Raw genomic sequence first — 72,089 nt, 5'->3', positions numbered from 1 at the left:
TCTAGTAACATAGATTAAAAAGAAAAAATATCACATAAAATGAGATTTGGTTTCTCTCTGTTTTCATTGTCTCTATTTCCCTAAATTCTTACTTGAATGGTAGACAATATCCCATTTATAATCAATAATTTTAATTTAGTTACCTAAAATTTGGCCTAACTATGGTTAGGATATTTACTTGTACAAACTCCATCTCTGGCGTAAAAAGTTATCCTAAAAATTTGGCAACACCAAAAGTCCTGCACTTCAGAAAAACTTACAAAATCGTACCATGGAAATTAAGTTTCCGTAGATCGTTGTTAGAGCAAAGTTCAACAAAATAAAGAACACGAAGAAATTGAATATAAGAATAGGAAGAAAAAAAAGAATAAGAAAGCAAGACATTGGAGTTTCGTTTTTACCGAAAATAAAGTGACTATTAACGCCATTTTCAATTTCTTAAACCTGAAAAACTTGTTTTTTGTGTGTGGCAATTGTCAAGTACTAAATTGTGTACAGTGTGTTTGTGAAATTTTCGAAGCGAACTTTTGGGGTGTGAAGGTACTGAGAGTTAATCATTAAAGCAGTTGAAAGTAACTATTTTCCAGTCAATTAGCTCTTAATAATCCCAGGAGGTTCTAATCGACAGTTAACAAAACTTCAACATTTTGTGTTTGCTGCATAAATGCCTGATCAAGTATGGAGTTCTCAATGTTGACTCGACTAGTTTCACACCATCCATGTTGGGAAGCTACTGAGATGGTCACTCCTTTATTTTCCAAAGAATTTTTCTTTTATCGTGGTAATAGAGGTGTTGTATTTCCTATATAAACCTTCCGCTAGCTACAACAGCAGCAAGCCTTTACAGCGCCAGAAAAGAAAGAATATAATCAAAAGAAAAAAGAGCAGAGTACTAGTGGGGATGATTATGTGTGTTTTTTCTGTTGGTATTTGCGGCAAATGGTTGTTGAGAGGAAGAGAGAAATGATTTCTTGAAGCTGCAAGCAAGAATGACGAACAGATAACCATATCTTGGCTGCTTGGGCAGCCTAGAATGAGAGTGCTTTTATAAATTGTTGTTGTTGGCGTGGGGGTAAAATGCAACTAAGCAACAAGTCCAGGGATTAAACTCAACCTCTATCAAGCAAGGTTAGGGCTTAGGATTAGGGGAGGACTGGAGTTTTAATGCCTCTGTTTCTTCCATTCAAATGGTTGAAGATCTTATGTTGCGTGAAATTAATCTTATAGGGTGGACAAACAAGTGAGGAACGGCATAGACTTAGGTATAACAAACAAGAAGGAAAAACATGACATTTGCAAGCTAAGCAGACATAAGGCATAGATAATATAGTTACAATTGAGGTAGAGGACAAAGACACAACAACAACGACAAGTCACATAGAAAACGTAGGTGTAACAGTAATAACTCAAGATAAAAGGCTTGAATATATACACAAGGAAAAGATATCACAACATAATGTATGTCTCTCGTCCTCGCCTGCACGGAAACACCCTTCGTGCCATTAACGCATGATAATATAAAAATATTATAATGTAAATAAAATGGCACGGTATCATCATTCGCGCTTTTACTCTCATCCTCACATGATAATGTAAATGAAATGGTGATGCAATGGCATGGCATCACCCTTCGTGCTTTACACTACTCCTTACATGATAATGTAAATACAGTGGTACGGCATCACCATTCGTTCTTTACATTCTTCCTCATCAAGCACATGTATATCAATGACAAGCAAGGTAGGAAGCATGAATAACATCAAGGAGAGTGATTAAACAAATATTCCAAATGAACATCAATCACAGCTTTCAAGTCAATAACAATTCAATAAACCTCAAGAACTTTATTGTTCAAGTATTTCAACAAGTCTCAAAAATGATCTTCAACACAAGCATAGGATCCAAAATCTCAAGAATAATGGTCGTAGCGATGTATTAGTGATTAAGCATAGTAATGGCCGAATTTAACACATCAATAATTTCACAAAAATTCGTCAAATTTTAATCAAGTTATAATAAGCTAAATTTTGGTTTCTAGCATTTAATTTCATATTCTTAGTAATCTAGGAGTCAAGTAAGACATGAAACAAGAAGGTCACGTAATTCTACAAGGCACAATTAATCGTATAATTTACCCCCGAGCATGTTTAACCCTGGCACATGCATATACGCTCGTCATCTCATATATGCATCACCCCCGCATGTAGCAAACAATGACAATTAGTAGGAAAAATTCCCCCAACAAAGTTAGGCAATACACTTTCCTTAAACAAGCCAAATCGATACACTAGAAGTTCCATCCCACTCAAATCTTTTTCTGAACGGCTCGAAACTGGCCAAAAGCAACTCAAAATCGTCAAATAATGCTATAGGAAGCAAACTCAATCGATAAAGGTCGAATCTTTACACATTTACTCAAAGTCAACCAAAAAGTCAAACCCGAGTTTGTACCTCGAAACCCGACAAAACTCACAAAATTTGATAACCTATTCATTTACGAGTACAACCATACTAACTTCACTAAATTTCGACGCCGAATCGATGTTCAAAACTCCAAAATTTACTTTAGAAAAGTATAGACAAAAAACGCCAATTTCTCTTTTTAAATCATCAAACAAATTTCAAAAATGAAGATGGAATCACGGAATTTAATCAAAACTGAGTAGAAAATACTTATCCCAATCCATGTGGTAAAAATCGCCTCCAAAATCCCCCAAATCTGAGCTCCATAACTCAAAATATGATAAAATAACTAAAGGGTCTAAAATAGAGTACTTATATAACACGGACCTATTCGAGGCCTCAAATTACACATAACAACATCAAAACCACGAATCACATCTCAAATCGAACTAAATGAATTTTTTGAACTTTCAACTTCAAAAACTCGTGTCGAACCATATCAATTTAACTCGGAATGACTTCAAATTTTGCACACAAGTTCCAAATTATATAATTAACCTATTCAACTCCCATAAGCAAAATCCAAACCCGATATCATCAAAGTCAACTTCCGGTCAAACTTATGAACATTCCAAAACTCCAAAATTCTCAACTTTCGCCAATTAACGCCAAAACTTCAAGAAACATCCAAATGCAAATCTGGGCATACGCCCAACTCCAAAATCACCAACCGGACCTAACAGAACCATCAAAACTCTGATTCGGGATCAAATACGTAAAAGTCAAATTTGGTCAACTCTTTCAACTCAAAGCTTCTAACATGAGAATCCTTCTTCTAGATCGATCTTGGATCACCTGAAAACCAAAACCAACGATTGACACAAGTCATAATACGTCATATGAAGCTACTTAAGACTTCAAACGGCCGAACGGAATGCAAATACTCAAAGCAACCGGTCGGATCATTACAATCCCGAAAAAACCTTTTGAGACATTGGTTGTTACAATATGTTAAGATATAACTCAATCTTATAGGGTGGACAGAACATAAAGGTATATTTTTTTTCCTTTATTAACATGATGATTGTTGAACACTATACATGTGTATATGTCACGATCCAAAATCCAACTAGTCGTGATAGCACATAACTCAACCTGCTAAGTAAGCCAATAACAATAAACATAATCTAAAGATAATGATAAGAGTCAAAAAGTGAAATAACTGAATTTAATACATTTTCTCCCAAGAACTCGTAGTACAAGTCATGAGATTTTAAGACTTAAAATTTATAAAACTGATATGAAATAAATAGATCCTTTATTCGAAATAAATATAAACAGATTTACAAGTCTAAAACTACCATGAACAAGAGACAACAATTAAATTATGAGCAGAGTACTAGTGGAGAAGAAAGATATGGAGAATATTAAATTATGATTGTGGGTGTTTTTTCTGTTGGTAATTACGACAAATGGTTGTTGGGAGGAAGAGAGAAATGCTTTCTTGAAACTGCAAGCAAGCATGACGAGTTCAGATAACCATATCTTGGCTGCTTGGGCAGCCTATAATGAGAGTGGTTTTATAAATTGTTGTTCTTGGCGTGGGGTAAAATGCAACTTAGCAACAAGTTTCTTCCATTCAAATGGCTAGAAGTTCTTATATTGAGTGAAATTAATCCTATAGGGTGGACAGAAAATGAAGGTCCATTTTTGTCTGATCTTGATTTATTAACGTGATTATTGAACAGTACACATATGTGTGTATGTATAAATATTAACGTGTTTTTTCCTTCTGATTATGTTATTCAGGGTTTGACAAAACTGCCACAACTGACCAACCTGAAAGTTCTCGATTTGCGGGATAATTTCCAGTCTAATTCTAATGTTTTATCATCTTTGTGTTGGATTTCATCTTTTCAGGTTCTAAGACTTAGTGCATATTTAGATACCTCTTTTAGTATACAGACGAATCATAGCAGTATACTCCGACCTCTACATTATTTTCATATTTTTATATTTAAAGGAATTTTTGAACTGTGGCCATTTTGGATAACATTATGCAAGAATACTCACCTGAAATACTTTCTTTTTTCAGATGAAGGCATCAATGAGAAATGGAGAGGGTTGAGCAATCTAAAGGTACTCCGGTTGGCAGGTTATGGAATCAATGAACCAGTGTACCTTTCTGCATTGGGTAAGCTTCCTTTTCCATAGTAGATATGTGTACAAATTAACTTGGAGATAAACTATTTAACATGATTAAAAGTTTATAAAAGAGAGAAACAAGAAGAGCGTAAAGGCAAATGAACAAAATAAGACTAAGGCTTGTACAGTCTCTTACTCTTAAGTTCTCTCTCTCTCTCTCTCTCTCTCTCTCTCTCTCTCTCTCTCTCTCTCTCTCTCTCTCTCTCTCTCTCTATATATATATATATATATATATATATATATATATATATATATATATATATATATATATATATATATAATCTTTTGATAGAAGTGTCAAAAATGATAATAAGTAGTGATTTTGTTTGGAAAAAATATTAAACTAATTCATATCTCCTTAAATATATTTATACAAACAAAGTAAATTTAAAAGTGCTTTTACATTTTTTTTTTTTAAAAAACAAATGACAAACATGGAATAAAGAGAGAGCTAGAAATTTTGTTTTGAAAAGGATGTTTTAAAAAATACAAAAGATATATCACAGATAAAATAATAAAAGGTTTGATCAAACCAAAATTGCTTATAAGCTGATCATTTGATGGTTTTTAACTAATTTTAGCTTATAAATACTTTTTAATATTAATCAAACGCGTAAATAAATCAAAAGTAATAGTAAATTAGTAACTCTTACTATATAATCGGATTTTTTCATTATGGAGAGAAGAAGTAGAAGAAACTTTCATGTTCAATGAAGGGCATTTAATTTAAACTTTTAAACTTAAAACAAGTGGAAGTCATCACTGCCTTCCTCCAACTTCCATAGTATATATTAAATTGATTGATGATAATTTATCTCATTCAAATGTGGTAATAGGAGGTAAAGTTCAAGAATTCCTTATGAAATTATCTTAAAACTTCAAAAGGTTTTTTCTAACTCTCTTGAAGTGTGTGTATAAAGCCTACTTTAAAAAGACAAGAAGTTTCAAAGTCTCGGCTTAGTTTCTTATGGTAGGTTATAATCTCGTGTTTTAGTCGCTTATGGCACTTTAATGCACTACACTTATTAGTGTTTGAGCTTTAATTGTTATTGTTTTGCACTAGGTGTGTGTTTTATACCTTGTAGGAGCGATTATGAGTTATGCAAATGTTGTGGAGCTAATTCGAACTATTTGAAGTCTAAGTAAAAGCACAAGGGATTAAGTCGAGATCGTGTTCGGGGATCAATGGATGAATAGTGCACTTAATGGGAGGAAAAAGAGTTGAGCAGGAGCGAAACTCATATGCACGACCATGCATGAGAGACACCCAGCGCGCACACGACCGCGCAAGTGACATAGTATTCTGCCATACATGTGCGGCCATGTGCGCGGTGACACCTCCAGGTGCGCGGCCGCGCAAGTCCGTTTTCGGGAACTTTACCCAAGCCTATATTGGTAGATTCGGAGGCGACTATTTACCTATATGAAGCCTAGCTCGTCTCAAAACAAGGCATCTGAGATTTTGGAGCAACGTTTGGAGATAAGAAGGCAAGAAAACAACGGAGACTCAAAATACTTCATCCAATTCATTCAATACGGAAGTTTGTTTGATTTTGGAAATTGTAATGTCTTCTTGTTCTTCTAATACTCTTGTGATAAATAACTTCTCCACTATGGAGTAACCTTTCTTAGGGTTATTGACAGATATTGTGATTTGACTATTGTTTGGGGTTTACTCTATGCTAGTTGCCTAAATTTGTTGAATGAGTTATTAATTGAATTGCAAGGTCAATTGTGGTTTTACTTAAATAGAAAGAGAAGTGTTGATGCAATTCATATTGTGTTATCTTGTTTGGGCTGATTTTACGCCTCTCATAAGTAATCGAAAGAGTTTAGAGAGTTATCAATTGATTCAATTTGGAGGAATAGTTGAGAGATGTTCTTCGAAAGATCATTCATTCAATGTGTTTTTGCATATATTCATAGGACTTGTTATTAGGTTGGTTAACGGAATTCTTATTCATTCGGAAGAAGGATTTGAATCCTAAGATTAGCCTAATCATCTTTTGAAATCGAAGGAGTCAATAGAAGCTAAGAGTGAACTTAGTACGGAATTACCCAAAATAATAGTTGATCACATATCTTGTCACATCCCTTACTTCTCACCTCGAATTTCAATCGTTGCTACTTGGTCATTAAAGTTCCATTATTTTCTCACAATTGATTATCTTAGTTTCTACTATTTGTTGATAATAACATAAACCAAAGTTTTATTTTCCTAGATAGTGTTAAGTTGAAGATTTATTAGAACATTATTTAAACCAATCCATGTGGAGACAATTTAATAATATACCATCCTTGACTAGCGAGCCTAAGTTTTATACATCGGTTTTGTGCTCGTCAAATTTTGGCGTTGCTGTCAGAGATTGGCAATCAATATTGTTTGAAATAATTTTCGGTGCTAATTCAGGAACAATTCTACTTTATTTTCCTTTTTTACTCTCTTCTTATTTGTGTGCACGCAATAGGTTAAATTCAGTGGTGTATGAATCGATCCTCTTCTAAGGAATTGGTGCCATACAATCTAGAATTAGACAAGAACCTGTGGCGGTTGATAAGGGAGAAGGAATCGAGTGGATCTTTGTTGAGACAAACTTCGACGCAAAATACAATGGTGAACGACGGAAGGGACGTGGACCTGGCTTCATCTCAACAAAATGATGTATGTTTAGTAGATGAAGCAGCCCGTAGAGATGCGGATGAAATTGTCGAAGAGGATCGAAGGTTCAATCTCAATCGAACCATGATCGAAGATGAATTTGAAAATGCAACTCCGAGGCCTGGAAGATCTCTAGGAGATTATGCTAGACCAGTTTATAACCAACAACAATCTAGTGTGAGGACCTCGCCCATTGATGCCAACAATTTTGAACTCAAGCAGGGAGTCATCCAAACCATTAAGAATAATTACATTTCCAGAGGCAAACCTAATGAAGATCCCAACAACCATCTGATGGACTTTGACGAAATTATAAACACATTCTGCTACAATGGAAGCATCACATGATGCCATCTACCTCAGAGCATTCCCTTTCTCAGTTAAGGATGATGCAAAGCAGTGGTTGAGAAGTTTACCCAAAAGGTCAATCCGTACGTAGGAGGAGATGACTGCTAAGTTCTTAGAAAAATATTTCTCTGCGACAAAGACTAGACATATGAGGAAGGAGATTCACAATTTCAAGGGGAGACAGTGTTTGAGGCATGGGAAAAATTTAAGAAGCTATTGCAGAGGTGCCCTCATAATGGAATCGAGAAATGGATGCAACTCCAAGACTTCTGGGAAGGGTTAAACCTGCCATCAAGGAGATTGCTGAATAGTACGGTTGCAGGTCCTCTATTGAAGAAAACTTCAGAATAGATTGTCACACTTCTGAATGAACTATCTGAAGACGCAGAACAATGGTCCACTGACCAAGGGGATCAAAGAAGATCAGTAGGGGTGCACCAAGTAGAATCGTCTGTAGCAATGCAGGCCCAAATTGTAGCTATGGCGAAGGACATCAAGCAACTGAAGATAGATAGGGTGCAAAATCAACCACAGGTGGGTTGTGACATTTGTGGATTGGGACACCCAACTCATGAGTGCCAAACATTCACCGCAGAAGAAGAAGAAGTTAAGGAATTGGAGAATTTTAACAGAGGCAACTACCAAGGAGGTGGTAATTTCAATTATGTGCGACAGAGACATTCGGGTTTCTCATGGAGTTCTTCAAATGGTAGCTTGAATTCTTGGTAGTAGCAAAATCCCAGAGCACCAGTACAAGGACCTCCTGGCTTCCAGAACTAACAGAGGTAACCATACCAGCCTCCACAGCCCAACAACTCAAATTTACAAGATCTAATGAAGGAATTCATAAATAAATCAAATGAAAAACTTGAGACTCAAGGGACCGCTATCCGGGAGAAAGGCACAACCATCTAGAATCTAGAAAGACAAATGAAACAGCTCGCATCATTGTTATCAGAAAGGGCTACGGGGACTTTGCCGGCAGACACTAAGAAGAAACAAAAAGAGACGATCGTGGTCGTATCTCTCATGAGTGGGAATACTTTAGTAGAGCCCACTGCAAAACCAAGGGCTGAGAAGGAGATAAACTCAACTAAGATAGCAGAAGAACAAAAAATTGGTGAATCTCTGCCTAAGGAGGATATTAGCATCAGGGAGGTTGATAAGCATAAATTAAGCAGCGTAGTTGAGGAAAGCAAGCGCATGTCAGTGTTACCATTTCCTCAAAAGATGAAGCGGGAGAAACTAGACAAATGTTTTGAGAAATTCTTGGAGATGCTAAAACAGTTGTATGTGAACATCCTGTTCACCGAGGTGCTCACCCAGATGTCAGCCTATGAAAAATTCCTGAAGGAAATCCTTTCAAGTAAAAGGAAGCTCGAGGAAACGAAAGTGGTAAAAATCAATGCCCACTGCAGTTCCATTCTACAAAATAAAATCCCTCAAAAATGTGGGGATCCTAGCAGTTTCACTAAACCCTACTCATTGGGGAGCAAATATTTTGACAAGGCCTTGTGCGATTCGGGTGCATCCATTAACTTGATGCCATTATCAGTGTTCAAGAAATTAGAAAGAGAACTAGGAGTGATAAAATTTGTCCCGGTATCTTTGCAACTGACTGATCAGACCATGATCATACCGGAGGGCATAATTAAGGACATTCTGGTGAGGGCGGACAAATTTGTCTTCCCAATAGACTTCATCATAGTAGACATGGAAGTGAATAAGGAGGTACCTATAATCCTATGGATACCATTATTTTGCACTGGTTGGGTTATTCTTGATATATATGAGGAGCAACTCATGCTACGAGTGGGAAACAAAAAACTGGTGTTTCAAATAAAGAAAATGATGAAATACCCATGTGATGAGGCATCTGCCTATGCTTGTCTCAAACTGGATGTGGTGAGAGAGTTAGCTGAACAACATAAGCTGGATAAGCTGGTAGCTGATTCATTAGAGAGATGCATTAGTCAATCAAGCACAACGAAGGATGAAAATCCTGAGATCAAGAAGGAAGTCGAGGCACTATAAGATGAGAACCAGGTGATAGATGAAGAAGAATTCGAGAAAGAAAAGATTAACCGAAGCTGGAATTGAAAGTACTCCGGACACATTTGAAATATGCTTTTTTGGAGACTAACAATTTTCCCGTGATTGTTGCTGCTGATTTGACAAGTGAACAGGAACACATACTTGCGAAGTTATTACATAAGCATAAAAAGGCAATCGGTTGGAGTATAGCCAATATTCAGTTGATCAACCTTGCAATTTGCATGCACAAGATCATGTTCGAAGAAGGGAGCAAACTGATGGTGCAACCCTAGCGCAAATTGAACAAAACCTTGAGGAGGTGATACAGAAAGAGATACTCAAATTGTTGGATGCAGGTATAATATTTTCCATCTCTGACAGCCAATGGATCATCCCCGTACAGGTTGTGCCAAAAAAGGGGGCATGACGGTGGTGAAAAACGAAAACAACGAGCTAATTCCTACCATAACAGTTATTGGTTGGAGGATGTGCATAGACTACCGAAGGCTAAATGATGCAACAAGCAAGGATCATTTCCCTCTTCCTTTCATTGATCAGATGATGGAGAAGGTGGAAGGGCATGGATGTTACTTCTTCTTAGATGGATATTCACGGTACAATCAAATACTCATTGCTCTCAAAGATCTGGAGAAAACCACATTTACCTGCCCTTTTGGAATCTTTGCATACTGGAGAATGCCTTTCGGATTATGCAACACACCAGCTATATTTCATAGATGCATGATGTCAATCTTTTCAGATATGAATGGGAAGTGTCTGGAGGTGTTCATGGATGACTTTACTCTATTTGGAGATGACTTCAAGGATTGCTTGAGGAATATCGAACTTGTCCTGAAACGATGTGAGGATACTCATCTAGTACTCAACTGGGAAAAGTGTCACTTCATGGTTAATGAGGGGATAGTCTTGGGCCATAAAGTCATAGCTAAAGGTATTGAGGTAGACAAGGCTAAAGTAGATGTGATAGCTAAGCTCCCGCCTCTGACATCAGTGAAGAGCATCAAGAATTTCTCCAGCACTACCAAGCCCTTAACATCATTACTTGCCAAGGATTTGAAATTTGTGTTCGATGTAGAATGCCTCAGAGCATTCGAACTGATCAAGGAAAACCTAGTTAGTGCTACCATAATGGTGACTCATGACTGGAGTGAACCCTTTGAGATCATGTGTGATGCCAGTGATGTGGCAGTGGGAGCAGTGCTGAGGCAGAGGAGAGATAAACTTTTCAAATCCATTTACTATGCAAGCCGGACCTTGAATGATGCCCAGGTGAACTATACTACCACAAAAAATGAGTTATTTGCGGTGGTCTTTGATTTTGACAACTTCAGATCCTATTTAGTGAGAAGCAAGGTAATAGTACATACTGATCACTCAGCACTGAAGTATTTGCTGAGTAAGAAAGAATCCAAACCGCGTCTGATGCGGTAGTTATTGTTGCTGCAAGAATTTGATTTATAAATCAAAGACAAGAAGGGCACAGAAAATGAAGTGGCTGACCACCTTTCGTGATTGGAGAAACCACATGTTGAAGCGGTGGACATTCGAGAAGAGTTCTGAGATGAGCAGATATTTTCCATTGCAGCAGTCTCTGATAGACCGCCATCGTTCGCCAACATAGCCAACTTTTTGGCTAGTGGGTGGTTACCATATGACTTGACCTCCGACCAAAAGAGGAAGCTGTAAAGTGAGGTAAAAAGTTACTTCTGTAATGACCCTTTTTTGCTTAAATTGTGTGCATATGGTGTTATTCGGAGATGTGTACCCGAACGGGAAATGGGAAGCATATTGTCTTATTGTCATGATGGAGTAGTTGGAGGACACTATGGAGGAAATAGGATAGCAGCGAAGGTCATGGAGGTCGGCTTTTACTGGCCATCTCTGTACAAGGATGCAAGATCTTATGTAGATTCATGTGACAAGTGCCAACAGACATGTAACATTAGTAAAAAGGACGAGATGCCTCTAAATTCCATTTTGGTGTGCGTAATCTTCGATGTCTGAGGCATCGACTTCATGGGGACCTTCCCATCATCCCATTCATATGAATACATCCTAGTGGTCGTTGACTATGTCTCCAAGTGGGTCGAGGCAATCCCCACTATGACCAACAATGCTCGGGTAGTATGTGAATTTCTTCGAAAAATATTTTCAGCCGATTTGGAACTCCCTGAGTCATCATTTGTGACAATATGTCACATTTTGTAAATAAACAGTCTGCCACTTTGCAGTCTAAATATGGGGTAACTCATAAAACAGAAACTCCATATCATGCTCAAACTAGTGGGCAGGTAGAAGTAGCTAACCGTGAACTCAAAAGAATTCTAGAAATAATGGTTACTGCTTCCAGAAAGGATTGGTCAGTAAAGTTGGATGAAGCTCTATGGGCGTATAGAATAACATTCAAAACTACCATAGGAACTTCACCCTTCAAGTTGGTATATGGAAAGTCATGTCACTTACCTGTGGAGATAGAGCATAAGGCTTATTGGGAAATTAAATTTCTTTATCTTAGTCTTGCAGGTAAGCATAGAATATCACATGTGAATGAGCTGGAGAAATTCAGATTGGCTGCATATGAGAATGCACGAATTTTCAAGGAAAAGACGAAGAAATGGCTTGACCGTCTGATTAAACCGAATGAATTTCATGAAGGGTAAAAGGTCTTACTGTACAATAGTAGACTCAGATTGTTCCCCGAAAAATTTAAGTCTAGATGGACGGGACCGTATATGGTGAAACATGTATCACCATATGGGGCGATTGAGATCCAGAACATGGACGGAACAGAGAGTTTCAAAGTGAATGGGCACATGCTAAAATCATATCTTGCTGGAGGATTTGCTCAGCAATCCTCGAGCATCATAATTAGTTAAGGATGCCCGTTTGAGTCAAGATGAAGACTATAATTCAGAACTACCTCTAACTCTTCTACTAGCTTAATTTTTCCTTTTTGTTTGTAGCGTAAAATAGGTAGAAATTAGTGTATATTATGACTTGGTAGGTGCAGGAAGGTATATGTTGCGGACGTTCAGAACTGAGGTGTTTAGAAGGCTCCTTGTGAGTGTACCCGTGCACGACCGCGCACCTAGTAGGGTACCTCGCGCATGTGGTCGCGCAAATGATGACGTTAGACTATACTGGTATGTGCGCGGCCGTGCACATGAACTAGTATACTGCTATATATGCGCGGCCGCGCACGGTATGACCCGACCGCACATAGGTAAGTACCTCTTTCTTTAAACCTAATGACCTCCCCCCCCCCCTCCCCCCAAAAAAAACCCTTCTAATTTTTCCCTTTTCCCTGGCCTCTTACAAAAAAAACCTAACCCACCTTCCCTCTCTCTCATACCATCTGCGCAAAAAAAACACCCACCCACTCCCTTACTCTTCTCAATTCCCTCTTCCTCACGAGCACTCTTTCCCAGAGACCCCTCAGGTATGTGAGATGTTTTCTTCCTTTGTTTATATTTTTCCTTGTTTGTTTGTAGCAATTGTTTTCTTTATTTCTTTTCTGTTATCCTTTTCTTGTGGGGTGGAGGTTGAGTTTCACCATGGAGACTGAAAATATAATTGCTAGGTTGTGAAATTGGTGTGTACGTAGTCCATCTATGGCTAAAATTTGCTTTGTGGGGGATTAGGAACAATTGTGCATGTTAAGTGTTTGTGTAAATGCCACAGTGAGGTTGAGAGTGTAATTTTGTGACCAAGTGTGAGGGTGAAGTCTGAGTAGCCTTTCTTAGTTCACCGGGTTATTTATTTGCTGATATTTGGCAGATTGTTTCAGGTTCCATGGCTCCATCCAAGAAAAGAAAAACTGCAAGTGCACGTTACGGTAGTGAGCCTCTACATTCTTTCGTTCTTATGATCAGAATAAGTTTGTCTCATGGAAAACCCAACAACGTTTTAATAACAAAGAAGGAAAAAAGCCCATACCGGAAAGGGGAATCGATATTGGGTCTCTCCAAAATGATTGTCCCAGAGTGTATGCAGAATTGGTCAGGCGAGGAATGGAGGTGTTCTTCGAAGAACCTAACGAAGAAAATTTAATGGTTGTTCGGGAGTTCTACGCGAACTGCCCAGAACATGAGGACCATGTATGTACAGTCTGGAAGAAGAGAGTGGATTTCTCCAAAGAGGCCATCCAAAGGGCCTATCACTTGACGGAATACGTGGAAGACCCTGATGCAAATAACTACTATTTGGCGTACAACAGAGAACCATATTTATGGCTCACATTCTTTGTGACAATTTGTATGCCCGGGAAGGAGGTGGTGTGGTTGATCCACGACCACAAATATCACTCTACTTCACTCACTTTTGAGGGGAAATGCTGACTTTACAGAATTAATAACCGCCTCATGCTGCCAGGAAACACTACTGAGGTGAATGGTCCCCGTGCTGCTCTGATTTGGTGCTTTGTTACTGGCCCGACTTTGATGTTCCCCAGGATGAGATGATAATTCGTTATCCTGTGCAGAGGTATGGGTTCTTTCTCTCGTCACTAGTCACTCGGTTATTCCGTGAGGCACGAGTACCGGAAAATAGGTCCACAGATGGGAAAATCACGCACGAATAGATATTTCGGGCTGATAAAGTTGTAATTGGGAATGAACCTGCTGGGGATGCTGAGGAGGATAGTGAGGGGTTTGATGCGCCCGATGAAATAAATGAGTGCACGGTGAGGATATTGCTGCTTCTCCACCGCATGCACTGGGTATTGGAGAACATTCAGGCGAAAGATGGGAAACGAGAATGGTCGCTTTAGAACATGAGATCGCGGAGATGCATACTTCAGCCACTAATTTGGGAGCTCGAGTGGCCGGGCTTGTCATCTGGACCTCGGCACCGTCTCCGACACGGGATGACTTGATCGGGGGAATTTTCTTCACCTTTGCATTTTCATTGTGTGTCATGAGTATATATCACAACTTAAAGTATGGGGTGGGGGGATATTTTTATGTATGTATATTAGTTATTTTTTCTTGTTAGTTGTAGTTGTTAGAGATAGAAAATAATTGGAAAAAAAACCAAAAAATATTTAAATTTTTTGATTTTTCTCTACGATAGATATCATTCGACAGATTTCTTGAGGGAGTGTAATAATTCCCCCCTGATTTGTTTTTGTGTCGCGGTTCTTTTTTAAGGGTTTTGTATGAACCGGATATAGTTAGTTTTTGTTTTGTAGAGTAGTAGGAAATATTGTGCTATGAATTGAATTGAAAGCAATATCTCTTGACTTTATGATACCTTGAGAACATTAAGTGCTTTAGTTGTGACGCTTAGGTTCAGTTTTTGAATCTTGTATAAGTAGCTTAAATTGTATGATCTTAACTTTGCTGAACTACTTTGACTAGAGTGTCTTGATAGTCCAATCTTGTATGATTTATGTGCCATGTGTGTGTGAGATTTTAAGTTATTCTTTGCAATGCATTTGATGTCTAGAACTTGCCCCGTGTGTTTGCAAAGCGAAATGGTAGTTTTATTCAGTCTTGGAAGGGATAAAGGCGTTTATTTGTTAAGCCAGATATATGCTTTTGCCCACCTGATTGTTATGTATCCTAGTCAACCACGTTGAGCTTGTAATCATGTTTCTTTGGCAACCACATTACAAGTTTCACCTATTTGTTTGAATTGACCATCTATTTGAACCTGTACCTCTCATGAGCACAGGAATTTGTTATAAACTTTGTAAAAGTTGAAGTGTGGGGTGGTTGATTTGGCTTTTGAGTGAAACTATTAAACAAAGGAGAAATGTGCAATGTTTTGAAAAAGTAAGAGCCACTTGAATTGAAAAAGAAAGGGAAAAAATAAGTGTTTGATTGTGAAAAATGGTCATTGATAGTGGTAACTTGATGTAATTGTGCTTAAAGAAGTAGGGGTTGATGTAAATTGATGTGAAGGTGGAGTTATGGTTTGACATAAGTGTGGGGTTTGAATGATTAAGTGTATGTATTAAATTGCTTAGGGAGGTGTAGTCACTAATATCAATATGTATCCTACCCGTCCCGTAGCCTATATTACCACCAATTAAAGTCCTACTTGATCTTTGACTGAATGAGCTCAAATTAGTAAAGTATTACACTATGGGTAAGTCTATGGTACGTCTTCTGTGGCACATGAATTTTAGTTCTGAGAGTGAGAATTCTTTCTATCTTCAGTTCCTAATTGTTCTTGAATTTATTGTGTGTGGAACTACTCTCTATTATTTGTGTGAGGGCACTTGATTCACAATGTAAAGGTAATGTCGTTGACCTCTGTGTTAAAGTAAGTGGGTGAGTTATAGGAATGCATGGTGCTTTTAAGTCAAATATTGAGGCGAGGATGTTACGGTATTGTGCTTGATAAAGAGTTGTTGAAAAAAGATCGTGTTGAGATGAAGTGTAGTTTGATTGCTCGAGGACGAGCAATGGTTTAAGTGTGGGGTGTTGATGGTAGGCTATAATCTCGTATTTTAGTCGCTTATTGAACTCTAATTCACTGTACTTTATTAGTGTTTGAGCTTTAATTGGTATTGTTTTGCACTAAGTGTGTGTGTTATGCCTTGTAGGAGCGATTATGAGTTATGCAGATGTTGTGGAGCTAATTCGAGCTATTTGGAGCTTTGATGTCTCAGTAAAATCACAAGGGATTAAGTCGGGATCGTGTTCGAGGATCAATGGACGAATAGTGCACTTAATGGGAGGAAAAGGAGTTGAGCAAGAGCGAAAATCATATGCGCGACCGCACATGAGAGACCCCCAGCGCGCACACGACCACGCAAGTGACATAGTATTCTGCCATACATGCGCGGCCATGTGCGCGATCACACCTCCAGGTGCGCGGCCGCGCACTTTCGTTTCCGGGAACTTTATCCAGGCCTATTTTGGTAAATTCGGAGGCGACTCTTTTTGACCTATATGAAGCCTAGCTCGTCTTAAAACAAGGCATCTGATATCTTGGAGCAACGTTTGGAGAGAAAAAGGCAAGGAAACAACAGAGACTCAAAATACTTCATCCAATTAATTCAATACGGAAGTTTGTTTGATTTTGGGAATTGTAATGTCTTCTTGTTCTTCTAATACTCTAATAAATAACTTCTCCACTATGGAGTAACCTTTCTTAGGGTTATTGACAGATATTGTGATTTGACTATTGTTTGGGGTTTACTCTATGCTAGTTGCCTGAATTTGTTGAATGAGTTATTAATGGGATTGCAAGGTCAATTGTGGTTTTACTTAAATAGAAAGAGAAGTGTTGATGCAATTCACATTGTGTTATCTTGTTTGGGTTGATTTTACGCCTCTCATAAGTAATCGAAAGAGTTTAAAGAGTTATCAATTGATTCAATTTGGAGGAATAGTTGAGAGACGTTTTTCGAAAGATCATTTATTCATTGTATTTTTGCATATGTTCATAGGACCTGTTATTAGGTTGGTTAACGGAACTCTCATTCATTCGGAAGAAGAATTTGAATCCTAAGATTAGCCTAATCATCTGTTAAAATCGAAAGAGTCAATAGAAGCTAAGAGTGAACTTAGTACGGAATTACCCAAAATAATAGTTGATCACATATCTTGTCACAACCCTTACTTCTCACCTTGAATTTCAATCATTGCTAGTTGGTCATTAAAGTTTTATTATTTTCTCGCAATTGATTTTCTTAGTTTCTACTATTAGTTGATAATAATATAAACCAAAAGTTTATTTTCCTGGATAGTGTTAAGTTGAAGTTTTATTAGAACATTATTTAAACCAATCCCTGTGGAGACGATTTAATAATATACCATCCTTGGCTAGCGAGTCTAAGTTTTATACACCGGTTTTGCGCTCGTCGGTTTCTTCCATTTATTTCACTCTTATGGTAACATAGAAAGTGCTTCGAAAGGCGTCGGCTACCATAATCTAAAAGGACAGAAAGATAAGAGAAAAGAAATGTCTGAAATGTATCAATTTTATTGAGGGTGATAAAGTAGCAACATAGCAAATGATAAAGTAGCAACAATAAGAGAATAACAATTACCTTCCTTCACCACCAATTCTTGAAAGGACTAACAACATTGTCTAAGAGAAAATAGTAAGAAGTGACCATTAATGCCTCAACAAGCGTAAACCATGCCCTTCTCCAATAAGGATTGAAGTAGAGTGCTGCAGCTAATCCCAGCAAGATTGCTCCATAAGACACGCCAAAGCCGATGTAGAAACTCTCCTTATAATCCAAGTCAGATTCATCACTTTCATTCTTGGAGGTATTTGACAATTTAGTACTGCTACATTCGTTGTCTAATGGATAGCCACAAAGAAATGGATTCCCCTCATAGCTGCTTTTGTCGAAAGTTCCGAATTGACCTTTAAACTCGGGTACTCTACCAGATAAGTTATTGTGTGCCACGCTGAACACCGCCAGAGGATGTAGCTCAAGTAGACCTTCAGGAATACTCCCGTTCAAGCTGTTGTAGGAAAGGTCTAAACTCTCGACTTCATGTAAGTATGAGAAACTTTCTGGAATTCTTCCAATGAGATGGTTGTGTGATAGATTCAGTGCATGTATTTTGCTCAAATTCCCCAGCTCAATGGGAATTTCACCAGTTAATCTATTGCTTGATAGATCAATACCTGACATGTATTTTAGAATGCTTCCTTTATAAGTATATGTGTTTCTTTTTGTTGAAAACTGCACCCGAGTTTCCACATCCATCAATGTGACGTCACTTATGAATCCATAAGTAATGTGGTAGTGCCTTGTCGAACTTATCCAGGACAAGAAGTGTAACCACTCTGCCCTGGAAGTCATGCGAAAATAGAAACTCCTAATTGTTTGTTCATCATTTTCCACTTGTTTTAAGTTACCCAAACAATGAAGGAGTGGAAGGAGTGGACTATAAAGCTTATTAAAAGACAAATCCATGATGGATAACTTGTTCAACAAACAAATCTGAGCTGGGATATTTCCTTCCAATTGGTTATGGTTGAGGAGAAGGAAGTTCAGATTGGAAAGTGAGCCTATGGTGTGTGGGATACTTCCTGTAAAACTATTGTAGCCAAGATCCAATGTAATCAGAGAAGAGATATTGGGAAGTGCATATTCAAGTCCTCCACCCAATTGATTTTTGTCAAGATGGATATGTTCAAGGGGCAAACTACTCACACAAGAAGGAATAGTGCCTGAAAGTCTATTTTCGGACATAGCTAAGACCTTAATGCTCTTCAAATTGCAAATTTCAACTGGAATAGAGCCTTCGAAATGATTTTTAGAAAGATCAAGTTGTAATAATCTTGAATTATCTCTAATCCATCTCGGAATCTCTCCAGAGAAATTATTGTTGCTAGCATCCAGTACAATAAAGGCTCTAAGAAAAATGTTACTAGGTAGTGGTCCCTCAAAGTTATTGCCATTCAAATACAAAAAAGATAGTATACCTGATCTGAAATCCTTCAAAAATATTTGCCCTTTCAACCTGTTGTTTGACAGCCGAAGGTAGAACAATGTTGGAGAACTAGTCACATCACTAGGAACTCCTCCAGACAAGAAATTATGAGATAGGTCTAGAATTCTTAAAGGAATGCCACTAACCCCAGAAGGTATAGGACCTTCAAGCAAATTTTGTGACATGTTCAAACGATTAATCTTTGGGAAGGCTGAACTAAAGTTTGCTGGAATATGTCCATTTAGTTTGTTATTAGAAACATCAATAGTATGTAGACGGGGAAGAGAAGTTGATGGCAACTCCAACGGTCCAATGAAAGCATTATCTCTAGCATAAAGGCCTCCAAGTCTGGTGTTATTCTCTAATAACCAGGTTGGAAAGTTTCCTAGCAATTGATTTCCACCAATAGCAAGAATTCTCAAGTCATACTGGTAGTGAAGGAAAGAAGGCAATTTCTGAAGGTTTATACATCCCTCAATAGCAAAAAGCTGCAACTGGAAATTTGGGATCCAATTCTGAAATTCGGTGTCTGTAGTTATTGTATTAGAGCCAACATTCAAGTATGTCAGTTTTGAATGGTTGGCGAACTGCTTGAATGACAGTGGAACTTCAAATTGGTTATATGAAATATCCAGGTACTCAAGTGATGTGAGTCTCCTCCAAAATGGATGTAAGTCTATATTTCCAGTGAAGGAGTTACCAGTAAGACTCAGCCAACGAAGTGATGTCAAGTTTCCGAGACATGAAGGAAGTGTTCCCTCAAAATTGTTGTTAGTGAATGCTAGCTCTTGAATATTTTTGAGTTCACACCAACCTATATAAAATAAAAAGATTCATATATATAACATATAGCAAAAATAAATTTCTATAATAAGCTATGTCTAATCAAAACATGGAAATGTTGGCATTAGCATGAAAAAGAGAAAATCACGCTAGCTACCTTGATTGGGGAGGGTGCCATAATTGTCGCCAAAAGCCAAACTCAGTACTTTAAGAGAAGTCATTTGTCCAATGCTTGAGAGAAAGTTCTCATTTAAAGAAGATCCACCCAAGTATAGATACTCCAATGTGCTCAGATTTGTTAATGCTTTTATTAGAGAGTCAAAGAAAAATAAAACAAATTTAAAAAAGAAAAGAGGTGATACTAAGGTAGAGAATATTTTTTTAAGTTACCGTAAGTGATAGCCGGAGCTGTGAGATTACTATAAACATAAGCAAGGGACTCGAGAGATGAGAATGATTTTAGGGATTGTAAGACGTTGGTCGAGTTGAAATTAGAACCTCCAAGCACTAAAGCCCGTACACAACTCATTCTTTTGCTACCTGTTAAACAGTGCAAACGTAAATCATACATCTTTTTATAAGAATGAATAGATCTTTTGTGTTACATGAGAATGAATGGTTCTTATTAAGTCCAATGGATATGTAGATTTTCAGTCTATGTATAAGGTAGACAATTAATGTACTTATCAAATTCTTGTCGGCATTTATCAAAATTTTGACGTTACTTTAAATATACAATGTACATGGTTACTAAAACCATTTACATTACTAAGATTTTTTTTCTTGTAAAAGCGACAATACTTTTTTGGAATATAGTTTTGCAGAATTCTTTATCTGTTTTACAAAGAAAATATTTTCAGAATCTTACTGATTGTCCGAAATTAGGTATTTTCTTTCTATTTTCTTTAATAAAAAAAAAAAAAACTTCAGTTATGCAAGAGATTTAGATATACACTGAAGGGCTCTAAACCTTTTCTTTTTCTTTTTTCGTTTTGAGTCCTCTTCCAAATGTTTTGTTTTGAATGGATACTTTAATTTCTAAAACGCCCTTTTTCAACTTAGATCCTAATTGGCTAAGCTTCCAAAAACTACTTATTCGGAAAATCATATCTTTGTTCATAAAGTGTTTTTGAAAAAGTATTTTTGGAGATTAACAGTTTGTGTTTGGCCAATTCATTTGACAAGTACTTTTGTAGAGTAATATTTAATAAAATCTTTCCAAAAAGTACTTTTGAGTGTCTAATTACGAAAAAGAACAATAAGGTTAGTTTACAATTAGTATTAGAAATAAATTCAAATATTTATTATAAAAGAATTTAAGTAATTTTTTATTTTTATTTAATTAAAGTATAAAATATATATTAAAATTTTCACTTAAAATAAAATATAGATACCAAAGAAATAACATTGGTAGGACATATGTGCTTTAGATGTATGAAAATCATTACTTATTCTTGAGAAAATAACAAACTAGGTAGTATTGCATTCTGTCAACAATAATATATGCATGCACGCAAACAATAAATATAAACTAGATATCATATAATTTTTGTATACTACAAAAGAAAAAAAAAATATCTGATGAATAGAGTGCTTGAATCCGGTGATTACTAATAGAAGATCAAAATAACAAAGAAAGAGAAAAGAAGAGATTTATTTATAATATAGAGATTAAACCAAAGAGGAATAGGAAGAAAAAGAATAAGAATACAATAAAAATATAAAAGAGAAGAAAGAAATGGTAGAAATAAAAAAGGTAAAGAAAAAGGTTAAATTAAAGGGGATAATTTAAAAAATATGAATTTATGGTAAGAATATTTTTTTTCTTAAAAATAATTGTTTGCTTCTGCTTCTGCTTTTTAAGAAGCAAGAATTTGTAGCTTATTCTCAAAAGCTAAATTAACTTCTTTTGTGGTTACTGTTCAAAAGCACTTCTATATCTTGGCCAAATACTTCAAATTTTCAAATAAGTACTTTTTTTACCAAAAAGAAAAAATATACTTTTTGCCTCCCAAAAGCTTGGCCAAATAAGCTCTTAACTTCAAATACTACCTTTTTAAAATTATCACACAATTTATGTCCAAAAGCCTAAGGTTTTGTTTGGAAATAATTTTTTTTCCTTTTTTTCAAAACAATATTTGGTTATGAAAAATTTACTATTTCTTAAATTCAACTTGAAAATGGATTTTCAAATTTGGAGAAGTCCTTTGAAACCAGTTTTTCACTGAATATCTATAACTTGGGAACTTTTAAATTTTAAAAATTTACCCCAAGTTTTTGGAATTTATAAAAGGACCCCATCTACCCACTAGAATTAAATACCAAGCTAACCATTAAACAGTCACTTCTCTTTGTTAATGCCTACAGTTGAGAGAAACTATAACTAAGTTAAAACAGTAAGAAGATCAAGGTATAGATAAAGAAACCTTGCCAACACAATTCTACATTGTAAATATTAAGTTTTCTTCTTGGGAAAAATTAGTTTCATCGACTTTCACTATCTTTTTTAACAAAAGAATTAGAGTGCAGTTGAGTTTTGCACGTGTTTACTTGTTTGTTTCAAGTAAGATAGTCAAGTTGGGATAATTTAATAGTTTTTACAAATTGTGGAGTATAAATCATGTTTCATGATTTTGGGAAAAAGTACATTCAAATGCATTGCAAAAGTTATAACCAAAATACACAACTTCATCTTTGAATCAAACTTTAGTGAAATTCCAAATTCCAAAAAAAAAAAAGACTTGAAATTTATGTCCAAAACGCCTACTAAGACTTACAAAAACATGTACCATCACTTTTTTCTGGTATAGAAATGAACTCTTCTCTGCAAATCAGTTTTTGAACAATGGAAGTCATAACATAAAAGGGTTAAATGCTAAAAACTGATTCTAATATGTATTCTTTTTTATTTTTATGCCTTTATGGGGTGAATAACTAAAGTGTTGTTACCCGAGGTGCCCAATTTTCAAGTTATCAACTGCGTACCTTTGGTAGTCACAAAGCTCTCGAATTTGTTATTCCGGAGATTCAGAAATTCCAAATTGCTTAGAGCAACTATATCTACACGGGTAAATCAAAATAAATAGTTAGCACAAAGAAAAAAACAAGCATTTATGTATTTGATACGGGTAGATAAATGAAATATTCAGTTGTATGATTGAAATCATAATGAAGCAACATATGATTAACGGGTGAGATTAACGACAAACCACTCATTTCAATTTTTCCATCTATTTCATTGTATGAGAGATCGAGATGCGTGAGAGATGGAAGATCCTTGAGAAATGAAAAGATGCTAGAATTGAAGCTATTTTCACTCAAATAGAGTTTCTCTAAATTCTTCCGTCCAATATGTGTTCCAAGACCTACATTGATTTGTGAATGTTTAGAACAAATTAAGGGTAAAAACAAAAATAGTTAAGGAAGCTTACCCAATGTAGAAAGGACATTGATGTCATTGACTCCATAACCTTCTAACAAGAGTTCCCTTAAATTGCTCTGCCCCGGACATTTCTGACTTATGCCTTCATCTGAAAAAAGAACTATTCCAAGGGAGTTGTAATATTGCATAAACATGTCCAAAAATATATATATTCGCAAGAAAATTCTTATACATCTATACTATATTGCCAACTTGCTATATTATAGGTTCAATTTTTTCTTTTACTTAATTGTTCTTAACAGCTGCTCATTAAAACATAAAAGTTAGACGGACTCCTTTTAACTCTGAAGGATCTTTTCTTTGGAAAATCAAACGTTGGGTCTTCTTCAACAACCCAATTCGCCAAAAAAGAACTGTTGGTTCTTGTAGAAAAGCATACTGTAGAAGTCTTTACCTTTTTTTTCCTTGTTTTATAATATGAACCCTTCTTCTCATTATCAAGGAAAATTAAAATATCATCCTGCTTCAGATAATTTGTTTTCCTTTGGTTTCTTTACACATGGATTAATTAGAACAAAGTTTTTACCTACTTTGTGGTCTGGGTTCGATTAGTTGAAGAAGATAAAATGATGTACTATAGTGGAAGAATTTCAGTTTTAAAAAATGATTTGCTACGAAGTTGAAAGCCTAACCATATACTATATCTTTGTTAAATTTATGTACGTACATAATCATATGCACAAATACAAAAAATAACATTGAATTTATTAAAGCACTAAAATTCATATAGTTGAACATGAAGAGAGGTTCCTTTTAATAAAGAAAAATAAAAGAAGTAGCAGAAACCGATGAAGATCAAGAACTCATGAATAAAGAATATGACACGCTTAATTTGTAACTAAGACAAAAGAATAGTACAATAAAAGTTTTAGCTAGCACGGATAAAAATAAATAATGTAGAAATTGAAACGTTAGCTATAGTTGATACTCGATATATATTTAGAGAGAGTGTGTGGATACTACCATAATTCGTTTGTGTGCTGTAAGAGGTATCAACATATGTACTAAGTCTTAGAACCTCAAGAGATGAAATCCAACACAAAGATGATAAAACATCTAGGTGGAGGGGATTAGCCTGCAAATCTAGTACTTTCAGGTTCGTAAGATTCGACAGTTTGTCAAACCCTGGAAAACAAAATCAGAAGAAAAAAGCAGGTTAATATATATAATTTGATACAAGATTAGGCAAAAAGAGATTAACCTTCGTTTTTGGTCCATCCTGTAAGATAATTTTGAGATAGTATAAGAACTTGCAGCGATTTGAATGGAAGAAACAAAGAAGCATTAAAATTCCAACCGTCGCGAAACAGAGAGGCTCGTCTGAGATCGAGTTTGATCACTCGACCTGTTGCTAAGTTGCATTTTACCCGAGGCAATGAACAACAATCTAGAAAACCAATCATCATGTCTGCCTGCAGCTCCAAAAGAGCACTTCTCTCTTCCTCCAAACAACCATTTGCCACAATTATCATCAGAAAGAACACCCACAACCATAACTTAGTATTCCCCATATCCTTCAGTTACTGTGGTTTAGTTTGCTGTTTTAATAAACTTAGCTAGCAGAAGGTTATATAGGAATTACAGCATCTCTACACAGTACACAACAAATTTTTCTTTGTAAAACAAAAGAGTAACATCTCAGTACCTATCCAGCATTTGTTTTAGATGACTTGACCAAAAAAGTCAAGCTTTAAAGATGGGCAAGATGACTGGAATATCAATCCTTGAATGTGTGGAAAAAATTACTGAATAAAGTAGTGCATAGTAATTTAGAGCCACAGAAGACTTGATACTGTGGTTGTCCCTAGCTAGTCTATGGCAGTATTGGAGATCCACTATATAGTCATCTCACTTGCAAAAAACGTTTGGTTTTTAGCTTAAGTCAAGATCTTCTAAGTATCTACTTGCTAGCTTGCTTCCATTTTGGATGACTTGACGAATCCCGCTATAACAGTGGCGGATCTACATGTTATATCTTTAACAAAATTTAGTAAATTTGTATAGGTATTTATAAAAATATTTAAATAAATATTGAGTAAGCACCCATAACTAAATTCATTTTTCCTCTTCTTTCAGAATTTTTATTAGTGAGCACCCACGACTTTAAAATCCTAGATCCGCCACTGCCGCTATTATGTCCCATTTCATACTAATCAATAGAGGTCATCTTTATATGCGTTAATGTAAATTTCAGATAAAATATAGTTCAACAGTCTGCATGAGTTAAGCTAAAACGAAGCACGTGTTGATTTTAATTCCAATCGCATTCCCACCCCTTTTGTCACAATTTTTGAAGCTCTAATTTGCCCCTATATATATATATATATTTCCTTGGATTCACTCGGGGTAAATGTAAGCAAGACTTATTGTGTGAGGTATAAGGATATTTAATCTCGGTATTAAATGTGGCATTACTTGTCCGGTGTTTGGTTAATATTAAAAATCAATACATTACTTTATTTGACTCACAGCAAGTTTCAGGCTTGTAGAGTTATAAAAGAGGAGCATGTTAAGATGAAAGAAATCAAATCGAATAACAGTCTCAACTTGAAAAATAAAAATAAAAAGCTCTGTTTCTAAATTTAAACTTGAGATTTAGATCCCAAACCATAGTTAAGAGAACCTGTTTATTCCTTCTAACACAAGCATAGGAACTAGAACAGTCTTGCCAACAGAAGAGAGAACAACAAAGGCACATAATCTATACGTACACAACTTAATACAATTAAAGAACACGTTTACGTTGTGCCAATGTAAGACATGAAAATATGGTTTCTCGTAAAGAAAGATGCGAACCCTCTTGTTTGTTCTTACTTCACCTGCATAAAATGAAAGGTAGATGGTATCGAACCATCTGCTTATTTGCTGGACTAGCTAGTTTCTTTAGATCAGTCAATAGAAGCATTTTTTGGATCTTATAATTGAAAGTACAAGAGGGGGTGTATTTTGGACTATTAATTTCTTAGTTGACTAAGTTTTCACTTAGTCGACAGATAAGATAGAGATGAATGTAATGAATTTGATGGCAACACAAGACACAACAGTTTTTATACTGATTTAGTATCGGTATGGTACTTACGTCCAGTTTTCCTTGGGTCACAAGGGTTCTTTTTAGATCTTTGACAAAGAATTACAACAGTGATGGTTTTGGCTCGTTCACCACCAATGATGTTTAGCAATAATGATTTTCGGATGTTGACACAACTCTCTTTTGTGTTCTAACTCCTTCTATTTTTTATGATACTTGTAGACTCAAGAATACAATATTTGTACTTAGACTTAGAGAGACTTAGAAGACAGTGTTTATAGTTGCGCACTTTTCTCCCTTGAGTTCGCTAGTGACCTTATAGGAAAGTATTGTTGTGTGTTTGTGTCTGATTCCAGCAAGGTGTCTTGATTCTTTCAAGAGAGATGGGTGTTAGATTAGAGCATGGTGTCTCTGATTTCTTCAAGAGAGATGGGCTGAAATTTGTTAAATCATGGAATGCTCTGTTCCATGCCGAGATGCTTCATACTTTTCCTGAAGAGATGAGCGCATGTGTAACGACCCGACCGGTCGTTTTGAGCATTTACGTTCCTTTCAACTATTTGAAGTCTTGAATAACTTCCTACGAGGTATTATGACTTGTGTGAATTATCGGTTTTGGTTTTAAGGTATTTCGGAGTTAGATTGGAAGAATGAATTTTCATGTTGGAAGCTTAAGTTGAAATAGTTGACCGGGTATTGACTTATGTGTAAACGACCTCGGAATTCAATTCTGATGATTTCAATAGCCCCGTATGGTAATTTTAGACTTAGGAGTATGCCCAAAAAATTATTTGGAGGTCCGTAGTGAAATTAGGCTTGAAATGCCGAAAGTTGAATTTTAGGACGTTTCACTGAGGGGTTGACTTTTTGATATCGGGGTCAAAATCTGATTCTGACAATTTTAATAAGTATGTTATGTCATTTTATGACTTGTGTGCAAAATTTGAGGTCAATCAGACGTCATTTGATAGGTTTCAGCGTTATTTGTAGAAATTAAAAATTTCAAAGTTCAATAGGCTTGAATTGGGGCGTAATTTATGGTTTTAGCGTTGTTTGAGGTGATTTGAGGATTCGACTAAGTTTGTATGATGTTTTAGGACTTGTTGGTATATTTGGTTGAAGTCCCGATGGGCCTCGGGTGAGTTTCGAATGGTTAACGGATCAAAAATTGAACTACAACACCTGCTGCAATTTTCTTCTGTTGGAAATTTCTTCTGCCAGATTCGAGCCCAGAAATCTCTCAGAATCGAGCCCAGAAGTCGAGGGCCACGATCGAAGCCATGATCGAGCCCAGGGTCGAGGGCCACGATCGAAGCCATGATCGAGCCCAGGGTCAAAGGTGATAACAACACGATAGGGGTCCAAGAATTACTAAAGAAAATCAAGAAACGTGCGGAAGCTAAAAGAAAATAAAGAAACAAAAAAACAACGGAAAATTAAAGATAGATTGAATTCAAGAAAGAGTTTCTTGAATTCAAGAAGTCTATTCTTGAAGTTGAATCCTAACAACAACAATTAGCTAACAAAGAACTAATCGCCTTTGGTAGAGAATTAAAAACAAGAGATAGATTGTGAAACCAGACCCTTTAGAATAACAAGAACAACAATAAGCCTAAACTTATCACCTTTCTTGAATACCTAGAAGTGATCTAAGATTTCAAAAGAGTTTAATCTTACCACCTTAAGTTGAGTCTTGAAGGTTGAAGAATAAATTCAAGAGTAGCCACACACAAGAGTGCAAGAAAAATCTCACAATTTTTATTGATATTGTCTATAATAATCCAAAATCTAAAAACAAAGATGACACCCCTTTATATAGAGAGGGGGTCACGAAATTCCTACCTAAAAATAAGGAAATAAAGTCCTAAACTACTTTGGACAACAAGTCCAAATACCTTAGGAAAAGGAAAAATACTAGGAAATAAAAACCAAGTCAATCTTGGAAGGTAACTCCAGCAATCTTAGGAAAAGGAAAACATAACCTTAACTACCTAGGAAAGCAATAAATCTAGTACCAAAATATATGGAAATAAGTTAAAACCAATTTTGGATAGAATCTTGAAAATCCCAAACTAATCATGGATAGGATCTTGGAAATCTTGAAGGCAACTTGCAAGCAACTTGGTACCAACTTGTACACAACTTCTATCACGCCTATTGAACCTTTCTTGGTCAGCAAGTAAGTCTTTTTTATGTTATAAAAATATGGTTTCATGTAAGACTTATTGGGCTGCAAGTTTGAACACATTTTTAGGTGCCAAATAGGTCCAATAGTGGCTTGATTTGGACCTTCTTCAGAGGATGTCTCTTGGGATCTAATCCACCTTTTCTTGGATATGAATTTGGACCATAAAATAATTATAATACCTAGACAACTCATATCCTTTATTCTTGAGCTCTCCATCCCAATTAACAACTTCTTTATTTGCACTTGAAGTCTAATGACCTTATTTTGCAACTCTTTAGCTTGACATCTTGTTAAAGGCCCTCTTTGAGATTCCAAAGCTTCATTCTTGTCCATGAATAGATTTGAGCTTCCTAGGATGCTATCATTCCCCTCTTCTTGAAGAAAATTTGTCCTCGAATTTCGACCTTGCAAGAAAAAGAAGTCACGCACTAGTAAATGGCATCCACTAATCTGAAAAAATGGTAGGAATAAAACAAGATAGTGACCATGTGTCCACTTAACCTAATTAAGCCTAATAGGTGTAAATACTCTTTTATAAAGCATATGGACATCATCATCCCAATAAAATTTATGCCTACTTAGAGTTGTCCAATAAAAACCTCTCTTAGATGCACTATGTAATGAAATTTGCAATGCGATCTTGTCAATAAGGTAGTCCAAATATGTGCATGCCAAAGAAATTATAAAATATTGGTCATGCATCCATTTAACACAAGTATCTATGCCACATGTATCAAATAAGACACTCTTATGACATAGCCAAGTATCAATTATAAATCCCATGGATTCTTCTACATGTAAGTTATTCAAAGAAGCGCATAAATTCTCGAAAAGGTCAGAAGAACCCATAAATTTCAAAATACAAATTTTAATACATTCAAGCTAATGATTATAACTTTCCCCAATAATATTCGCAACATCAATGGATTCTACATAATTGCTCAAACTGTCACAGAAAGAGTCATAGATAGGTTCATGAAAGAGTATTTGATCACTAAACGTCATAATAATCATGCATATTCTCTTTACTAGTAGCAAACACTTTTAAAGGCTCACAATCAACATGACTAGAGGAATGACTTCCCATCAAACAACAAAACTCACATTCTAGCAATTTATCACATGAAAACTCATTAGACACTTGAATAAGAGAAGAAAGAACATTTAACTCATTAGCAAGCCTCTTATCATAAATTTCATGCCTTTTTCCGCCAAGTTGAAATGCATAATCATCTATGTCATACTCAATTTCAAAAGAAAGCAAATTACTCTTGCACTTTAACTTAGATATTACAGTTAATGACTTGATATGCATCAAAATATCATCATCCACAAAAATTATAAAGTCACCAACATAAGAAATAAGAGTATTATTCATTACCTCCAAAAATACCTTAGGTGTTCTAGAAAGGCCAAGAATGTGAATGAACCAATTATACATACCATACTTGGACTTATTTACTAATGGAACAACATCACCTTGTATTCTTTTATGCAATGATTCCAGCTTAGCAATGGCTTTAGGAAACTCTATGTCATAAACCTGTAAATAAGAATTAAAATAGTTAAAAAGTTCAATAACAAAGAATTTAACTAAGATTTTATCTTCCACCATCCAACAAGAATTAATTTCGCCTAATTCATGTTGGAATCCAATTGGAAACTTTACCACCATTTCTCGCGCCTCACCTCTCCTTTAAAAAGATCTTTCAATACGTGGCTGCACAAAATCACAAGAACTAAAACAAGAATGAGTTAATGGGTTAGGAAGTAAAGAAATTTTATTCTTGCTTACACTCTCTTTGGCTTTTATCACAAAACTAACTTTTCCCTCACCCTTAGTCTCTTTTCTCTCGCTAAAGTTTTTTTCTTCTTCTTTACTCAAACCCTCTTATTTTTCTCTCTCTACCTCAAAGACTTTTCTTATCTCATTGTCTTCTCTCTTTTCTTTTCCCTCAAGCTCAATCTTTTTCTCAATTGACATCCCATTCTCTTCACTCAATACAACCTCTCCTTTTTCCTTTGTTGGGATGTCAACCTGCACTCCCTTACTCCTCTCATTCTTTTCTCTCTCATATTTTTCCATATTCTCTTTAACAGTCTTTTCATCTTCATAAATTTGCGAGGGAGTCAAAGGTCCAAGAATAAATTTCTTCCCGTTAACCTCAAAAGAGTATCTATTTTTTTCCATATTATATGAAGCTCTTCTATAGGCATACCATGGCTTTCCCAACAAGATATGATAATTATTTATGGGAATCACATCACACCAGATCGCATCCTCATACCTTCCAATAGAGAATAGTAATAACACTCTTTTATCTACCTTTACTCCTCTCAACATGTAGGGTTCAATATGCTCAACACAAGGTAAGTTCAATTTTTCAACCATATAAGTGCTAATTGAGTTATAGCCAAACTCTTTGTCAATTCTAAGGGCACAAATCGCAGACATCACTTTAGCTCTTGTTTAAAAAATAATTTTACCATTGTCTTCCTTCCATTCGGTATATTGTAAATTCGACTTTTCAAGTTGTTGAGTCATAGCTCGCCTCCTTTCACTATAACTACTTGTTTGAAACATCTTAAAAAAGATTAGAAGAATTATGTATCTCTCAAATTTGACTTTTTCCACTCAAAGCAACTCTTGGTCGTTAAACTTTAGATTTATTAATAAACCTTACTAGTCACAACCCTTAGTGATAAGAATGTGGAGTTAGAAAAAGAAAAGGAAAGTGAAGGACCAAATCTTGGAAGAATAGGAATTGGTTATGTAGAAAAAATAAGGAAAGAATTTAGGAAACCCAAAACCCACAAGAATAAGGAAAAAAGTTACCTTAATCTTCAAGAACTAGGATCCCCTCTTCTTGTTTCCTTTCTTGACTTGAAAACCAAATAACTCTTGAATTCTACAAATAATAATGAGCCATAATGCTTTTCTTTTGCCTGATTTTTGTTTTTTTTTTTTTTCATTTTTTTTTGGTTTTGTTTTGCTCAAGAACCGCCCAAGATTATCAAGATTGAAATCTTGATTAGCCTATGCTCTGATACCACTTGATAACAACACGATAGGGGTCCAAGAATTACTAAAGAAAATTAAGAAACGTGCGGAAGCTAAAAGAAAATAAAAAAATAACGGAAAATTAAAGATAGATTGAATTCAAGAAAGAGTTTTTTGAATTCAAGAAGTCTATTCTTGAAGTTGAATCCTAACAATAATAATTAGCTAACAAAGAACTAATCGCCTTTGGTAGAGAATTAAAAACAAGAGATAGATTGTGAAACCCAACCTTTTAGAATAACAAGAACAACAATAACCCTAAACTTATCACCTTTCTTGAATACCTAGAAGTGATCTAAGATTTCGAAAGAGTTTAATCTTACCACCTTAAGTTGAGTCTTGAAGGTTGAAGAATAAATCCAAGAGTATCCACACACAAGAGTGCAAGAAAAATCTTACAATTTTTATTGATATTGTCTATAATAATCTAAAATCTAAAAACAAAGATGACACCCCTTTATATATAGAGGGGGTCACGAAATTCCTACCTAAAAATAAGGAAATAAAGTCCTAAACTACTTTGGACAACAAGTCCAAATACCTTAGGAAAAGAAAAAATACTAGGAAACAAAAACCAAGTCAATCTTGGAAGGTAACTCCAACAATCTTAGGAAAAGGAAAACATAACCTTAACTACCTAGGAAAGCAATAAATCTAGTACCAAAATATATGGAAATAAGTTAAAACCAATCTTGAATAGAATCTTGAAGATCCCAAACCAATCATGAATAGGATCTTGGAAATCTTGAAGGCAACTTGCAAGCAACTTGGCACCAACTTGTACCCAACTTCTATCACGCCTATTGAACCTTTCTTGGTCATCAAGTAAGTCCTTTTTATGTTATAAAAAGTGGTTTCATGTAGGACTTATTGGGCTGCAAGTTTGTACACATTTTTAGGTGCCAAATAAGTCCAATAGTGGCTTGATTTGGACCTTCTTCAGAGGATGTCTCTTGGGATCTAATCCACATTTTCCTGGACATGAATTTGGACCATAAAATAATTATAATACCTAGACAACTCATATCCTTTATCCTTGAACTCTCCATCCCAATTAACAACTTCTTTATTTGCACTTGAAGTCTAATGACCTTGTTTTGCAACTCTTTAGCTTGACATCTTGTTAAAGGTCCTCTTTGAGATTACAAAGCTTCATTCTTGTCCTTGAATAGATTTTAGCTTCCTAGGATGCCATCAAAGGGTCACGGTCAAATACAGGGTCGAAGACATGATCGAAGGCGAGGGTCGAGGGCCATGATCGAGGATCAGGATCGAAGCCAGGATCGAGGCCTAGGATCTAGGGCCAGGATCGAGGACCAGGATCGAGGCCTAGGATCGAGGACCTCAATCGAAGGCCAAGATCGAGGCAGAACCGAGGTTGTCTAGGCAGAATTATAAAAAATAGGGACTTCGTCCCATTCGCCATTTTTGACAAATTGGAGCTTGAGGAGAGGCGATTTTTGATATATTTTCAAGAAAAACTTGAGGTAAGTCCCTTGTGATAATATCTACTCCATAATATTGAATTATCATCGAATAATCCGACTAGATTACATGATTTTGAGGTATAAATCGGAGATTGGAACTTAGAAATTTGAAAATAAGATTTTGTAGATTTGAGGGTCGAATTGAGGTCGGATTTTAGTAAAATTGGTATGGGTAGACTCGTGGTTGAATGGGCTTTTGAATTTTGTAACTTTAGTCGTGTTCCGAGACGTGGGCCCCACAGGCAATAGTTTGAGCTAAATTTTGGATATTTATGAAAAATTAGTATTTTCTTATGGAATTAATTCCAATAAATTTTAGTGACTGAAACAAATTATTTGTGACTAGATTCGAGGCATTTGGAGGCTGATTTGCGAGGCGAAGGCATAGCAGAGTAAAGAGTTTCACGTTTTGAGGTAAGTAACAGTTTTAAATCTGGTCCTGAGGGTATTAAACCCCGGATTTTGATATCATGTGATTATTTTGGAGGTCACGCACATGTTAGGCGACTGGTGTGTGGACGTGCACCGAGGGGATTGTGACTTGGTCCGTCCCGAAAAAACTGTAAAGTTGAATAATTTGTTGTTAGCTATATGCTCTCTATGTGTTGATAAAATTTGACTGTAAATCATGTTAGAAATCATGCTTAGGCTATGTGATAGTACTGTTGGGACCCACAGAGATCGCGTACTTGTTGAATTGCCTGCTAAATGCTATATGTACTCAGTCTCAGTTTTTACTTGCACATTTTATCTCAGTCTCTATTATTATTATTGATATATCATATCATTGTTGTTTGGGTTGATTTCATAGTTAATGAGAGCCCGAGAGACTGGAGAGATTTATGATTGAGAGAGGCCGAGGGCCTGATTGTAAGATATTGATATCATAGCACGTGAGTTGTCCGTGCAGCACGTGAGTTAGCCATGCATATCCTTATATTATACTATAGCACGTGAGTTGGCCATCCAGATCCTTATATTATACTATAGCACGTGAGTTGGCCGTGCAGCACTTGAGTTGGCAGTGCAGCACATGAGTTGGCCGTGCGGATCCAGATATTAATTTAATGGCACGTGAGTTGTCCGTGCAGATTATAGCGTTTGGGCTGTAGGAGCCCCTCCGGAGTCTGTACACCCCCAGTGAGCACGGGTACCCATTGAGAGTGAGTGATAAGGGCTGGGAGCCCAGTGAGTGATGAGGGCTGGGTGCTCAGTGAGTGATTATTGTCCTAAGAGATTGTACTTGATTTCCATTTGTTGTTGCTCTTAGATGCTATCTATCATTATTGTGAAATCTCTGAAAGATTTTGATATACTGATTACATGAACAGGAACTGTATAAAAATTGATTTGACATTAAACAACCAGATTTTATAGAATGTCTATTCTTTGCTGGAATTACTAGAAATGAACCATAACGGTGTAGCTCGTTTCTATCTTCAGTTCCTTTTTTATTATTGTTACTTGCGGAGTTGATTGTACTCATACTACATCCTGCACTTCGTGTGCAGATCCAGGTGTTCCCGGACATAGCGGGTGTTGATCCTTTTGCGCGGTTGATTTTCAGGAAATTTTGAGGTAGATGATGTGTTTCGCAGACCTTGTCTCTCCTTATCTATCTTTTTGTTTACTGTATTTGGTCTCAGACTATTATAGATTATATTTGCCAGACTTGTATTCATATTAGATGCCCATGTACTCAGTGACACCAGGTTTTGGGGAGTGTTTGTATTGTATTTAAATATTATATTTTCAACCTTAAAAAGAAGTTTTGGTTTATTGAGATTATCGGCTTGCCATCACGACATGTTGGGATTTTGGGTCGTGATAGCATGTCAAATGGTTTCCAATTGGTGGGGTGGATTAAATAATCAAGGAGTGCTTGAAGACAAGAAGCACCACTTCTAATTGTTTCCCACTATGATGTGTTTCCCACCCAACTTGTCTCCCATTTCTTTTGTCCTTCCTTCTTGATCTTTGTTTGATTTGAGTTTCTGCCTTTTTGATAGCTTGCATCAGGCCCTTCGGTTGATGCCTTGTTCTCTACAGTCAAAATAGATAGGTATTAGTTTTGTACACTTGTAAGTAGATAGGTATTAGTTTTGTATACTTGTCATCATTGAAACTTAGATATAACAATCTCCCCATTTTTGATGATGACAACCAAGAGAGAGTAAATATGGTATACTTCCCTTAGAGTTGTTGTACTCATTACTGCTCCCCCTGAGTTGTTCATTTACTCCCCCTGAGTTGTTCATTTACTTTTCCATACATGTTCTCCCCCTTTGACATCAATAAAAAAAAAAGGTGCAAGCCCAGTATATAAAAATATGCATTCAGATAAAATGGATACTAGTTGGGGCAGCATAAGTAATGCCTTCAGCAGAGGCATAGAGCGATGGTTCATACATACATATGCAAAAATAAGTCTTTCAAACAAAAGCAAGCACAAGAGATTGTTTTTAGCACATAAAATCATGCCTTAATATCTCCTTAGGAAGTATTTGAGGGTATTAATCACTTTGGTACAGAAGGATTCATAGGAGGTTTCAACATCTTTGACGAGCTTGTCTATTTTTTCTGACATGGAATTGAATGCCCTGGTTCCTTGTCTCCGTGTGGCTCCCATATCCATCCTAAGCTTAGCCACATCTGTACCTGTTTTCTTGGTGACTTCTCTGATTTTGTTAACATGTTCTTTCATCTCAACAAGCATAAGTCTTACACCGTCTAGATATTGTTGAATCTGCTGAAAGTTTTGAGAGGCAGTTGACTGAGACTCTAGTGGTTCAGTGGGAGCTTCAATCTGTACCGGGACACTCTCAACTTTGGCGCGTTTAACCCATCCTTCATCACTTAAGGTGTAACCCATCATAGAGAAGATTGTCTTATCATAGGTACTGGTAATGTGCTTGGGTGTTAAAGGTGTCAAGTCAACCTTCATAACTCCAAGAATATGTGAAATAAGTAGGCCATAGGGTAGACAAGCAGCGGAAGAGGATATATTCTTGATACGCTCAAGCATGTATTGACGAATCCATACAAACCAGTTGAGTCTTTTGTTGTTCACAAGACAGTATAGAACAAAGATATCCATGGTGGATAAGGTGCTAAGGGACCCAGTTCTAGGAAGTAGAGTGGTGGCTATCATGTGGGCCAAAACCCGGTGTATAAACTTTAGATTTTTGGGACCAATGTCAGGAGGATTATCAGACAGAAAGGCTTTTGCTTCATCTAAGGAAACTTCAAAGTCTTGCGGCCAAGAAATTTGCACAAAAAACTCATACCCATTAAACTTAGCAGAAAAAATCTTCTCAAATTAATAAGAGTCGAGAACAATTCGAGTGCCTAAAACCATGAATTCCAAGTCATCTTTATCATTCACAAACAAATTTGCATAGAACATTCTCACAGGCTCTTCATATACGGAGCTCTCAATAGTATCGAATAGAGAGGAAAGACGTTGAAAATCGAAAACAGCAATCACATCACAATGCAGATTTTTCATAAGAGAGAGACTTACAGTGCGTCCATAAGTCATAGATTTCGATTTATAGGACTCAAACCTTGATTTCTCATTTGGTCCATAGAATATTAATTTGTCCTCTGGGCCAAATTCAGTACTCTCCACTTTCCCTTTCTTGCATGCAGATCTTTTGGGGGTTTGCTCATGGGCCTCTTTCCTGCCTTTTTCTGGCTAATGGGAAGATCCTTAGATGACTTACTGCTTTCATTGTCGGTTCTGAGAGGGTCTAAGTTGATGGATGATTCCAAATCTACAATTTCTTCAGGGTTGAGGGTTTTCCAAACCCTTCTACTTCGTCTGGTAGTGGTGGAAGATGAGAGGTTTATTTTAACCATGGTGAGGATTTCTTTGGAAAGGATGAAGAGTGAGAGGGAGTAGGAGGATTCTTATCTATACTTTGGAGGGATGAAGAGTTGCATTGGTTGAAGGAGAGTACGGATTCAGAAAGGAGTGACTCTTCTGAGGAGATGTTTCGGCGATTCTGATGGAGGTGTAATAATTACACTTTTATCAAAGTAAAATTAACACTTTAAGAGGAAAGTAAAGTGTTTTAATCGTATATAGAAGTTTTGTTTTATATAACACACATGATACCAATCTTTTTCCGCAGTAGATAAAATATTTCTTCTAAAAGAAGTTTTGTAAAAATATCAGCAAGTTGAGATTCAGTACTAGTGAATTCTAATGCAATATCACCTTTAGAAACATGATCACGAATAAAATAATGCTTGATTTCTATATGCTTTACTCTGGAGTGATGCACAGAATTATTTGCCAAACAAATAGCACTAGTATTATCACAGAATATGAAAGTTGTGGTAAGAGATAAATCTTAGTCGAGAAGTTGATGCATGATCCAAAGAACTTGTGTACAACAACTTCCAATAGCTAAATATTCTGCTTCAGTTGTTGATAAGGCAACACGGTTTTGTTTCTTTCTATGCCAGGAAACTAGTGCATTTCCCAACAGTTGGCATTTGCCACTGGTACTGATCCTATCGATCTTATCACCTGCAAAATCTGCATATGAAAAACCTTTCAAGACAAAATTTTTAGAGTGAGCATACCATAATCCTAATTCAGAGGTCCTAATAATATATATTATAATGCGTTTAACAACGGTAAGATGAGATTCCTTTGGAGCCGACTGATACCTTGCACATTTACACACACTAAACATTATATCGGGTCGACTAGCAGTGAGATATAATAAGGATCCAATCATTCCTCTGTACATAGTTTCATCAATACTTCTTCCATGGTAATCTTCGTCAAGCATAGTTGTTGGACTCATTGGAGTCCCAATGGGCTTAGCATTTTCCATGCCAAACTTTTTTATAAGTTCTTTGATGTACTTGGTTTGACTAATAAAGATTCCTTTGAGAGACTGTTTGATTTGTAGTCCAAGAAAGTAAGTTAGTTCTCCCATCATGCTCATTTCTAATTCTCCTTTCATAGAATGAGCAAATTCTTTGCATAAAACAGAGTTAGGACTTCCAAAAATAATATCGTCAACATAAATTTAAGTAATAAGATTACCTGAATCTGAGTGCATAATAAACAGAGTTATATCGATATTACCTCGTTTGAAGCATTGATTTAGAAGGAAGGAGCTTAATCTTTCGTACCAGGATCGGGGAGCTTGCTTGAGTCCGTATAGAGCTTTTTTCAGCTTATATACATGATCTGGGAGAGCATCATTTACAAAACCAGGAGGTTACTTTACATAGACTTCTTCAGAGATGTATCCATTTAGAAAAACACTTTTTACATCCATTTGAAATAGTTTGAATCCATTATGAGCAGCAAAGGCAAGTAATATTCGAATAGATTCCAGTCTTGCTACTGGTGTGGATGTTTCATCATAATCGATTCCCTCTTGCTGAGAATAACCTTGCCCAACAAGTCGTGCTTTATTTCGCATCACTAGTCCGGATTCGTTTAACTTATTTCTGTAAACCCATTTTGTTCCTACAATAGAAGCATTTGAAGGTTTTGGAACTAGTTTCCATACTTTATTTCTTTTAAATTGATCAAGTTCATCCTTCATTGCTTTGACCCAGTGAACGTCTTTTAGTGCTTCATCCACTTTCTTTGGCTCAAGTTGAGAAATTAGAGCTATGTGGGAATTGAGCTTTTGAGATCTTCTGGTAGTGATTCCTTCATGTGGATTTTCAATAATGAATTTGTGAGGATATCCAGGTTCACTTTTCTATTCATTTGGGATGGTTGTGGTTGTTTCCCTTTCCTCAGTAGTCGACTGCTCTATTGAAGAAAATTCTTGGACTTCATTATGTTCCTCAGTTGACTGATCTTGCTGACCAGTCGACTCCTCTTGACAATTCTTTCCTGTAACAATAGATTTTGGAATAATAGAAATTTCCTCATCTTTAGGAAGTTTTTCATTCCTTGAGTGAGGGTTAGTGTCAACAAAAATAACATGAATTGATTCTTCAATGCATAAGGCTCTTTTATTGTACACTCTGTATGCTCTACTTGAGGGAGAGTATCCAAGGAATATACCTTCATCGCTTTTTGGATCAAACTTACCCAGATTGTCCTTTCCATTATTATGAATGAAGCATTTGCATCCAAAAGGATGAAAATAACTAATGTTGGGTTTCTTACTATTCCATAGCTCATATAAAATCTTTTTAAGAATGGGTCGAATTAAATATTTGTTGATAATATGACATATAGTGCTTACAGCTTCTGCCCAAAAGTGGTGAGGTAGAGAGTTTTCCATAATCATGGTTCTAGCCATGTCCTGTAAGGTTCTATTTTTACGTTCTACCACTCTATTCTGTTAAGGCGATCTTGGTGAAGAGAAATTGTGAGAGATTCCTTGGTCATTGCAGAAGTTTTCAAAGGCTCTGCTTTCAAATTCTCCTCCGTGATCACTTATGATAGTGGAAATGTAGTATCCCTTTTCACGTTGGACCTTCTTACAGAAAACTTCAAAATTTCTTAGGGCTTCATCTTTATGACTTAGAAAAATAACCCACGTAAATTGAGAAAAATCATCCACAATAACAAATGTGTATTTTCTACCACCTATACTAGCAATTCTGGTTGGACCAAACAAATACATATGCAATAGTTGAAGTGGTTTAGTAGTAGAAACAATGTTTTTGATTTTGAAAGATGAGTGAGTTTATTTTCCTAGTTAACATGCATCACAAATATGATCTTTTGAAAAATCTAGCTTTGGAAGACCAACGACAAGATCATGTTTAGAGAGTTTTTGGATAGTATGCATGCTAGCGTGTCCAAGCTTTCTATGCCAAACCCAAGGGTTATCGATCATAGAAGCAAGACAGATTTGATTTCTAGGACTATCTATATTGCTGATGGTGTAAACATTTTTGTCTCTGTTACCTGAAAGAATGACTTTACCTGATTTGTCTTCTATAAACCAGCCATGTTTCTTAAAACGAACCTCATAATCATTGTCACATAGTTGACTGATACTGAGAAGATTGCAACCGAGTTCATCAACCAGGCATACTTCGTCCACATCACATGTTGAGCTAAGGGGGAACTTTTCCCATTCCAATAACATTTCCTTTTGATTTATCTCCGAAGGTAGCTGTTCCTCCATCTAGTTTGGTGACTGTTTTGAATAATTGTTTGCCACCAGTCATATGTCTGGAACATGCGATGTCAAGATACTATTTTTATTTTTGATTCTTCTTGCGATGTTCCTGTAAAACAAGATTATTTGTTTTTAGGTACCCAAGCCTGCTTGGGTCCTGAATGGTTAGATTTCTGAGTGTTAGCTTGACTAGAGGATTTAGGTCGCTAGACCCATCTCCTATTGTCCTTAAACCAACAATGGTTAGAAGTGTGACCATGTTTTTCATAATAAAAACACAACGGTTTATTGGGATTTTCAGAGCCTTTTTCTGCTTTGATTTTGTTCCTGCATTGGTTGGTGTTGTGACCATTTTTACCACAATAGCATGCCTGAAGGTTTCTAGTTTTAATCAAATAGTTAAAAGGAGTGGTCGAATTTGACTTGACGGAACTATGACTAGTGGATTTTTGTAATCCATTCAATTGAAGTTGAAGTTCATTTACTTCCTCTTGAAGCATGTCACGTTTAATTTCACACACTTCTAGCTTCAAGGCCCAGTCCTTTTTTTCTCTTTGGATTTTTCTGAGTTCATTTAGAACTCTTTCAATATCTGCAAGAGCAATATTAATAAATTCTTAAAGTTCACAACAGTTAGGACAAGTAGGAAGATGTACCTTACTACTTCACTCGTCTGCCATAAGACCGAGTTCACCTGAGTCCTCATTGCTATCTTCTTTTATGGCCATGAAACACATATTTGTAATTTCTTCAAGGTCAGATTCTTCTTCATCACTCCAGGCTCTAAAAGACTTCTTCTTTTGAAAGTTCCTGCTGAGTTTTGTCTTCAGTATGGGACAATCAGCTTGAATGTGCCCATATTTTCCACATTCACAGAATCTTCCATTATTTTTATCATTTTCATTTTTTTCCTTCCTCTTCTAAAGTTTGATTTCCCTCTTTTGCTGAATTTGTTCTTCCTCATCATGCTAGCTACAACTTGAGAAAGCATGGCTATGTTTTCATCCTGTTCTCCTTCTTCCCCTTCTTCTTCGTTTTCTGGTTCAGCCACAGTCGCTTTAAAAGCTACTGCTTTCTTCTTTTCTTGTTGAATTTGCCTGTCCAAGTGAGTTTTCTCAAAGGCAATTAAATCACCTCGAAGTTCATCATAGGATATTTTGTCAAGGTCTTGACATTCCAGAGCAATAACTTTGGGCTGCCAGATTATGGGTAGGCTTCTGAGGATTTTTCTGACTTGTTCTCTGTTTGTATTGGTCTACCAAAAAATTTTAGATCTCCAAGGATTTTGCTGAACCTGGAGAACATTTCCTCCACTGATTCTCCATCCTTCATTTGAAATAGCTCATAGTCACGAACTAGAAGATTGATCCTTGTTTCTTTTACCTTGTTGGTTCCCTCATATGTGATTTCCAATTTATCCCACATTTCCTTGGCAGTTTCACAGCTTGAAATCTTTTCATACTCTTCTCCACTGATGGCATTATACAGTAGATTTTTTACTTTGGCATTCACAGTTATAGCAACAGTTTGTTCATCAGTGTAATCATCCAAGTCAAGTGGATCAGTTGATACAATGATTTGATCATTTTCATCTTTCATAGGTGGAATTGGAAGATTTTTCTTTTTTTATAACACGCCAAACTTTGATGTCATATGACTTAGTGTATGTTTCCATGCGAACTTTCCAATGAGAAAAATGTTGTCCGTTGAAGTATGGAGGTCGTACTTGAGAGGTTCCTTCTTGAAATAATGCACTGACGACTGTGTTTGATCCCATGATCTTTTTCTCACTAGCTATTAAGCAAAGTTTGTGAGCCAGACTCTGATACCAATTAAAAGTACAAGAGGGGGGAGGTGAATTGTGGACTATTAATTTCTTAGTTGACTAAGTTTTCACTTAGTCGACTAGCTTTCGTGCAGTACACAGATAAAATAGAGATGAATGTAATGAATTTGATGGCAACACAAGACACAACAGTTTTTATACTGATTCAGTAATAGTATGGTACTTACGTCCAGTTTCCCTTAGGTCACAAGGATTCTTTTTAGATCTTTGACAAAGAATTACAACAGTAATGGTTTTGGCTCGTTCACCACCAACGATGTTTAGCAATAATGATTTCTGGATGTTGACACAACTCTCTTTTGTGTTCTAACTCCTTCTATCTTTTATGACACTTGTAGACTCAAGAATACAGTGTTTGTACTTAGACTTAGAGACTTAGAAGACAGTATTTGTAGTTGCGCACTTTCCTCCCTTGAGTTCGCCAGTGACCTTAAAAGAAAGTATTGTTGTGTGTTTGTGTCTGATTCCAGCAAGGTGTCTTGATTCTTTCAAGAGAGATGGGTGTTGGATTAGAGCATGGTATCTCTGATTTCTTCAAGAGAGATGGGCTGAAATTTGTTAAATCATGGAGTGCTTTGTTCCATGCCGAGATGCTTCATACTTTTCGATAGCTTGATAGCTTGCATCAGGCCCTTCGGTTGATGCCTTGTTCTCTATAGTCAAAAGAGATAAGTATTAGTTTTGTACACTTATAAGTAGATAGGTATTAGTTTTATACACTCAGTGGCGGAGCCACCTTATAGGAAAGGGTGTCACCCCTTGGCGAAAAAAATACACTGTATAGGTAGATAAAAAAAATATTTATATGTATACATATTATGTGTTGACTCCCCTTAATTTTCTTGTATGTTTACTTTTATATATTTTGACACCCCTTAATAACAATTCTGGCTCCGCCACTGTGTACACTTGTCATCATTGAAACTTAGATATAACAATAATGACAACCAGGTAAATGTAACGTAGAAAAGTTGGTTAGTTTTCCTTCAAAATATTGTGAAAACTTTCGACCAGGTATAGGTTTCCGCTTTTACTTCAGAACCTTGTCCTTGAAATAATGCTTGCAGCCACGATAATTAACCATAAAAGAAGAGGAGATTGTAGCTATATAGAACATTAATCAGCAGATGTAATTCAAAATCATACGAAGTACAAAACCATGGATCTACAAAAGCCAATCGAACAATAAGGTAAACGTCTGAGTGTCTGGGACGACAAGACACTGTAATCCTGCTTTTAATACTGATCAAAATCAACAGACCAGTGTAGTGTACCACCAGAGGCGCGCATTAGGCCTTGCCTTTACCAGCTTGGAGAGACTGAATCTTTTGTTGTAACTTCAGAATCTGGAAAATGACGAGTATATCAACAAACAAATGAATCAGGGAAATACAAATAGTGGACTGAACTGCACAAGACACCTAATGACTTTAGCAGGAAGCAAGACAAATCACCAAACAAATTACATTTTTCAATATTTGATATTAAATTTTCAAACTAAAGCCTCTGGAAATCATAGTTACACAGTTCAGCTCCCTAAGTGACTGGAGTTGATAGCATAGTAGCCAAGGGGATTCAGTAAATGATCAGGAGATACATGAAAATAAAACATAGGCCAAAGAGAAAAATATTGAAGTAATAAAGGAATTCGTCAGAAAGAGCAGACATGAAGTAACAGGTATTTAATTGCTACATACAAACAGTTGCAAGAAACAGTAAGGGGGAAGAAATCACGGTGGAAACTACAAGTTCATATCGATAGGAATATTTGTTTTCTTTGTTCATTCTAGCAAAACATAACAGAAGTCATGCACTAAACGCCTAAGAAAACTGACTCAGAATTAGGACTGGGCATAATATGGTAACTACCGAATTACCATATCAAAATCGAAAATTTTGGTATTCGGTATTCAATATTTGGTACGGTATTTGGTTTAAGAAAATTTTGGTATTAGGTATGGTATTTAAAAAAATATTACCAAAATACCGATACCGTATCGAAAATATATACTAAGTTACATATTACACATATTATTGATTATAACATACTATAAGTTACACTATTTGTCTTCGGCATTCATGCTGAGGTCGGCTACGTAATGTTTCTATGGTTTTAGGGTGTTCCTTACTTCGTTACTCGTGTATTGCCATTCCATATGTTGGATTAATCCTTATTGTATTATGTAAGTTCAACAATTAATTCTAAGCAAGTATAAAGACATTTCCATGGATCAAATTTAATCCTTTATGTACCCTTTTTCTCCCCGTTGATACTTGATGATTTTGGACAAAGATTTTGTCAACAGTCAGGTGAGTCTAGAACATTTTCATATTGTATTTGTAAGTACTTTAATTAGAATATTATAGTTAATATTCAAGCCGAACAAACCGAAGTTACCGAATCAAATTAATCGAAACCGAAAGGAGGAAAGCCGAACCATACCGAATTTAACATTTTAAGAAACCGAATACCGAACCAAAATGTCTAAATACCGTACCGTACCGACTGATGAACTTCCCTACTCAGAATCCCTAATATTGTTATATAGATGCCTTACACTGCAGTCTCAGCTCCTCCCCAAGATAAAGGTAAAGTAGTTTATCCAACAGAGAGTAAGAAGGCCATTTAGATGGCCACTCTACTTTGACTCAATTTCCTTAGCCTCTTGCTACGTCCTCCAAAATCATGAAAACAGTTTGCAAATATAAAGTTTCGAATCCTGGACACGATTCAAAGGAATTCCAAGAACTGGCTAAATGGAAACAAATAAAATAATAAAATAAGAAAATGAATGATGTTGAAACCCATTGTGAGATCTGAACATGCTTCAGCAACAAGTGATATTTCAGGTACAAAAAATCTCTCTGGGTCTTTCTTTATTATTGCTGACAGAATTGAGCAATCTCTACCCAAATAACAATTAAGCAGGTTTGAGCATGTTGTAAGAGTTGGGAAATAACTAACTTTTTTACACAAGTAGAAACTCTAGACAGCTCAATAGACTCTTGATTCAATGTAATAGGCGACAATGGCAGACACACGTATGCTTTACCAATGACAAATTAATCATAAATTGATTCAGAAACAGAAAGGAGTATAATGTTCTCTTTCAATGTAATTTTCGACCAAGAAGTTCCGACAAAATAATTAATAATGCTATCTGCAATTTGTTACTCCATAGTCGCTGTAAAGCAGCAAATCTAAGACAAATGTGCTCATACAATGAAGAAAGTCTAAGGCAAACAAATTTTTTCTTCATCACGGCAATTTTTCTTATAGTTCTCAAAACAGCAAATTGATGGTCGTCGTAAAATGTGAAAAATAATAAGACAATACATAAAGTGAGAAGTGAACCAACCGTTTCCTTTTTGCTGTTCTGCTTTTCTTCCAAGTCTTGAAGAGTACTATCTAGTCGCTTTCTGTTGAATGATAGAATGACAGTAGTCATTACATGACCAAAAAACCGTAACAACTAACAAGAACTACAGAAGCAGCAAAGGAAAATAAATGTTTTATTATCTACTGACTACCATCTGCTGCTTAAATTTACTAAATACACTTAGAAATGCACACTCTACATAAGAATTCCTGGAAAACCAAACAAAAAAGAGCCATGTTCAGCTCATGCATTATTCAGAACAGTGAGTTTACTAGTCCATTTACGCTTTGCTTTCTGAAATCCATGGACCATGCATTAAACTCTTCCGCATTTCCTGGTACAAGTCTTGGATACAATTGTCTGTTTGAATGGTTGGGTTTTTTGCCAAAGCACTAAATCTAGGACAAGGACTCATGGATAAAATCATGGACAATGATACCTTATGGACATATAGAATAAATTTATGATGTATACCTGTTTAACATCTTTCCTTATGCAGGATATGCATCCGTTCTCCACCTTTTTTATAAAGAGAAGTCCTATTTTCAAGTCAAAAATTGGGTGGACGGGGAGTACACTAATTGTCGTAAGCCTATTTGGACCCTATTCAGATGATTTGGTTCCCTAAGCATGGTAATAATTTGGAGGCTGCTACATACATGATAAAAGCAAATAGTAATTGTTCATCAAGTGAGCTCAGAGTTTATCTCATTTTTTCTTTCCGCGGAGCACCCATTACTGTAAAACATAGATATGTTGTCTTTTTAACTTGGCCGATTGCAACAAGTACCAAATGAATGGAATATCAAAGGGACTAATCCTACAAGCTTCAAAGCTGCCTGTAAAGCATGGACACGAAATTTTCCAGATGATTTGGTAAAAGATCATGACAGATGAATATGTTCAGCACCTATATAGTCCTGACAATTTTATCCTCGACAGTAAGTCACGTAGAGTCACATTATGTGGAGATACAGCAACTAAGGCACCATAATTCCAGATTTCCACCTGTTTTTATACACATTGCCTCGGCGTTCAAATTTTGACTGTCTAAAGTCATAAGGGGTTCTAAGTTGTGATAATTGGAACTTCCAACAAAAACAATATCTGAGTGAAGTTCTAGCAGGGGAAAAGAGCTGTTGGCTGCTGGGACAGTGTAGTCAATCTGCCACTTAACATAGTAGAATCTTCACTTTGTGTTTGTTACCTAAAGGCAACACAAACTTAACTGGAAAGTCTGTAATTCTTTCATCAATTAAATAGACTCTCAACAGATTGGATACCCAGGATTCATATAGCCAACCCAACTAATTTAGTACAGCCAACAATAGCTACCAATAGGAAATATAACTAACCACTAGTGCAGCAATATTTTGACTATTTTCCACCTTCCTCCCCAGGGATTCAAGTAACGTCTTAAATAGTGACATGCATGAGAACATCATCAAAAAATGGTGACATGCATATGAAATGAGCTTGTAGCGTCCCTGATAATTTCGTAAGGTCTTAAGTCCTTAAAGTGCGCCAAGGAAAAATGGCAGACATGGAAAATACTCTACGAACACGTTAATATACATGCAACATTGTTCGGGGTACATTGACGGCGGTAATCGGCATTTCAATTGCAAAGCCAAAGAGCATAGCTAAGTGTGGAACCAATAATGGAAGTCACGACCAATCTCATCTTAAGCAAATTCAAGATAAGTTTTGTATAATATTTTGTGTTAATTAAAGTTAGTTAACACCTATATTAACCCCATTACACATCTGGATTGGCTACGTTCCAACAAAAACTTCGAGAACACCCACAAGAACTCAAGTTAGGGCTTGGTTTGGAAGAGGTATTTCTTCATCCCATTTTTTAATATAATAATGGATTGAATATTTGGAAGGTGTAATGAAGTAGAAATTACTATTTTATTTAAGTTCTATGCAATTTCTTGAAATAAATCATGCCCAAGTTAGGGTTAAATTGAGGAAGAAGATGAACAATGTCGGATTTATATGAACGATGTTGTTTGGAGGTTCTAATGCAGCGACTAGACTCCATAACACACATAATGAACGAATCGGAGCTAAAATCGAGAATCGACCGTCAATGGAAAATATGATTTTTTTGGGAAACTTTGGGAATAGTGTAAGACACTTTATTGATTAAATTAGTATCATTGTGATTTGATTGATGAATACCAGTTCGTTTATATAGATTAAAGTTGGATTGACCAACTCGCTCTTTAACATTTGGAGCTAACGGCTAGTAAAGTAAAGCGACTTTAAGGTATGCCGAGTTTTAAACTTCTTGCGTGTTTTCAAATTAACTCTTGCTTTAAAAGTAATATTTCAAATGAGATTCCATGGTATGAATTATTTTCAAATATCAAGTGTGACAAGCGTCGTTAGAATCACTAAGATATTTGAAATATTCTTTCTCGGTATCAGGTATGACAAGCATCGTTAGAATCATTAACGCATATCAAGTGTTATTTAACTTGTAATCTCAACGTCCGCATCTCAAAAGCTTCGCAACAATAGGCCAGGGCACATCGGGGCACAGAACCCACGAGCTCGATCTTCCTACCGACCAGATAAGCAATGGTATACTAGAGTACAGAACAAACAGGCCTGATCTTTTTCTTGACCAGATGAACAATAGTACATCAGGGTACAGAACCCACGGGCCCAATCTCCCTCTCGACTAGATGAGCAATGGTAAGTCGGGTACATAACCCACGTACTCAATCTTTCTCTCGAATGAGCAATCACAAAATAACATTTGCATAATTTCCTTTTTATTTTCATTTCACAAATCAAGGCCTTTGGCTAAATCCCTTTCATTAAATCAAGTCTTTCACTTTACTTATTTATTGAAAACCAAGAGCAAAGGATTTCAACATTTTCTTAGTTAATACTAGAGGTGGCAAAATGGTTAAAAAAAACAGTTATCCACCTATATTATCCATTAAAAAATGGATTGGATAATGAACTTTTTTAAAACGGGTCGAATATGGATAAGAACCATATTATCCGCTTAAAAACTGGTTAACCAAATGGATAACAGTGTTGTCTTAAGCCCTGAAGCGAGGCTCAAAACACGTTGAGCGCTTCGCCTCGCTTTACGGGCGCTTCAGTGTCGCATCAAGGCTCTAAGGCATACTTTTCCTTGCCAATGAATGTAATCCTGAAAAGGAAACACTAAATCATTGATATTTCACTTTATCGTAATTTTCTTATCCATATATTTCTTATTCATGCTTATAATTATTGGTTTTAAACTATATATACATATTTTTACTTTTTCTCCAGTTGCGCCTTTTTTCATTAAAGCCCACGCTTTATTTACGCTTTGCGCTTAAAGCCCCAACGGGCCTTAGAGCTTTTTTGCGCTTTTCGCCTTTGATAACACTGATGGATAACCAATGGATAACTAATGTGTTTAACTTTTACATTTGTAAAGCCTCAAATTGGGGGTTTCTCAAGTTTAGGAAACTAGGAATTCTCCTATAAATGATCATATTCAAGAAGCAATGGATAATATGGATATCTATATTATCCATATTATCCATAATATGGATATCCATATTATCCGCCGGATAACCCGTTTTTATCCGTCTCAAATACGGGTCTGATCGGATAATTTATCCGTTTTTTGAATTACTCGTTTTCGACTCGCTCATATCTGACCCGCCTGTTTGCCACTCCTAGTTACCAATACTACGAATTTGTAATCAAGCCACGTTAATCATTTAAATGATATGGTGTGTCACACGATAACCCAAGAATTTTTTAATAGCCATGGTACTATTATAAAGTTCAGGACATAGCCATTTAGGAAATTATATCATTTAAACTCAACCAAAAAGTAAATCACACAAACTTGTCCCGCACGTGCATAGAATCTCAATGAAATATAATTTTCAAAACACGAGTTAATTTGAAAACACTCAAGAAGTTTAAAGCTCGGCATACATCAAAGTTAGTTTACTTTACCAAGCATTAGTTCCAAATACTAAAGAACGAGTAGCAAAGGATTTCAACATTTTCTTAGTTAATACCAATGCTACGAATTTGTAATCAAGCCTCGTTAATCATTTAAATGATATGGTGTGTCGCACGATAACCCAAGAATTTTTTAATAACCCAGGACATAGCCATTTAGGAACTTCTATCATTTAAACTCAACCAAAAAGTAAATCATGCAAACTTGTCCCGCACGTGCATAGAATCTCATTGAAATATAATTTTCAAAATATGAGTTAATTTGAAAACACTCAAGAAGTTTAAAGCTCGGCATACATCAAAGTTAGTTTACTTTACCAACCGTTAGCTCCAAATACTAAAGAACGAGTAGATCGACCCAAACGAATTCAATCAACGAACTCATATTCATTAGCCAAGTATCAGAACGATACTAATTTAATTAATAAAGTGTCTTATACCATTTCCAAAGTTTCCAAAAATTCTATATTCGTCATTGAACGTCAATTCTCGATTTTTAGCTCAAATTCATTCATTATATGTGTTAGGGAGTATAATCACTTTATTAGAAACCCAACACTGTTCATATCTAATATTATTCATCTCCTTCCGCAATTTAGCTCTAGCTTGGACATAACCCATTTTCAAAACTTTGCATAGAACTTCAATAAAATGGTACTTTCTACTTCACCAACCCTTCCAAATACTCGATCCATAATTATATTCGAAAAAAGGGTGAAGAAATTACCTCTTCCAAATCAAGCCCTAATTTGAGTTTTGATGGGTGTTCTCAGAGTTCTTGTTGAATTTATTCAATCCAAAATATGTAATGAGATTAATATAGGGGTTAACTAACTTTAAACAACAACAACATCAGGCCCAGTATAATCTCACATAGTGGGGTCTGGGGAGGGAAGTGTGTACGCAGCCTTACCCCTACCTCGTGGAGAAATTAACTAACTTTAATTAACACAAAATATTAGACAAAACTTCCCTCGAACTTGCTTAAGATGAGATTGGCCATGACCCCATTATTGGTTCCACACTTAGCTATTCTCTTTGGTTTTGCAATGGAAATGTCGATTGGAGGGTGGGGCCATATAAGAGTTGTAGCTTTGGACCTTGCTTAGTAGGAATAAACTGATCTTTTGATGTCCATTTCGTGACCCAAGTAATGGGTTTATATAGAACCACACTTATTGCACACAAATCTCATCTTTATAACTCATTTTCTGACCAAGGAAAGAGATATGTACAAGGGGTTGAGTTTGCCCACTTTGCTGGCGATATAGTGCGTCGCAAGTTCATCTGGTGTGGCTATTATGCACTTTGTAGCATATTGTCATATAAACTTTGGCAAAATTTCAATTAGCATGCGATGGGGTACGATCCATGCACCCCATAAATTTCCTAAGGACTTAAAACCTTATGACATTTTCAGGAACGCTACATTCTCCCTCACTTATGCATTTGATACGGTCAACATACGGGCTAGGATTCCTGCAGCTTCATTACTCTTAGTGAGCCCAATTTGATATTGTGGGATTCATATTGATGTATTTTCATTGTCTTCTTTCTATATCGTGTGAGCTAGTGTTGGAACTTTATTATTTCATTCGTAGCATCATAGAGACTCCATATATGAAATTTGTATTCTTTTGGGTCATGGGTACTCCTCGTATGGCATTCGAATGGCATATTTAGTTATGTCTTGTAATACGATTTCTCACTTTAATTCAAATGGTAATTATCTCGTTTTACTCATTTAATATTGCAATTATTTAAATAAATTGAGATACAGGGGTACGAATTGGGTATTTAACATGTCATATAGGTTTGCTCGGTCCTGATGGCAGGTACCGGGTGTCAGCCACATCTCACCCCATTTCTGGGGTGTGACGGAGCTACGGATGGAAAAGTCAGCAGCAAAGCTATGTCCTAACTCTAGATGTGTCTATAATCATAGGATCTGATAATGCATATAGGTTTGCTCGGTCCTGATGGCAGGTACCGGGTGTCAGCCACATCTCACCCCATTTCTGGGGTGCGACAGAGCTACGGATGGAAAAGTCAGCAGCAAAGCTATGTCCTAACTCTAGATGTGTCTATAATCATAGGATCTGATAATGCAGAGCCCTAACTTACTAAATTATCATTACCAATAATTGGGATAAATAAGTATTCACTTCCAGCTTTATAACCATGTGATATCCCTTTTTACTTAGCGGAGTTTGTATCTGTTTATATATTTGCTAAATTAAGTAGAGCTTTTATTAGACCAAAACCGCTGAAAATCAAGAGAAAATATTATTTTAAGCTGAAAGCTTTAAGAGGACAAGAGGTCAAGTTATAGATTAGCAACTTGAAAGGAAAGGGAAACGGATGAAAGCTCCTTGGATCCAGGTTTTAATGGTTTGGAATCACAATGTAAGGAGCATAGAGAATGCCGAGTCAAACAGTAAAACAGACACAACAACTTAAAACTTTAGGGGGATACAGCACGGATAGGAAAAGAACCTGCAATGATTTATAAAAAGTTAATCTACCCCATGAAAGAATACAAATAGTTACTACTTTTCCAAATTATTTTGCACTTTTCCTCTTTCTAAGAGTGAATTTGATACGTTAAATTCATTTGCCAATTGAGGATAACTTTAAGAGACTAGATAGATGAATTATGTTACAGATTGAACTTTTCTTTTGCAAATGTTAACAAATACTAGTATAAAACAGTTATGGTCTGGTTGATTCTCAAATAACACCCTTCAGCATATCAGCTACAAGTGTTCATTGCTGATAAAACCCACATAGAAGACCATCAACTTAAGTACAAAGGCTTAGATAAATAAGAAGCACATTTAGTCAGGATATCATGGACAATGTCAAATGAAAGAGGGTATTAAGTTAGTATTATTAAGAAATCCCTAAAACTTTAATAAAAGGATTTTGCATAAGCCCTTGCAATTCTTTTACTGATTGAAGAATTACTAAGAACTATTTTACAACAAGAACTGCTATGCCCCCAAACAGGTTGGGTCAGCTATATGAATCATCACTTATCAAGTTACTCCATTCAAACTATTTTTAGAACTACAAACCTCTTCCAATAAACAACAATGTTATATACTTGCTCAAGAAAGTAACAGTAATCATCAAACCACATTCAGAAATCACAAATTTCCAAAAAAGAAAAAAGGTCTTAAATCAAAATAAATGGCATACAGTTCAGCAGAAATGTATTCAATTCGCTTTTTGACATTGGCTCTTGCCTCAGCCAAGTCCTGCTTCACAAGCACTGGCCCTATCAACTTGTAAACATTCGCATCTTCATTCAATAGATCCAATTCCTGCACACCCAACTCAAAAACAAATGTCTCAATATCCCAAAAATTGCAAAAACAAACACACCCATATGAGCATATGAAAGTAAAAACAATAACAATGATAATACCTTGAGAACAAGCTCATTTTCACCTAGTTGAATAGTGTACTTCTTTCTGATTTGGTGGTTCTTTGATATATCTGTAAATATATCACAAATAATATATGAATAAAAGGGTTTACTTTTAGTAAGAAAACAAACAGGAGGAGGATTAAAGAAGAAAGATTATGCCTTTTTGAAGTTTGCTAAGATCGTTGGCTTTGTTCTCTAGGTCACGCTGCAAATCTCGGAGAGCGACTGAAGAAGCCATTTTTCTACTGGTGTAATTGGGTTAGCTTATTTTTTGTTGCCGGAGATTTGGGGTTTAGTGGAGGAGTGCGGCGGCGACCGGGAATCGTGGCTCTACCCGGAGATTTGCTCGTTCAATTTCTCGTGTGTCAAATAGTTTAGGAGAAAATATAAATATTGTTTAGTCCTCAAGTTTTAGTAGTCATTCTACTTCAGTCCTTCAGGTATTACAATTAACAATTGATACAATCCATTTCGAGATCGGCTTGACACAAGTCCTTAACAAAATGGAAGTCGCCAAGCCTAATTTGAACGGATAAAGATCCCTTTAACTAAAGATCAAATATTCCAAAACAAATTTAGTTTGACCAAAGGTAGGAAAAGCATACACCTAAATTGTTGGTCAGCCGTGCATGCATATGTAGAAATAGATAAAGGGAAAACTATCGTCGTTCCCAATAATAATAGTCGTTCAAATATATATTTTTTTTTAGAAGTTTGGCCTTTGTGGGTATGAAAAAATGTAAAGGTATGCCAAAAAAATATTGAAGAGAGGTAATTAGGCAGGATATGACGTAACTTAAATTTACTAAAGACATGACTCTTGATAGGAGGTCAAGGATTAGGGTAGAAAGTTAGTAGGTAGTCGAATAATTTTTTTTTGTTTTTCCGTACCGGTAATGTTAGTGTTAGTGTTAGTATGATATTATTTATTCTTAAATCGCTATTACTACTTACTATGTGATTGCTATCTTTTGCTTCGATTTTCTTAATATGTTCTTGTTGTTACTGGTTGTTGTCACGACTTCTTTTCATATTTTATTTAACTGAAGATCTATCGGAAACAGTTTCTCTATCCTCCAGTGTAGGGGAATGTCTGTGTATACACTACGTTCCCGAGATCCCACTGGTGGAATTCACTGAATATTGTTGTAATGTATAATATACATATTTTTTATATATTTAACTAAAGGATATAATTATTTTTGGCCAACTGGTCATATGTAACTAGTTCAATAAATAGTTGGAATTGATGGCAATATATAGGCCTAATATACCTAGGTCAAATTAGGCTTGAAAACCCAAGAAGGAGGAAACCCCATGAATTTGAATCCCCAGTGTAGAGAAACAATCCAACAATAAGACTGAATGCATCTAAATTTTTTCTAGTTAGTACTTTTAATCTTATTACTATTAATCTCGTATGCATTAAATTCTTTTTATAATTTTTTATTTATCTTACTGATTCAGGATTAATTAAATTTATAGTTGCAGCCTTGTCTCATATGGCCGATAATTATTCTTCTCTCTAATGTCTATATAATTGTGAGTTATTTGAAAAATATCCTACGTTATATAAAGTTCTTGGATTGAGTAATCTTAGTTGGTTTTGTTGGAAAAATTGTATATCTTTATCTATATCTATTATTTCATCTAACTGTTGATTTTCTTCTTATTTTTTTCTCATTATTATTCGTGATAATATGTTATTACCTATTCTTATATGAAAAACTTACTCTTGGTCTTTCTTCGGTTGTTCTTATCCTACTTGAAAAGGGGTCTATTTTTTTAGGTCTCCTTACTAATTTTTCTTTTTGAGGTGTTATTTCTACCCTTTTTAATTATTCTATTAAATCTTCTACTTTTGGGGTTTCTATTTCTGGTTTTACTTCTTTATCTTTAATAATTTTATCTAATTTTCTATTAACTTCTAGAAGTAATGCTATTATAGTATTATTTTATTTAATTTTTATCTGTTCAATTTTTTCGTGAGGAATATGATCTATGAATCCTTCCGGGTTAGTTTGGAATTTAGTTGTGAAATTTAAGGCTTTATCATATATTAGTTCTATGTCTAAATCGTTCATGAAAGAGAGACTTCTTTTAGTATTTCTAACGTTTCTTTTAATGTGCCTATATCACTTGTTAATGATTCTAATTTATGAATTATCTTTTCTATTAACTTAATCGTTTGAATTTCTAGTTCTTTAGGTCTTTCTGTAATAGTTCTGATTAATTTTTCAATCTCACTTTTTGTAGGTATTTTTTCTAGGTTAAATTTATTATTTAAAAATTATATTTTTCTATCTATCTCTAGTTCTTGTGACTTTAGGAAATCAAAATTATGTTCTATTTTTTCCAAGATTTTTCTTTGTTTGTTTTGTAGAAACTCTATTATATTTAGTGTTCTGGTTATGTTTTTATTATTATCTTGTGATTTCTCACTAAGATTAATTATTAAGTCTATCAAAATATTATATTGATTATCTTCTGTGTGTAATATATGGTCTCCATTGCTAAAATTACACTTTATAATTGAATTATCTTTTAATACTCTATATTTTTTTTCTGGATATATTCTTAAGTCTAAATATTCTAGATTCTTTAAATTATCTATTTTTAATTAGCCTAGTGGTATCCAAATTTTTCTATGTTTAAAGAATTTTATCCTTTGCTTTTGATAATTTATATCACCTTCTAATCCTTGTATTTCCCAGTCTAACACAGATATGTTTTCTTCACTAATAATATTTGCTTTACTATTTGACTTGATGTTAGCTGAATTCTTGATCCTGATTCTTTTCTCCGTTGGGCTAATTCTAAAGTTGCTTTTAAGAGTTTTTAAACTTTGTTAATTACTTTTATTAATTCTATTTTTGTGTTATTTCTTTATTTAAAAATCAATAATTATTAGTTATTTTCTTTGTCAGACGATGTTGTTTCATATAGTTTATCCTAAAGAGAAATAGTTTATTTTTCTTCTAATGTTTCTTATATATTCTTTTTCTAGGGTAAGACTTATATTACTCTTTTAATTTCTTGAATAATAAAATTTCTATAATCAACTCCTCTATATATATTTGCTATTCCTAGATCAACTTCTTCTGGATTATTTAGATATTCTAATAGTTCTCTCTTACATCTTATTATGACTTGAATTCTTTCAGAGGTAAGGTATATTATTTGTTGCAGAAGGCCTATATGTTTAGCAAAATTATGTTGTCTCATAAATTTATTGTCCTAAAATCTTCTTGCTCTGATACTAAAGTGAAATGGGGTAAATCAGAAAGACGGAATAAATATTATGTTGTAAGGGTTAATCAGAAAGACTGAATAAATATTATGTTGTAAAATTCTACTCGGTACTCTCTCTCTTCTTAATCTGTAAAATTGTATTGTTAATACTTTCTCTCTCTTAATCTGTAAATTTGTATTGTTAATAATTTATCTGAATTATGAACTGGTATTACCCCTTGATATTCTTTTTTTAATTAATTTACTCTGTTCATCTCTTCTTTCCAATTTTTAAAGATCTACTCTTTTCTTAACTCCTCTTTCTTTAACCACACTCTGGCCACAGTTAAGCACGTTTGTCCATTCTAAAACCTTTTATGGCAATATTTTGGGCTTATTTTTAATCGGTCACTCCTGAAAATTTACAGGTTAATCCATCAGAGTTAATAAATAGAATACAAGGAAAGAAGATATTCAGCAAATTTGATTGTAAATTAGGATATTAGCAAGTAAAAATGCATGAAGAAAGTATAGAATGGACAACATTCACTTGCCCTGAAGGACATTTCGAATGGTTAGTAACGACATTTGGACTAAAAACAGCTCCACTTATTTTTCAAAGAATATATATATATATATATATTCACTCTGTTCATCTCTTCTTTCTAATTTTTAAAGATCTACTATTTTCTTAACTCCTCTTTCTTTAACCATACCCTAGCCAGTAGCCACAGTTAAACATGTTTGCCCATTCTAAGACCTTTTATGGCAATATTGTGGGCTTATGTTTAACCGATCACTCATAGGAATTTATAGGTTAATCCATTAGAGTTATTAATAGATTGGAAAGATAACCATATACTTAGAATGATTTTTTAATTATGTACAACTAGCAACTAACAATTTAAAACATATAATATAAAACTTTAAGACATAAAAAATAGAGTGGGGTAATAAACAGTAACATAATTTTTAGTAAAAATATTAACTTACATGTTTACATGAGAGAGATTTTCCTTTCGGTAAACCCGAAAGAGTTTTACTGGACTTGAAATTAAACACCTTCACACTAAAACATAGGATTTATTTATCTTGCATACTTAAGATAGGAACTATTATAACATACATAAGAAAATATTTTTATATAGAGGGTTGTGGATGGTGAATGGTTGAAGGGAAAGGGGTGTTTGTATTTTTCTTCTGGTTGCTCTGATACCAAGTCCTAGTCCAGAAATAAACCATAGCCCAGAAATATCCCGGAGATCGGGAGAAGAAGGTAATTATAAAGATGATAAAAATTATTATCAAGATGCTCAAGATCCAAATGATGACTTAGGGATGAGTTTCGACTCAATAGCTCTACGTAATCTCGACACATAAAAACAGACAAACAGACTCCATCCATCAATAATTAAAAGAAAAAGACAAAGATGGAAAGCATAAAGAAAGTGAAGAAAGCTGATGATACAAGAGACGAAAATGACATAAATAAAGAAGAAGACTTCAAGGACAATAATGCAAAAGAAGATAATAATGCAAAAGATGAAAATGACATAAAGAAACAAAGAAAGGGACGTAAAATGGATGGAAAAATAAAAGAAGGAATCTCTCCTTACAGGTCATGTGACGATGGGGCCCAATGCAATACCCGGCAAGGCGTGCAGTGAAAGGTTTTTGAAATCCATTTTTGAAATCCGTTCGAAAGACTTGCCTATATAAAGAGACGAAGATTGAAGAATGTTTCACGACCCAAAATCCACCTAGTCGTGATGGCACCTAACCTGTAACGACTCGGCCGATCGTTTTGAGTATTACAACCCTGCTTCCCCCTTTACTACTCAAATTATACTTTACAGTTGTTGTATGAATTGCCGAGGTAAATGGTTCGGGTCTGGCGAGGTTTTAGAATGAATTGGAATACTTAGTTTCAAGGTTTAAAGTTTAAATTAAAATAGTGACCGGATATCGACTTATATGTAAACGACCCCGGAATAGAGTTTTAATGATTTCAATTGCTCCGTATGGTGATTTTGGGCTTAGGAGCATTTTAAAAAATTATTTAGAGGTCCGTAGTGGAATTTGGCTTGAATTGCCGAAAGTTAAATTTTCGGAAAGTTTGACCGGGCATTTGACTTTTTGATATCGGGGTCGGAATCCGATTCTAGAAATTAGAATAGGTCCGTAATGTGAAATGTGACTTGTGTGCAAAATTTAAAGTCATTCCGAATTGATTTGATGTGTTTCGATACAAGATGTAGAATTTGAAAGTTCATCTCACGACCCGAAATTTCCACATTCGGACCGTGATGGCGCCTAACATTTTACTTGCTAGGCAAGCCAACGTTAGAATAATATTAACCAATTTTTAAATAATTTTTAAATTATTAATAATCAAACAAACAAATGCGGAAGCCAAGTTTGAAATAGAGTGAATAATCCATAAAAATAACGGTGTCTAAATATCATCGGAGGCCGATGGCCTGATTGTGAGGATATTTTTGGGATCGGGTTGCACGCTGCAGCATGCCATGTTGTCTTTATATATATTATTACTATTATATAGATATATATATTATTACTATTATATGGATCGGGACTGCCCGCCTACAGCAGGCCTTATTGGCTTATTATGGCACGTGAGTTGTCCATGCAGATTCTGATATGATATTATAGCACGTGAGTTGTCCGTGCAGATTATAACACTTGGGCTGTAGGAGCTCCTCCGGAGTCTGTACACACCCCCAATGAGCGCATGTACCTACTGAGTGCGAGTGCCGAGTTCCGAGTGACTGGGAGGCATGAGAGATGGTGAGGTATGCCCGAGGGGCTGTTTATGAGTGACGTGAGGTAAGCCCGAGGGGTTGTTTATGAGTGATTGTGAGGTAAGCCCGATGGGCTCTACACGAGTGATTGTGAGGTCTGCCCGAGGGGCTGTTTATGATTTTATCACTGAGTTGCATCGCATTGGCATGCACGCATCACATATATGCATAAAGATGTATTTTTCTCATGTTGTACAACATCACATCATTCATGATTTCTCACACATTTTGACAGATGGACATAGTGATGCATTTGTTTTTACACGGGTTATCTGGAAGGAAAATGAAACATCTCATTTATTATTGAAAGGATTTTTGGGAAAAATTATTATTTTCAAACTTATTCATATTTTCGGCAACTTTGGAATGAATTGGAACACTTAGTTCCAAGGTTTAAAGCTTAAGTTAAAATAGTGACCGGATGTCGACTTATATGTAAACGACCCCGAAATTGAGTTTTGATGATTTCAATAGCTCCGTATGGTGATTTTGGGCTTAGGAGCGTATCCGAAAAATTATTTGGAGGTCCGTAGTGGAATTTGGCTTGAATTGCCGAAAGTTAAATTTTCGGGAAGTTTAACCGGGCATTTGAATTTTTGATATCGGGGTCGGAATCTGATTCTAGAAATTGGAATAGGTCTGTAATGTGAAATATGACTTGTGTGCAAAATTTGAAGTCATTCCGGATTGATTTGATGTGTTTCGGCACAAGATGTAGAATTTGAAAGTTCAAAGTTTGTTGATTTTGAATTGAGGTGTAATTCGTCGTTTCGATGTTGTTAGGTGTGATTTGAGGCCTCGAGTAGGTCCGTATTATATTATGGGACTTATTGGTATGTTCGGACGGGGTCCTGAGTGGCTCGGGTAAGTTTCAGACGGTTAACGAATCAAATTTAGACTTAAGGAAATGTTGGAACTGCTCCCTACTGGTGTGATCGCACCTGCGAAGTTTTTGATCGCAGGTGCGAAGCCGCATGTGCGCAAAATCAGTCGCAGAAGCGGCCAAGTGTGGAACTGGACAGTGCTTGTAGGTGCGAGGAATTTTTCACATCTACGAGGCCGCATCTGCGAAGGGTTGGTGCAGAAGCAGAAAAGGGTGAGGAAGCCGGGCAACGCATGTGCGGAATTTTTATCTGCGGGTGCGGAGTCGCATCCGCGCTAGGATCTTCACAGAAGAGGCATGGCTCGCAAATGCGCCCATTTGTCCGCAGAAGCGAGGGTCGTAGGTGCGACCCCTTGTCCGCAGATGCGGAAATCGTTAGGGCAGAAGCTTAAATTTGGGGTTTCGTAATTTTCACCCATTTTCGGATTTTGCAGCACGGTTTGGGCTATTTTGGAGAGGAAGTTTTTCACACAACTTGGGGTAAGTGTTCTTGACTCCCTTGTGGTTATATTTCATGAATTAATCTTCATTTTTAGTGTAAGATTATTGAATCTTCAAGAGAAATAGAAGGAAATTTCTATAATGTCACAAAACGAATATTTCGAGTTTGAAGACCGATTCGGAGTCGGAATTGAGTGAAATTAGTATGGTTGAACTTGTAATTGGATCAGTTGTCGTGTTTTGTGAGTTTCATTAGATTTGGAGACATGGGCCCCACAGGTAATTTTTGGGGCATAATTTCAGATTTTGTGAAAAAGTATTAGTATTTTATTATGGAATTAATTTCTATAAATTGTGTGGACTGAATCAAACTAATTGTGACTATATTCGAGCCGTTCGGAAGTTGATACGCGCAGAATGTAATTTCTGGAGCATTGTTTAGCTTGCTAGACATTGGATTTGACTTGTTCAAGGTAAGTAACTCTTCTAATCTTGGAGCTGAGGGTATGAACCCTGAATATATGTATTATATGAATTGTTGAGAGGTGACGCACATGCTAGGTGACGAGCGTGTGGGTGTGCACTATAGAAATTGTGACATAATTGTTTCTGTGGAATTTTATAGTTAAATAATCTAGGCATTCTCCATGCGGTTTTATGTGTTAAAGAAATTGACCTGAAAAGCATATTAAACATTATGTTGAGACTGTGTGCCAGTATTTTGGGACCCACAGAGGTCATACTATTGTGAATTATTTGTTTTAAATTGATAATTTATACTCAGTCATACTCATTTTATTACATATCATATCTTAGTCTCTGTTGTTATTCATTGATACATCATATCATCATTTTGGGCTATTCTCATGACATTGTGAGCCCATGAGAGAGAGACTAGAGAGATTGATGACTGAGGGAGGCCGAGGGCCTGATTGTGAGGATATATTTGGGATCGGGCTGCACGCCGCAGCGGGCCATATTGGCTTTATATATATTATACTATTGCATATATATATATATATATATATATATATATATATATATATATTCTATTTTGAAGGTATTTATGCATATTTTAAATAATGGCAGGAAATTGAGATAAAGCTGCAAGTATTTTACTGATGATAGTGGATATAAGCTTCTACTCGAGCTAAACCCGAAGGCATTGATACAAGTATACAATAAAACTCAATAGAATGTACTCGATTGAAATTCGATGATCCCTAGATGTTAAAGAGGATTGCCTTTAATAGAATATCATGAGTGCAATAGCTAGTTAATATATAGTGTTGATAATAATTCTTGAAAGGTAGATATGACCTCGTGATTCATGAAGAATGATTACCAGAATCTCGAAATTTAATTACGGAAAAGTTGTCACAACAATTGTAATTGTGTTGATCTAGAGAGGATTGTACGGAGCAAATAGGTACATATTAGGCAGCACATGCCTATCGGGTCAAATGTCCTAAGACTATGGATCGCCATGCCTTCTATATAAGCTTGCCTGATCATACATCCTATCGTAGGGTAGTATCAAAATTTATCATGGGAATGATTTTACACCCCATGTTTTCGTACGTAAGAGTACGTTGTAAGTCAATTGATGTAAGCTCATAAATAAAATCATCTTTGAAAAGTCTATAAAGTAAGTAATCATGTTACCATGGAGGTTACAAATCTTTAAGATCATGGATAACAAGTACCAAGAGGGTTGAAAGGCTTAGAAGCTAAACATATTGAAGAAAATAAGTTTCGTCGAATGTCGACAAGTTGGGAATGTTATAACATGTACTTTAGGGTGAGACTAGAGTTCTTAACATGATAAGGAGGTTATGTTATGAGTTATTTTAGGCTTATGATAGTCATTTATTACGTTTTGAAGTCAACTGAGTTGTGGAGCAAAAGTTGGCAAAGGTCATCACAAGTTACATTCATAAATATGTTGAACATTAGGTCAAATATAGCACAGCTTTTCTCCCAATATACTTTGAATTATGGGATGATCTATATATCAAATTGAATATCTACGAGTCTAGTTTCTAAATCATTAAATCGTTCACCGATATGAAATCGAAGAAGAGAGATATTTGTAGTTTCGTGAGACTGCGCAGACTGCATAGGTGACAAGTAAGTGTGTCACAGAACCTTTTAGAGCAATACATTATATGTGATATATGAGGCCTTTTTAGTACATATAATAAAATATATTGAAGGTCTTGGAATTTAATTTCCAACGCTCTTAACCGTTCATTTATACGACATCTAGATAAAAAGATATAAGCGTCGGAAGAAGGGCCAATGATAGGGTGCCAAGCTAGCACCCCTTTGACTTTTAAAAAATTGATATATTAAGGTCTTAGGTCGTCTTTATCTTCCTTTTTTGATAGCACATGATCATAGAACACCCATAAACATATCCTTAAGCTTTCTTCTAGGGTTTCAAAGAAGATTAATATCCCAGGTACGAAATCAAGAAGCGATAATATTAGAACGATCCCTACGACGTATCGCTATATCACTTCTCTTTTTCTTTGTAGTTTGAGTTTTGGAAGGTACTTCATAGTTAAGAAAACGTTTACTTTCTGTATTTAAGCTTTTATATATCAAGGAAGGTTGATAAATTCATTTTCTAATAGTTTAAACTAACGGGATGGTGATCGGAAGCTGTGAGTTTGATTTATTTCACTTTCAGTGGATTATTTTTTTAGTTTACTCGTGTTGTCCTATTGTGCTGCTGATTTATGGAGTTTGGAAGGATGAAGGACGTGGAGAAATGCCACATGTGGTAGGGTAGTAGGCTGGTCGCTCGTCGTTATAATTTAGGGCTAATTGATAACTTGTTGATTGGGTGTGTTATGGTATATTTGGGGTTTTTGTTATACTGAAGGTCCCGAATTGTAGTTGGGTTGTTTTTGAGTTTTTTATTGTATTGTGTTTGTATCTCGTCTATAGTAGGCTTAAGGGAGCATTAAAATCAGGGGAAATAGTGCACCTTTTATTTTAGAATCGAGTTATCGTTTGAGATATGTGATATACTAGTGCCATCTAAGTTGTACATGTATTTATTTGTAATAGGGTTGGCGCGCTAGTTGTCGTAAGATTATTGTTGAGTTGCATTGACGACTTGAGGTATGTTAAGGCTATCCCTTCTTTCCTTTTGGCATGATCTATATGATACAAACGAAACGAGCAAACGCGAAACTTTCACAAATGACTCTATTCTTAGAAGTACTAGGATTGCCTATGTTCTTGATTACCCATATGTCCTACTATTATATTTTTTGTTCATGGGTCTCAAAACAAATACGTAAGTTGATAAAGTTTATCTGAGAGATCTTATTGACTTACTTCATTATGCATTGCATCCATTTATATATGTATACTGACCCATGACCAGATGGCGTTATATACGCGTATAGTATATGTATATTGGGTATGGGGAAAGGTTAGGATGTTATATACGCACCACCACCTGATCAGCTGGTATACGTTGATGATTTCGCCCACAGAGGCCGAGATGATATGATGGGATACCCTTAGAGGCTTGATGATGTTATGTACGCATATACTTATGCATGATATGACAGTTATATGCACATGTATGACATTTTAAATGTTTCATGATTCACAGAGCTATTCAGACTTACAGGTTGAGTCCTTTACTCCATGTTTCTTTCATGTCTTTTATCTACTGCGTTCATGCCTTACATACTCGGTACTTTATTTGTACTGACGTCCCTTTTGCCTGGGGACGCTGCGTTTCATGCCCACTGATCCCGATAGACAGGTTAACACTCCTCCTAGTAGGCTATCAGCTCAGTGGAAGGTGTTGGTGCACTCTACTTGCTTCAGAATTACCTATTTGGTCAGTATGATTTGGACATATATTAATTGGTATGGCGGGGCTCTGTCCCGACCTTTATGGCATTTATGTGCTCTTAGAGGCTTGTAGATAGATGTCATGTATATGGATACTTGTATGGCCTTGTCGGCCTATGTTTTGAGTGTACAAATGATCATTTTGGCCTTGTAGGTTCATCCTACGACTTGTATTCCCTTATGTTTTATTCCGGTTATCTTATGATGGTCCTTCTGGCCCACTTACCCATGACTGTATAATAAGAAAGATATGTTACGTTGGTACTCGGTTGTGTAAGGCACCGGGTGCCCGTCGCGGCCCTGCGATTTGGGTCGTGAAAAAAGTGGTATCAGAGCAGTTCTGTCCTAGGGAGTCTATAAGTCGTGTCTAGTATAGTCTTATTTATGGGTGTGTTGTGCACCACACTTATAAGCAGGAGGCTACAGGGCATTTAGGGTTGTCGCTCTTTCTTTTTACTCTAGATCATGTGGTAGAGCTCAGTTGTAAGAATTCAAACTCCTAAATTATATTTTATTCGTTATACAAGGATACCTACATCTAGAAAGACAGTTGGTAAGAGATTGAATATGGTTGTGGAAGAGTTGAGTAAGAGGAACTCGATTTTGCATCATGGTTATGATGAGTAAATATAAGGTCTTCAGCGGATCATGTGTGTACTAAGAGTTGTAAGCTTCTTGATATGGAGTCCTAAGGCATGAATATCTATCCACCTGTATTGTAAAAAGCAATGAGAGAATCAGAAAGTAGATACAAGTTTCAAAAAGTAAAAAAAGAAAGGTGAAGAAGGGTACGAGGTACCCAGTTAGTGAAGGTATTATCAGTTTTTACAATTCAGGCAGAGAAATATAAGCATTTTGAGTTACTTTCAACAGTAACAGAGATATATACAATTGATCACACCCATCTCAGTTATGCCCTATGGGAGCTAACAAATATAGTTTAAGAGAAGGATGGGATATCAGGATCCAGCTGGGGTTAGAGTAACCCAAAGTTGTGGATGGATTGTTATAATTAACTCATATTTCCGAAGGATATTGCAAACACGGTAATAGTTCTCCTTGTGAGACACCCAGATGGTGCACTCTAGAATAGTACAATCAGATATGAATACTAGAATGTTCAGAATTTTTAGAAGATAGGTAGTCGAATCCTAGATGGGATAAATATTAACCTTAGTATGACTCCCTTCCGTAGAAAAAAAGGGAGAGATAATGTTAGGCAACCCGAAGAACCAGTGGGTAGAGCAAGGGGAGCTAAAAGAGAAAGAATATTTTGTTGAAGTTTTCAGAATAAAGTGATAGACAAAAATATTAGAAGGAGAATAAGAAGAGAGTAAATGAAGCATTACGAGTAAAATGTGATAAATGGGTGATAACGGTAAATCAAACTATGACAGGATTATAGAGTCTATAGTCAAGTGAAGGAAAAGATAAGAAGTTACATAGCTTGAGATAATAAAAGAGTATAAGCCATAAAGTCATATCCTCATTTTGAGAAATGAGTTGGTGACTCCAACGTGATTACCAGAAGGAAAAGTTAGACCCCCGGAGTAATAGAAAACAGTATGGGCTAGTGAACAAGATAAACTGAACATGAATTCGGGACCGAAGGATTTGATAATAGTCGACATCGTGAGAATTTCTGAGATCACGTTCCGACAATAATAGAATGGACAACAGAAAAATAACCTTTAAAGGTCATTTAGGAAGACGCTTCCCTAAAGAAAGCATTGTGAGCAGAGTTAAGCTTAAGGGACTAAGTGTGCCAGTTACACTAGGTGTCACCTTCGCACGTAAGAAATTCAGTTATCCTTGGTACAAAAGGGTTACCGCAAGATGAGTAAGATGTCAGTGAAAATATGAAAAGACGCCAAAGATGATGAGGCAAAAGGAATGAGATTGCATTTATTCAGATCCCATGGATATGTTACGACTCTAGAACATTATGCAAGAACGACACTGGGGAGAGGAAGTAAGGGTTCCCGCCCGGGATGTTATTGATAAATAAGTGCGAATAAAAACTTGATACAAAAGGAGCCAATGCGAGAGGTAAGCCCAAACAAAGAATATAACCAAAGGGAGATTATGTGGAATATAGATATGAGAATAGACCAACGAATAGTTAGTAGTTGATACACGAAGAGTCTAGTTATGGCTAGACAAGAGGATACATACAAATCAGCAGATTGTGCAAGATAAATATAGTGAAACCCAACATATGGAATTCAGTCTCGCAAATATGATGGCATCGTTATCCGTGAGAAATATTCAGATAGTAGTTGGGGTTGTTAAAGGTACCGTATAAGTGTTACGAAAATAAAAGACGGTGCCACAGAGAAAACGGTCAAAAATTTCAGTTCAGAAGCAACCCTACAAGAACAAGGGCGCAGAGGTAAGTAACTAAGAATAATTATAGGCGAGTAAGAACATTAAAAATATCTTCAGGTATACGGTGTAATAAGCTTGCAGCTTTACATGAGTCAGAGTATCTCCCTTAAGTACTACCACGAAAGACTAGTTGAGGAAATAAGGAAGAAGGCTTCAACCTAAGCATTTTAACTTGAAGAAGAAATGGTCTTGTAACAACAGTTTCACTACAATATTGTATGCACTCCATAAGAAAGTGGCACCTATCGTGGCTAATGAACGGGAAGAACGGAAAAAAATAAAATTAAAAGATGATATTTGAGATCATATGAGTTACAGGAAATTCCAGTATTTGTGGGCAATGATATAAGCCATGTATTCATGCAACAAGTGGCAGAACAACCATGAAAAGTAATTTCTTATGTTTAAAGACAACTGAGAAGGCACGAAAGAAAATCTATGGTTCTAGCAATTTAAATGAAGATTGCGATTAGTATGAATAGATATGTGTAGGTCGCAAGCTAAAGTATGGTAGAGTGACAAGGGTTTAGGTAGATAGGAGTACAGATAAGAAAAGGTGAGTAAGAAGGTGACGAGAATAGGTAAGGCCTCGGGATTAAGCCCAACAAGATATTTGATAGTTTTTGTAAGTTATAGAAAGCTCAGTATAGCATGAATAAACTAAGAGGAGTCTAAGACTATGAGCATTTAGAAGAGATGAAATGCTGCCCTGGTAGTAGAATAAAGGTGTAATTGTGATTGATAAGCGGATGCCGTTTAGGCCTTTGATTGAATAATGATTTAAAGAAAAAGGATTTCATGAATTGCATGGGATTAGAATATCCACATAAGATGAATCACGTTGCGATGCCATGAAATACGGTTATTGAAGTATAGTATTTTTCCTAGGCGGACCAGGCAAATCACTTTAGATGCTCCCCGATGAGACGTGAGCCCTAGTGACAATGTATTACGTAAGAGGTTTCAAGTTATCAGTGGTAGATTATGGATCAGTATTAAGGTGAATCAACAATAGATGGATAAAAATTACAAAGTATGAGATGATATTAGGCTGTCATTCTTAAGATGAACAGTAATGAAAAAGAACTAAAGGACTTAGATTTATACATATAGGATAAGCAGTAAGAGAGTAACCCAGAGTTGGGTAGCAGACCCCGGTAATAATAAATCGAAGTAAGAGTTATGGTATAGTATGACCTATCTAGTTGTAGTAAAGCCAACCATAGATAGCCGAGGCTATGAAACAAGATATAACAATAGTCATAAGTTTGACAAAGTACCGAGTGAAGAACTTCAGTACACCTATAGATGCCAGAGGGATAACTTGTCAAGTTCTGTATATGTTCCTAAAGTGAGGCCTAGAGATTAGCTAAAAGCTAGAGGAGAAAAGAGTCGCATAGGTTCACATACAAGGACAAAGTCGTATAGGCTACATGACAGGAGGTAGCAACAGTTACGAGATTTGAAGAATTCCGACAACAAGTCGTGGTGTAAGAAAGAGGCCTAAAGAGGGAATGCCCTGGCCTTTGGATTTATTCACAGAGTAGTTGCCTACATGGCAAGGATAGTTTTAAAGTATTCATAAGAGCTATGAGTTATGAGACTGATAAGTGCATCAGTCAACATTCGAGGAGGAATATTCCAAAGGGGGGAATGATGTTACACCCTATGTTTTCGTACATAAGAGTACGCCGTAAGTTAATTGATGTAAGATCATAAATGAAATCATCTTTGAAACATCTATAAAGTAAGTTAATAATATTACTGTGGAGGTTACAAATCTTTAACATCATGGATAACAAGTACCACAAGGGTTGGAAAGCTTAGAAGCTAAACGAAAAATAAGTTTCATCGAAATTTGATAAGTATGGAATGTTATAACATGCACTTTGGGGTGAGACTAGGGTTCTTAATATGATAAGGAGGTTATGTTATGAGTTATTTTAGGCTTATAACAGTCGTTTGTTACGTTTTGAAGTCAAGCAAGTTGTGAAACAAAAGTTGGCAAAGGTCATCACAAGTTACATTCATAAATGTGCTGAAACTTAGGTCAAATGTAGCAGAACTTTTCTCCCAATATACTTTGAATTAAGGGATGATCCACATATCAAATTTAATATCTAAAAGTCTAGATTTCAACTCATTAAACCGTTTGTCGATATTGAATTGGAGTAGAGAGATATTTGCAGTTTAGTGAGACTGCGCAGACTGCATAGGTGACAAGTAGGTGTGTCACTGAAGCTTTTTTAGTAATATATTTAGTGTGCTATATGAGGTATTTTTGGGACATATTATATACCAAATTGAAAGTCTTAGAATTTAGTTTCTAACGCTCTTAACCGTTTGTTTATACGACATCCAGATAAAAAAATATTAGCGTCGGAAGAAGGGCCAATGATAGGGTGTCAAGCTAGCACCCCATTGACTTTTCAAAAGTTGATATATTAAGGTCTTAGGTCATCTTTATCTTCATCTTTCCATATCACACGACCATAGAACACCAATAAACATATCCTTAAGCTCTCTTCTAGGGTTTCAAAGAAGATTAACATCCCGGGTATGAAATCAAGAAACGATAATATTAGAACGATCTCTACGACGTATCGCTATATCACCTCTCTTTTTCTTTGTAGTTTGAGTTTTGGAATGTACTTCATAGTTAAGAAAACGTCTAATTTCTGTATTTAATCTTTTATATATCAAGTAAGGTTGATAAATTCATTTCCTAATAATTTGAACTCACGGGACGGTGATCGGAAGCCGTGAGCTCGATTTATTTCACTTTCAGTGGACTATTTTGTAGTCCAGTCGTGTTGGCCTATTGTGCTGCTAATTTATGGAGTTTAGAAGTATGAAGGACATGGAGAAATGCCACATGTAGTAGGGTAGTAGGCTGGTCGCTCGTCGTTGCAATTTCAGGCTAATTGATAACTTATTGATTGGGTGTGTTATGGTATATTTGAGGTTTTTGTTGTATTGAAGGTCCCGAATTGTAGTTGGGTTATTTTTGAGTTTCTGATTGTATTGTGTTTGTATCTCACATATAATAGGCTTGAGGGAGTAGTAAAATCAGGGAAAATGCTGCCCGTTTTATTTTAGAATCGAGTTATCGTTTGAGATACGTGATTTACTAGCGCCATCAAAGTTGTGCATGTGTTTCTTTATTATAGGGTTGGCACGCTAGTTTTCATAAACTTGTTGTTGAGTTGCATTGACGACTTGAGGTATGTTAATGCTATTCCATCTTTCCTTTTTGCATGATCCATATGATACAAACGAAACGAGCAAACGCAGAACTTTCACAAATGATTTTATTCTTAGAAGTACTAGGGTTGCCTATGTTCTTGATTCCCCATATGTCCTACTATTATATCTTCTGTTCATGGGTCTCAAAAAAAATACGTAAGTTGATAAAGTTTATCAGAGAGATCTTATTGACTTACTTCATTATGCATTGCATCCATTTATACATGTATACTGACCCATGACCAGATGGAGTTATATACGCGTATAGTATATGTATATACGGTATGCGAAAAGGTTATGGCGTTATATGCATACCACCACCTGATTAGCTGATATACGTTGATGATTTCGCACACAGAGGCCGAGATGATATGATGGAATGCCCTCAGAGGCTTGATGATGTTATGTACGCATATACCTATGCATGATATGACATTTATGCACACACTCATGATATTATAAATGTTTCATGATTCACGGAGCTATTCAGACTTACATGTTGAGTCCTTTACTCCATGTTTCTTTCATGTTTTTTATATACTGCTTTCATGTCTTACATACTCGTTACTTTATTTGTACTGACTTCCTTTTTGTCTGGGGACGCTGCGTTTCATGCCCGCAGGTCCCGATAGACATGTTGACAGTCCTCCTACTAGGCTATCAGCTCAGTGGAAGGTGTTGGTGCACTCCACTTGCTTCGGAGTTGCCTATTTGGTCAGTATAATTTGGACATGTATTGATTGGTATGACGGGGCCCTGTCCCGACCTTTATGACATTTATGTACTCTTAGAAGCTTGTAGACAGATGTCATGTATATGAATACTTATATCGCCTTGTCGGGCTATGTTTTGAGTGTACAAATGATCATGTCGGCCTTGTAAGCCCGTATGTCATATGTATAAGTTTTTATATCATGTTGGGTCGTCCTACATCTAGTATTCCCTTATGTTTTATTTTGGTTATCTTATGATGGCCCTTCTGGCCCACTTACCCATGACAGTATGATAAGAAAGATACATTATGTTGGTACTCGGTTGTGTAAGGCACCGGATGTCCGTCGCGGCCCTGCGGTTTGGGTCGAGACAGTTAGCCTCTCACTTACTACTGTAAATGTCTTTCTCATGGGGAGTGCAAGTCTTCAAATTTGCAAAGGTGGAAACTCTTAGGTTGCGCGGCGGGAGACGTAATAAGTTTTAAAAATTGCCATGTGTCTTAAAGTGTTCAAAGTAGTCATAATTTCGATATGTCTCAAATACTTTAGTAGGATTTGATTTGGATATAATTCTTGCACTTGAGATTTGGATATAATTCTTGCACTTTTCTAGCATAAATCTTCGAAATCCTCTCATCACTTTCATATTTGTAATCGGGTTCTATGATTTTCAATAAATTACATCAAGAATTACTTTTTATCATTCAAGTAATATTACTTGTGGCAACTAGCAAAATTTTACAAATTAAAAAAGTGAGGATGTTAAATGTTGTCTATCCCTGAGTCTATGCATCACCTATTTATTGAATGTGACTAGTCTGTTAAGTTGTGGAGAAACATATCTGCTTACCTTGATTTTTTTAAATCATCATACGGACATTGTGCAAGCCCTACTCAAAATCAAAGATAAGCACTGGAGGAGATTCAAGAAAGACATCGTGGCTGCTGTACTAGATATGTACTAGATATGTAGACCTAGAAACCTAAAAATGTTTCAAGCAATATTGTATATAGCAGTTTTACATTATGACAGATAAAAAAAAGAGTAGATATGCTTAGAGGTTTTAAAAGAGCTTGTAGATGTGAGGCTTTCATAAGGCAAATTTGTCCTAGCTAGACCCCAGCCTAGAAGGTGGCCAAGGCATTGGATGCTCTTTTAGGTGTAATTCTTTTTTATCTTTTATGATAATATTTCACATTTATTATTAAAAAAAAAAAACAATTTGAAGTACTAGCCCACGGCTACTGACAACCCTGAGTTAGGCTAGCATTTGAAAGCCCTTTTAAATAAAGAGTTGGATTGGGTGGCTATTTAGGTTAATTCTTCTAAACAATATAGCCTAATACGAGAAAGCTGGGCTGGATTACATTAGTCCATTTAGATAACTCTAATTTTTTGGTTCTTTTAAAATAGCTTCAGTTTTTCGTGAGAGAAAAAATAATAACATTTTTACATTTTGCAAATGCTACCCGTGATTCAATTGTACTATTATACTACTATTTATGAGTTCTCTAAGGTAGCGTACATCATATGTCCCCAACAATTAATAAATCTCTAAGTACTTATATGTCAAGTGTTTAACCTAAAAATTGATTATTAGAATAACCAATTAAATTCATAAAAATGAAACCATAAGTAAT

At 35.8% G+C, this 72,089-nt stretch overlaps 2 protein-coding genes across 6 annotated transcripts; both read right to left on the bottom strand.

Moving 5' to 3' along the window:
- Positions 1–17,585: 17,585 nt before the first annotated feature.
- On the bottom strand, positions 17,586–25,082 carry LOC107766226 (cuscuta receptor 1). 5 transcript variants are annotated; one of them, XM_016584975.2, is made up of 9 exons: positions 24,600–24,941; positions 24,504–24,521; positions 24,266–24,427; positions 23,292–23,402; positions 23,070–23,225; positions 22,846–22,920; positions 20,251–20,400; positions 20,018–20,164; positions 17,586–19,891 (listed from the first exon to the last, which is right to left on the bottom strand). In XM_016584975.2, exons 1-9 carry the CDS (start codon positions 24,811–24,813, stop codon positions 17,679–17,681), a joined length of 3,246 nt encoding a protein of 1,081 aa, XP_016440461.1. In that variant the 5' UTR covers positions 24,814–24,941; the 3' UTR covers positions 17,586–17,678. The 5 variants fall into 5 exon arrangements, with proteins under 5 accessions (XP_016440461.1, XP_075086819.1, XP_016440460.1 ...); XM_075230718.1 differs by lacking the exon at positions 24,504–24,521 and having other exon boundaries at positions 24,600–25,082; XM_016584974.2 differs by having other exon boundaries at positions 24,504–24,941.
- An 18,027-nt stretch (positions 25,083–43,109) lies between these two features.
- LOC107774899 (prefoldin subunit 6-like) lies at positions 43,110–53,216 on the bottom strand. The gene is made up of 5 exons (XM_016594562.2): positions 53,002–53,216; positions 52,840–52,910; positions 52,611–52,735; positions 45,393–45,453; positions 43,110–43,379 (listed from the first exon to the last, which is right to left on the bottom strand). The coding sequence occupies exons 1-5, from the start codon at positions 53,078–53,080 to the stop codon at positions 43,323–43,325; spliced, it is 393 nt and encodes a 130-aa protein (XP_016450048.1). The 5' UTR covers positions 53,081–53,216; the 3' UTR covers positions 43,110–43,322.
- Positions 53,217–72,089: the final 18,873 nt, after the last annotated feature.

Source organism: Nicotiana tabacum, chromosome 15 (assembly GCF_000715075.1).
Source record: "Nicotiana tabacum cultivar K326 chromosome 15, ASM71507v2, whole genome shotgun sequence".
NCBI lineage: Eukaryota > Viridiplantae > Streptophyta > Magnoliopsida > Solanales > Solanaceae > Nicotiana > Nicotiana tabacum.
This window is presented reverse-complemented; position numbering and strand designations above follow the sequence as displayed.

What these genes read in the sequence shown, in the direction of transcription:
- LOC107766226 (XM_016584974.2), bottom strand. Translation starts at nt 24,813, where the DNA reads ATGGGGAATACTAAGTTATGGTTGTGGGTGTTCTTTCTGATGATAATT. An exon ending in TGGAAAAATTGAAATGAGTG is followed by an intron (nt 22,921 to 23,069) that starts GTTTGTCGTTAA and finishes TTACCCGTGTAG; the next exon opens with ATATAGTTGCTCTAAGCAAT. An exon ending in GAGCTTTGTGACTACCAAAG is followed by an intron (nt 20,401 to 22,845) that starts GTACGCAGTTGA and finishes ACTGTTTAACAG; the next exon opens with GTAGCAAAAGAATGAGTTGT.
- LOC107774899 (XM_016594562.2), bottom strand. Translation starts at nt 53,080, where the DNA reads ATGGCTTCTTCAGTCGCTCTCCGAGATTTGCAGCGTGACCTAGAGAAC. An exon ending in AAAATGAGCTTGTTCTCAAG is followed by an intron (nt 52,736 to 52,839) that starts GTATTATCATTG and finishes TTGGGTGTGCAG; the next exon opens with GAATTGGATCTATTGAATGA. An exon ending in GAATACATTTCTGCTGAACT is followed by an intron (nt 45,454 to 52,610) that starts GTATGCCATTTA and finishes ATCATTCAACAG; the next exon opens with AAAGCGACTAGATAGTACTC.